Source organism: Vidua macroura, chromosome 5 (genome assembly GCF_024509145.1).
Source record: "Vidua macroura isolate BioBank_ID:100142 chromosome 5, ASM2450914v1, whole genome shotgun sequence".
Taxonomy (NCBI): Eukaryota; Metazoa; Chordata; class Aves; order Passeriformes; family Viduidae; genus Vidua; species Vidua macroura.
Window position 1 is genome coordinate 14,688,714 of NC_071575.1, and position 71,610 is coordinate 14,760,323.

The window sequence follows — 71,610 nt, forward strand, 5'->3', positions numbered from 1 at the left end:
AGCATTTTTCAAGAATTCCTGCTCCTAGTCTCTTCCTCATGCCAGGCAAATTTGTTTTGCTGAACTTTGCTACAGTTTATGTGGAATATTTCCAGGCAGACTTTTGGGCTGTAGGTTGGTGAAACCTTGGTACAAGCCCTGAAAAATGGCAAAAACCTAAATCATCTTTGCAAGGTGCATCTCTGAAGTTGTTTTCCTGTATCCATGCACCTTTTTCCTATTGATACCTGTTAGCCAGAAACAAACTGGGTTTTTAAGATAAGAAGAATTAGAACTCAAGGCCAAAATATCTTCTTTGCCTCCAGAAGCCTGTGGCAGAGCTGAGGGAGGAGTGCTGCATGCCAGGGTGCCAGCCATTCTTGGGGGCTCTGCAGCAGCTGGAAGTGCTGTGGAAACCCTGCCCTAGGGTCATGGCCAGCTCTCACCAGCCCCTCCCAGCACCTGGGGTCATTCAGCGAATTCTGATGAAGTTGTGACAGCAGCTTTTAGCTTCTCTTGGAGGTGCCTTTGGTGCCATGTAGAAGTCCAGAGCAACGTGCCCCAGTCATGCTCGGCCACCGTCGCCATGGATTCTTGAACCAGGGCTTTGTGCAGTGCCTTGGGTGCCATTGTAGGAGGACAAACCAGTAAAGCCTTTGCTGCTTCTGCATCCTGTCCAACACCAGCACCTCTTCCTCTCCAGCTCCATAACAGACATAAACACTCAATTAACAGCCTGTCAATCCTACTGGGTGATGATTCCTGAAATAATACCTTTTCCCATACCCCTGGAGTGGGGTTTTTTGTGAGCTCTAATCAACATAAGGACTAACCTGCACCATGGGAACACCTATTTAAAGATATACTTTTTTAGCTATTTCTTTTCATAGCCAAAGTGCCTGGAGAAAGGCCAAGAGTGATTCTCAGGCATCTTTGAACTGCTGGGCAATTCAGTAAATCTCAGGCATCTCTGAGCTGCTGTAGGAGAATCATGGGTAGGGGAGTCAGGGGGGTAGAAGATCAGTTTTATCTGGCTCACAGATTTACAGTCACTCTTTCCAGGAACACATTCCTAACTACTCTGGTTCAAAAAGTGCATTTCTTTGTGCAACCACCATTGCTTTCCAGCTCATTTTCTGATGTCTGTCCTGGCTTGAATATTTAAAAGGAGGATGTGTGCTGGGAAGTCACTGCTGGAAAGCTGCAGCCTTCCTTCTTGTCTCTCAGGGACTACCAAGGCACCAGAGACCAGAACACATGTTTTTCCTACCGCACTAAACATTTTGAATGTATGCTAAAAATGTTAATACACTATTGAAGGGCCTGGAATTTTTCCTTCAGGTGTGATGCCTTCAGGCCATTTGTGCTTCACACACGATTGCAGGTAAGGGCTTGTTACACTGCCAGAAACATGCACTTAATGAAGAGTTATTCACTCTCTTATTATAGTCAATAAGAGAGCTCAGCAGTCACTCAGCTTTAACATACTCTACTTTTTCCTCAAAAGCTTTGCTCTGGAGTCAGAGCTATCGTGAGGCTGAGGCAAGAGGTCCATCTTTCCTTTGAGGAAGGTCCTAAATGGGTGCAAACGCTCCAGGACCATTCTGGCCGCTGTGGGCTCCTGCTAAAGCAGCCAGGAGATGTGCACTGAGCAGGAAGTGATGGCAGCAAAAGGAATGACTCCCAAGGAGGAGAAGAGGGCACAGGAATAAAACCTCTTGAAATAAGGGATGGTGGAGGCAAGGCACCAGATTTGCCCTCTCTCTGACTGTGTACCAATATGATTTCGCTGTTAGGTCCTTGCTAGAGCTGCACAGTCTCAGTGGCACAGTTCAAAGCAGCAGGGGAGGCTGCCCAGGAGGCTGGGGATGTTCCTGGGCAAAGGAAAGGCAGGTGTCCTATGGGTGCCAAGTGTAGCACCTCTCACCCAGGGGTCTGGCAAGGAGCCATACATCCCAGACGCAGCCTGCAGGGGTCCAGTTAGGCCCTGTGGCCCAGTGGGACCGTGGGCTGCTTCACACCAGGAAAGGTTAATGGCACAAGCCCTTGTGCTTGGAGAAGCTTCTTACTGCTCTCAACAACTTTGCAGAAGTTTGCTATAAGTTGGCTGTTCAGGTAATACCCCAGTGGAGTGTCCATCTCATGGTTCTCTGGGTGACTTTGTGTTTCTTTCTGGCTAGTTTTGTCATCAGCTGGGGTGTGACTATTTCATTCTGATTGCATATCATTAGTTAAAATAGTCCCATATTGGCTCAGCTTTTCCTGAAGCCTCAGAGAGCCAGCAGGCTCAGTTCTCAGGAAGGTGCTGATCAATACCTATGGATAAGGGCTGGAGTTCTGCAGGATACTTGAATCAACATCAGATTTCATTTGGGTTTCTCAATTTAGATTTAAATTCAGGCAGTTTGAGGATGTTAAGGTACCAAAGGGCACATTTCCAGGTAGCTGCACTAAACACAAAGGCACAGGTTTCCTTGCTGAATGTTGGCAGGGTCTTGTTGTGTATCCATAGGCAGCATCTTGAAGCACAATGCAAAATCAGGGCCTCAGAGTTCATGAAAAAATTCCTTTTGCAAGGAGATAAATCCATATGGCTTTGCAGAAGGGAAGGATTTTGGAGGGGGATCACTGGACTGAGCTGTATGCCTGAACCATGCTGTATCCTCAGACCACCCTGAGCTGGCTGGGATGTGTGTTCTCCTCTCCCACCGCTGTCCTCACCACCTTGCAGGACCGTGCCCATATTTTGACTCTTGAACGCGTGGCCTCAGCGTGGCCGGGCGCTGATCCCAGCCTCTCCAGCAAGCAGAGCGTGTTGTTCCGCCTGTCTGCTCGCAGCTTTCGCCTTTCTTCTGTCCTCCTGCTATTCTATCGCTACCATAAAATGCAGTTCTGACCTTTTTGTCCTCAGCAAGCTATTCATTTAAAATACAAATGATGTCCTCAAACAGCAGTCATTAATATGAGGCAGCAAATTCTTTTCTTTGTTCTTTATTGTTGATTTCCCCCCATTGGGAAACTGGGTGGCAGGAGAACTGCATAGCTGCAGAAGCAGCTTACTAATTGCATACTTTCAAATACTAATTTGTATGGGTTGGTTTGGTTAAAAAGGGGAAAAGAAACAAGGCAGGGGGTGATAAAAAAATGTCAAGGTTATAAACTCCACAGAAGCTCTCTAGCCTGGAATTTTTATTAATTCTTTAAATGTAAATTGCAGGCCCATGGCTGCACATCCATGCCTCCCACGGAGTGCCAGGTAGCATGGTGCAATTTGCCCTGCAGACCTTCGGTGCAGCAATCAACCCGAGGAACTGAGCTCTGCCCTCGGCTGCCCGGAGCAAGGCCGGCGAGGTGCCAGCCGGGAGCCATTCCCAGTGCGGACATTGCTCCCAGACGGCGCCTGGCTGGCTGTGGGCAGGAGCCCACAGTGGGAGCCCAAAGTGGGGTCTGGCGTTGGTGGGGGCAGAAACATCTCTGCCTTTAGAGAGCTGAGGTTTGGAGTGCTGTCACACAGAATCACTAGGTTGGAAGAGACATTCAAGATCATGGAGTCCAAGCCAGCCCTAACACCTCAACTAGACCATGGCACCAAGTGCCACGTCCAGTCTTTTTTTAAACACATCCAGGGGTGGTGACTCTGCCATCTCCCTGGGCAGACCATTCTTACTTTATCACCCTTTCTGTTAAAAACTTTTTCCTAATATCCAACCTATATTTCCCTTGGTGCAGCTTAAGACTGTGTCCTCTGGTTCTGTCAGCTGCTGCCTGGTGAAAGAGACCAACCCCCACCTGGCTACAACCACCTTTCAGGGAGTTGTAGAGAGTGATCAAGTCACCTCTGAGTCTCCTTTTCTCCAGGCTAAACAACCCCAGCTCCCTCAGTCATTTCTCATAGGGCTTGTGTTCCAAGACCCTCTCCAGCCTTGTTGCCCTTCTCAAGTCAGCCTTGTGTTCTTGATCATCTAAGGGAAGAGGTGAAAGAGGGTACTCATAAAGGAGTGACACTTTTTACTAAACCAGGAGGTATAGTTGAAAAAAGGCAAATCTTTGAGCACACGAGCTAAGATTGCTGCTCAGAGATTCCCCAACATGCATCCCCATACCTGCCAATGAAAGTGCTTACTAAGCATGAACTGCAAGCTTTCACTGTTTTGTAATGTGCCTGGATGACTTGTATTGAAGAACAAAACAAGCCTTGCAGATATTCAGCTCTTTCAAGCTCTTGACTACTAGCTCCTGCTAGGTTATTTGAGGTGATTATTATTTTGGGTGGTTGTCTTTTTTGCCCATTTCCAGGTTTTTTGCCATACTTGATGTCTTTGTACAGATTCTTCCTTGCCAACATTTCTCTTTGTAAAAGCATATTTTTTTGCTACTTCTCTTTGTAAAAGCATATTTTTGGATGCTCTCTTTGTAGAAGCTTACAGTGCATGTGCATAGTACTCACGCATAGTGGGGACATTTCTGCCTTAAGCAGCCATCTCAGTCCCATTTGGACATTACTGTCACTTCATTTCCTTTCTTGTCTCTGTTTCATGCAGTTTCTTGTTTGGAGAAGCTCCCTGTGCTCACCCTGAGCACCAGTACTGCTTTTGCACTCAAGAACCATGGCAGCCAGCAGCCCCTGCAGGGATGTTCCCCCAGCACAGCTGCTGCTCACGCAAGGGTTCCCCAAAATGTGTGCTGAACTGACGTTAATGTGGGAGAAAAGCAGCCCTAAGGGCCCCCTGTGCTGCTCTTGCATGAAGGATGTGACAGAAACCAGTGCCAGGAAGGACCTTCCCAGGGCAGCGAGGGTTGGAGGGACAGGCATGGCACAGGGATCTGGAATTCACTGTCACACTGAGTGAGCACAGCGGGCAGCGTATCAGCAGCTAAAGATACTGAAGGGCTCCAAGGCTGTGAATGCGAGGGAGGCAAAGTCAAGGAAAAAATTTATTAACTGTGTTATTTTGTGTCTGTTTGCTCAGAACAGTAGCTATCTCTGTTTGTTCACTCTCTTGTCACACGATGTGATACAGTCAAAATGGATTTTATTGTGTACTAATTGCATTAAAAAAAAATCCTTCCTACTATATGCTACAATAGATCACTGTTATTTCCCTCTCTGCTTAATAAAGTTATCATGGATGCATAGCAGCATCAATGTGGAGGCACCAGCTCTCTCAAAAATAACTTGTGTTTCATTGATGAGGAAAGGTCAGAATCATTGGCCAAGTCCCACAGCTCAAGTGGGTATGCTGTGGAAAGCACCGTAACTGCAGCCTTGAGCAGTAACAAAACCAATATCTAATTATAACACATGCAAAGGTTGTGTTGGCTGGGAACTGATACCTGAAGGTTGTTTCTCAGTTTATAAAGGGCAAAAAAGTGGATCCCTTAACAGGAATCTCAGTTTTTTTGAGTTTTGTGATGCTTAATATAATTGACCAATTGACCACTTCCTTAATGGTAAGAGAAAGGATGAGTCAGTAATCTTTATGGCTTATTATTAAAATAGGGTTTAACCGGTGAGTGGCAGGGAGAAAATTGCATTCCTTAACATAACATGGAAGCAAAATCCTTGCTTCCTCAGATGGGGGAAACTTGGAGATTACCCATGTAGGTCTATTTTTCAGGATGTCTTCAGATAAGCTGTTCCTCAGAACAAGCTGCGCTGCTAAGACACTGCAGGAAAAATAACAGTGCATGAATTGTAACATGAAGCAAGAAGTTATCACAGTTGTGGGTTTGAGTTTGAAGCTGGCATCCAGCTGGCAGAGACCGGCTGACTAGTAAATATGTCAACAGCCCCAGATGAATGCCAGGATAGCCTTGCGAGCAGGAACTCCTGATGGTGTTTTTCTTGTACTGTTGCTATTTTAGTTCTTTTTGATTTCTCTCTATTTTGGATGTTACATAGAAGATAAAAAAAGACTCTGCTAGAGAAATCGGAGTCCTGGAAGGAAAAGAATGAGGATGCCAGCTGGTGACTCCTCCTTTGCCCCTGGCTAGTATAACTGCAGTGTATTTGATTTTTGCAAGTCACAGAGGGTTTAGATGACAGGTATAGTATGGCCTCAGTGTATGTCCTCATCTGCTGGGTATTCAAGGATTTCTAAGGATTTAAGCTTGCCTGTTGTTTGAATACAGGATGAGCAGTGATTTCTGCTCTCTGGCATGTGTTGTGTTTCCCTGAGGGTGGAAAGAGAGACTGGAATTTAAAGTGATTCTCATTTACTTAGTATTTACCTGTACAAAAGCAGGGAGTTTTCCAAAGCTGACTGAAGTGCAGTCATTTGTGGAGAACAACCCGTGGCTGCTACCTGGGTTACCTCGGCATGTAACAATACCTGTCTGCCCCATGAATGTCAGACAAAGCTGTCATAAATCTTGAAGGTCAGGCAGTAAAATTAATAGGAATTGCAGAGAGCAGGACCTTGTCAGCTTCATAATAGTGCTGTGGGTGGAAAAAAAATTCTCATGGTTTCCTTCAGGCTTTGGGCAACTCACCTACTGATGCTCAGTTGCCATTATCCAATTATAAGAGTTTTTGCTCATAAGAATTCAGTTGTTACTGCTGTTAGTGTGTTAAATAGTCACCAGCATGGAGCACAGGCAAGGCAGCAGACCCCAGTGCAGGCTGCGGCAGAAGCCGCACGGGTCGTCTCCTCCTCTTGCCGTCGGTGTGGAAGCTCTTTGTAACACCGCTTGTATTTTGTCATTTGCGAAAATGCTTTGTCATTTCAGAGGTGACCGGGGTGCAGCGGGGCCCCGGCCTCTTCCCTCTCTGCCTTGTCCAGCTGATCGCTATCTGCAAGAGGTGGGGCGTCCTGTTTATGTCCCCGAGCGGGACTGGGAGTGCTGGCCCGTCCCACGGGCACCGCCACTGTCCCTGGTCCCTGGAGCGCTGCCGCCGGGGCTGCTCCTCGGAGCCTCGAGGCCGGCTGTTTGTCCGAGCCGCGGTACATTGTTTTACTGTGCCTTTCGGGGTTTCTGCCGGTCACCCGCCGCGACCAGGGAAATATTTCTATTCTCCCTCTGCTGCATAACTTGGCTTCTGTTTTCTTGTTGTTGTTTTTTTCCTTCTGCCTTTGTAGATGTTGGCTGCAGCCAGGGCCAAGTCACGGGGCAGGATGTGCTGCTTCTGCGGAGGTACTGACATGGGAATAAATGACACAGTTTTCTGGAAGTTCTCCAGGCCCTGCAAGGTGAGAATCTGTACCACAGTTGTCAGCTTTGCTCTTGCTCACAGCCCTGCACCACTCCATCCCCTCCTGACCCTTTGGCCTGGAGGCTGCCCAGGGGCAGCATCCCTCCCAAAATGTGTGTGTCAGAGGTGTTTGATGGCACAGACGGGGGTTGCTTGCATTGCAGATTGGCTCTGGACACGTTTATTTTGCACACACAGCTCCACATGAGCATTTTCAACCCCCTTAGGCAACTGCAGGCTGCATGTGTTGCCATGACCAGGTTCAGACTCCCTTGAATCGGCCTCCCTGTTCCAGTCACACCAGCAGCTCTGGGGGGCCTTTTTGAGGCCCTCTCTGCAGTCAAGGAATGGCCTCTTCTTGTAGCTCTCTAGGGAAAGAGGCTGATCAGGTCCAGGCAGCCATGCCCAGCAAGGGGCAGATGCTGAGGCTTCCTTGTCTTCTGTGGCTGGGGTCCCTTGTCATTGTATGTGCCCACAGCTGCAGAGGTGACAGTGTCCCTGCTTGGACCTCTGTTCTGTTTAACTTCCCTTAAGCATTAGTTTAATCCCCTGCTCCTATGCCAAGAGCATCTTGCTGATGCTCCTCAAGCTGTACAAGTACCTATGCATCTTTCTGCCCCCTCACCTGCCCCTGTAGGGCAGTTGGGCAGATGTGATGACCCCTCAGGGTGCTCCTGGGTCTTTTCTGCAGCCCTGGGGGGACTGGGGGATCCTATCCCGACCACCATCTGCCACCAGCACCTCACCTTAAGTGGGGTGAATCTCTCCTTGTTTGTGTATATGAAATAATGTTTTCTGATCTCCTACAGGTGTTACTCAGATACAGCCCAAGCAGAAATTATGCAGCAGATTTGAACACACAGAGATTTCTTAAGTGTTTGAGGTCCAGATGCAAGTTGCACCTGATACAAATCAAGGAAAGCTTGGATGAACAGCAGAGACAGAGAGCAAACATATTTATAAAACTTATACATCTTGAGGTAATAATGTGAGAAGTATCTCCTACTGATCCAGGTAGAGATCATTTGTGGATCTGCCACAGGAATTGCAGTGAGGAATGCCCTTTCCTCCAGGTTGATGGCAGCTGAACGGGTGGTTATTTGATTTTGATCTTTTTTCACCTGTTTGTGTACCTCAGCATGTGTCCTGAGCCTGGAGCTGGGCTGCATTTTGCACCTGCTAGAAGGGGTGTGTATCCATGACCACAGCAATCACTTTGGGGAGATTTCACTAATGTTTCCTTTAGGAAGCAACTTTATTCTTCTCAGCAATTTTCATACAGATCTGAGGGCCTTTTGCCAGCCTTCATTTCCAGATGGCTTAAAAGCCATGTCCTGTGCTAAGTAACTGTATTTAATTTCTATGTATATGTCTGAGACAAGAGGTCAAAGAAAGAAATGCAGTCAATATGAGCAACCTGCCTGGTCAGGGGGAGCTCAGAGACATGAGCAGAGAAAGCACCATCTGGGAAATGAAGAAGTGAGCATGGGGATGCACGTGCACACAACTTCATCTGCACCCACAATCCCCCTAGACCTTTAGTGGCCTTGCAAACTTCTTTGGCATATCTTTTACAGCTGAGAAAGTGTGCAGGTAGTACCTGGAGATACCTGGAACTGCATTTGGCATTGCAACAAAGCTTGGGCATGATGACATTTTTCTGGGCTACAGGACTTGGTTGGGCTTAAGTGTACCCATGAGTGCATCACACCAGTGATACATCACATGTTCAAACAAGCCAGCATTATTTTTGCTCAAAGGACCCCTAAGAGTGATGGAGAAGTGAGGAGATAAGCTAGACACAGAGAGCGGCTCTCCCAATGCCTGCTGCAGCACTTTTGCCTCTTGGCCATGCTAACATTTTCAATATGCCTACAAGTTTCCCATATATAGTGTATTTCCCAGACTTTGAGCCTTGCTGAGGCATCATTGCCTTCCCTTGAAGCAATACAAGGCATTCATGAAGCTTCTGTGCTGAACTGTGGGAAAAGAGCAGCAAGAAACTATGACCCCTGTAAGAGCATGCTTTGGAAACACCATCATCAAAAAATCAACACATCAGCCCAGAAGGCCCACAGACAGCTGATCCCCTCCAGCCTTATCAGAGAGAGAGCTCCTGTGGATGCTGAGGCAGCAGCCACCGGACATTTTTGAGATGTTTATTCTATCCTGTGTTGATATTGAAGTCAATATGATAACTAAAAATAAAGATTTAAAAAAAATACACTGCAGCTATTTGTTCCTGAATTGTTATGTTTACCCATACCAGCCCAGATTTCCATTTAGGCAGGCCTGTAGTCCCAGATGTTCAGTCATTTTCAGCAACATGGTCGTATCCCAGAAGATTTAGCCTGCTGGGGCAACTATATTAAACATGCCTGTAATTTTCCACTGTAACTGGAAGATTGCATTCTTCAAGGGCGAGCAATCACTGACTGGGTGGCCCTGTGCACATGCAAGCAACACACCCCTGAGTCCTCTCCAGCCTCTCACCATGGCAGGAGGGCACAGCACTTCTGTAGCCCAGCAGGGCTTGGTCTGGGCTGAGGAGGCTTCCATCAGTAGGATTTCCTAGGGGAGGGAGCCATGGTGCTGGGGACCCTTGGCCAGCTGCTGCTGGGCCTGCAGGTGGCTTCTCTACCCGCCCTCCTTGCACTCAGAGCCTGTAGGCATGCTTAGTGTCTGTTGATGTGATCCAAAGAGAAAAATGGTCTTTAACTGAATGAAAGCAGATGCTTCATCTAATCACCTCCTGCTTCCTGATGAATGGGCTGGGCAGAGGTACTCATCACAAAGGTCCTGCACAGCTGGGGACACTCACCCTGCTTCCAGGTACTGGTGTAAGGCCACCTCTTAGGGAGGATGTGGGATGGCTCTGAGTACATCCTCCTCCAAGAACCCAGCTTCAGGTTAGGGAAAACTAATGGATAAATCTGTGTGGCTTATTCTGCTTTTTTCCACAGGTAGCAGTGGTGGCAGAGGACAGTGGAGAAAGCCACAGTGGCTTAGTGCTTATTCCTGACAATACTTTTGGCACAGGATTTGCCTCGGAGAGTGCAAGGGGGCATTGAAAACTAGCTGGAGCCAGGTGTTCCCTTCTCTGTGCCAAAGCACCTGCTGAGAGCTCATATGCCAGAGAGTGGAGTGCTCATGTCCACCAGAAGGAGTGAAAGAGGTGTCTGTGAGTGCCTTGGAGGAGTACAGGTTTGGTCGGATGTTGCTGTGCTGGGAGGGCTGTATTGCTGTGGGTAGCCAGGGTCAGTGCTGTGGTGGCAGCTGGTTCCAACACACCGGCCTTACCTCTTCCAGCCAAGCCCAGGTCACCAACACCACTCACTCCTGCAGTGCTGACAGACAACCAGCAGCACAGGGGCTCTGGCAGGCAGCCCCAGCCCCCATCAGTGATCCCTGGCCACTGCTAACATCTGGTCTCCAGCCTTGGAAAAAGGAAGACTCCACCATGCTTCCTTCAGCAGCAGGGAGCTACTTGCTCTTTAGGGGCACGTGAGGCATAAGGACGGCATGAGGATGCTCTAGGGAGAACTGTGGCAGTTGCCATCTTTGGCTCCTGAAAATCCAGCACTCACCTCTTGACAGGAACAACACAATCCAGAAAGGGCAGCCTGGCCTCAGCTTTTCCTGCATCAGTGGGGCAGTTCTGGAAGAAAAGACCCTTCTGTGGGTGCTGTTGCCAACTTTGATTATGACTGGGTTGATTTTTCTGCCATTGATTTTTGTCACACAGAAGGACTGATCAAGGCATTGCTACTCCTGGAATCATCAAGCAACACATCTACTCTTCAGGTGGGCAGAGACTGACATCCTCTTTTCATACACATGACAGAGGGGAGTAAACAGATAAACCAGGCAGGCTGCTTCCATTAACTCACTGGGCTGCAAAGACTTAGTGTCCAAAGAAGCTTTTCTTGCTAAGGAGGGCCTGGCTGGCCATCTTGTGATCTCACATGAAAAGAGGGATAGAAAAGGTCTAGAGGGTAAGTCCTGTGAGGAGTGGCTGAGGGAGCTCGGATTGCTCAGCCTGGAGAGAAGGATGCTCAGGGGAGACCTTTTCTCTCTCTACAACCACCTGAAAGGAGGCAAGACAGTCAAGAGGACACAGTCTCAAGCTGTGCCAGGGGAGGTTCAGGTTGGACATCAGGAAGAATTCCTTCACAGGAAGGATGTTAAACACTGTAATGGGCTCCCCACCCCTGGAGGTTTTCAAGAAACATCTAGACATGGCACTTAGTGCCATGGTCTAGCTGATCAGGTGGTGATTGGTCGAAGCTTGAATTCAATGATATCAGATATCAGATGTCTTTTCCAACCCAACCGATTCTGTGATTCTTTGATATCCAGCTCACCCACTCCTGGTAATGGGACACTTCTTCCAGCCAAAATCCCCTGACAGAAATTTCTCATGGGCAAATTCACCCCTCAGAAGTTAACCCTTTTCCTCCATAAAACCATCAGTGCCCAGCTCCAAGCCTAGGACAGGAGTCAGACAAGATGCCATAGGCAGCACTGCTGACAAAGCCATCCTGATTTCCTACAGTGTTTGAGCTGGCTGGGACAATGGGATCATGCCCTCCAGCTTTCACAAGGTCACATGAATCACCTAGCCATTGCAAATGTATTTTTAGTGGCATTAAAATAAAATGAAGCTAAAGATGTGTCAAGCAGGTAAACACACAGTTTTTAATCAAAACAGAGCTATTGGGGGCTCTTGGTTTCTGAGTGCCTCCATAGGAGAGTCTGTGCCTGCACTCTCCTCCACCAGGGAGATGGGTGCTGCTGCGGTCACTGATTAACCACCCACCTGGGGAGCTGCTGCCCACAATGCAGATTATGTCTTGACCCCCTGGCCACTAATTTCTGATGCTTGACTTCACTCTGCAGTGTTTCTGTAGACCTTTTGCCACAGCACTTCTTTCCCACAGCCTTTTGTTTCCCCTTAGTAGTTTCAAATGTAGGCAACAAACCTTATTTCTGCCATCCCCGACTTGCTTCTTATAAGTACTTGCTCTGCAGCTCAGCCTTCAAGACTGTGTGGAGGCAAGGATCTGGCCAGTTTTGAAAATATTTAGGTACAATTCCCCTTCTTATGAAAAGAGCTTATAAACCTCCCAAAACAAAAGGTGAAATGGGATTTTTGTGAGCAATCCATGCTACTTCGCTTTCTACCACGTGTTGCATTTTACCCCCCAACCAGAGAGGAAAATATCCCCCATGGCAGCTTCTCCTCACCCAGTGCAATCTTTGCTTGTGCTCTTTCGTGCAGGCATGAAGACCCTGCTGCCATTGGCATAAACAGTAACAGGAGAAGAGGATGTTGAAATCATATTATATTTATTACATACATGAGATACAAAAACAAATTACCAAAATAGCATCTTTTCTTTGTGAGTCCACAGGACCTTGAAAGAAAAATACATACTTAAAGTGGATTGGTAGACTAGTGACTTTTCTGGTGTTGTATGTCTTCTTTCCCCTCACAGTCATAAACAAAATACACTCTATGCAATGTGGTTTAAGGATGCTTTACAGAAAGGATATATTTTAGTGCTGAAAACTGCAGTAAACTGTGCTATATTTCATACTGGTGTTAATGAGGAAGTATAATGGCAGTATATATTGCAAACAATAACACAGAAGAAAACAAATAAAATATTCAGTTTTAAATACTAACATAAAAATAAAATAAACTCCAGGCCCACCATGAATTGCTGGGTTGTGATATGTAAATGCAAGTCCTTTCTGTTCTCTGCATCCACTCCTTTTCCTGCAGTAGGATTTTTTCTCCTCTGGCAATTGCATTTTTATCTCAAAGTCTCTTCTCCCCACTCTGTTTGCAAAGTCTTGCTGGAGTCCTGCCCACAGGGTCCAAGTGCTGGTCTGAAGCTGGGACTTCAGTGCAAATACTTTATCTTTCAGATTGCATCCTCAAATATTCTGAGTGGCCAGTGCCAGGCTGGCCATTCCCTTTATACTGTTAACGCTGTCCAACTGCGGGGGGTCCTCAGGAGTGCTTCTGTTTCAGGGAGGTTTTTTTCATGTGCCACCTTCAAATTCTTCTTTCCCCAACACAATTAGACTTCCCGCACCGTGAAGTGGCAGGTAGTAAAGTGCTTTATACAATGAAATATTTACACTAGGGCTAGGTTCATTTTTTAACACTTCAAGGACAAAAGGTCAGAGACACTGCACCCTCTGCAGCTGGCTCTTCTCTGCAGCCATGCAGTGGGTGGAGAGCTGGCCTCTGCCCTGCATCATGCCTGTGCCAAGGCAGAGGGATTCAATTCACTCCAGCAGCTCTCTCCTCAGCAGCATCAGCAGAGAATCTAGCCCTTGAAACCTTCAGCAGGGCAAACAGGTTAAAAGCAAGTGCCACCCAATTCTCTTCCATGAGTGCCATGTCCTAACCTGTAAGGGGGTGTTTCTAAAGAGTGGTTCTCATTGCCACGCTGGTAGCAGCACCTACCCATTGCCTTCCCCACAGCATCCTCTGGGAGCCTCTGGAAGTCACTCAGGATCCACACTAGTGGCACTGGCAGTGTTTTGCTTCTCAGCAGTAGCTCTTCTAGGGTGGCAATTTAGTCTTGGATGATCAGTGGCTTCATGGGAGTTGCTCCAACATTGCACTGGAGCGAGACAAGCTTCCACCACCCTTCCTTTTGTTTCCCTCAACATAACAATGAGCAGGGCTCAGGGTGAGGCCCTGACAAGGAAGCTATAGGCAAGTGAAAGAACATTGGCCAGAAAGGGTTAAATTAGCGCCTATGACTCTGAATGCCTCACTACATGTTTTGGCACTATTTTCTTACATTCCAGTTTTCATGCTAGAGGTCTTCTCTTTGTGGAGGCTGTTGCATTTTGTGCATAAAGAAATGCCCTAGGCAGTTGCACACCTCTAGTTGCAGTCTCTTTTCAAAATCTCCAAGACCTTTCTTCCAAGAGTCGACTTCCACTGATGGACAAAACTTTTCATGTTGACAATGAGTCTGCCTGTTCGGACATCCTCGTGTCCTGCCACAAGATACTCCAAGCCTGCAAACCAGCAAAGTGGTCAGGGACTGCACAGTACCATGCTTAAGAGGCCTATTGAGCTGCAAATTCAGCCTGGATATCTAGTCCCATGCAAAAAAGCACTTACATAAAGAAATATTTGTATATATTGACTCTCACATATTGCTGTATTATCTATAGCTCTATCTGTATCTATGGCAAAATGACGCCTGTGGCTACTTGTCAGAGAGATGCAGTACACAAAACGTGACTTTGTGAGCTTCTAAATAGAAATGAAAGCTGAACTCTGGGGGCAGCAATGCAAGTTTTTACACCTCTTCTGGGAACTGCTATTACCTTCATTTGGCAGCCATCTGCCTCACTTCTCCCTGAATAAATATGGGCCTGGAAATCAGTTCAGTGAATTCAAGGAATGGAACAGTGCAGGACAGTCCAATGCTTGGTATCTTGCTTGGAGTGGCCACTGTCCCCTCAGAGGCAAAGGCATGCCAGACCCCAATGAGAGGCAACACTAAATGTGCTGGCACCAGTGCCCTAGAAGAGCCTGAAGGAGTGGCTGTCACACTGAAAAAAACTGCTAATTTCTGCCTCTGCCAGATGTTTTAGAAACATGACAGCAGACTCTGACAACCTCAACTGGTTGTCCAGAAACAGATAGAAAGGGCTGGAGTGTGTCCCTATAGTGAGTGCCCTGCTGCAGGTCTTCCCTCAGGCATCTGCACTTGACTTTCAGGAGACAACTCAAAAGAGTGCTTGGAACCAGATAACAACTGCTAAACAGGGGGATAGAGCAAAGCCTTTGGCTTGAATTAGCTAAAGAAACACTGCCACAGATCCAAACAGCCTAAGTGGGCCACAAATGTGCCATAAATGGGGATAATAAGGAGGATAATCCCTTTCATGGCAGGAGGAGCTCTCTGCCAGTGTGAGCATGCCACTGCATCACATTTAGGGTACAGCCAGCATTAGACCTCTTCTGTACCCACTCCTTCTTGCACCAGTCTGGGGAGCACAACACACTGGTGCAAACCAGGCATGGGACATGGGCCTTCCTCGGCGCTCTCAGCCATCCCACTCCATCCTGGCTGCAGCTTGTGTTGTCTTGGGCTTCCATTTTGCAGTCCAGAAAAAAGGGAAGGTGCCTCCCAACTTAAAGGTCAAGCAGTATAATTTGCTTTCTACTTTATCTGAGTTTTTGGGCACAAACATCCTCTCTTCTGCCAAGTAAACACAGGATATGTGTGTGGCAGCATTGCCCTTCAAAAGACATTAATTTTGGCCAAGTCAATCTTGCAGTTAAAAATATCACTTTTCAAGGGTTCCCAGATTTATTTCCCTTGAGAGAGAAATATGGTACGCACACACAGAGAGCAAGCAAATATTGCCGTGGTTGCTGACTGTGTCGGGCTTTCTAGATTTTCAATCTGATGCTACAGAACTGAACAATTAAAATGAGTCAAATGACTGAGATGCCACAGGCCAGGACTTGAGGCTGTGCAGTTTGCCCTGGCAGGCTGCTCTCTGCCTCTCTGACTGTGCTTGACAGAGCCATGGAAGGGATGGGCTCCTGTTACCTGGCAAACAGGTGAGACCTTTAAATCTTTCAGCCCAGTGTCCCCCAGAAGCAGAATCTGCCTCTGTGTGTGTGTGTGAGGAGCACAAGGTGTGCAAGGGTGGTGAAAGGGTTCCCTTGTATGAACTTAAGCACATTTTTCACCTGAAAATAGCCTGCAGAGATTTGATAAATGTTTTCAGGGTTTTTTTTTTTTTGCCTTGTCAGAGCCTTTAAGAGCCTACTCTCCTTTTGGTATCCCTTTACTTCTGTAAAATAGTATAATAAAAACACATCTGTCTTACTTTTACCTTTATCTTTGATCTCCTCTATGTTTTTGAAGATGTGATTTCCATTATAGCTGTATGTCAGAAAATTGTTTTATGTCAGTTTGACATTTCATCCAGCTGGTTTTGGTTTATTCACCTGTAGGCCATAAGCTCTTACTGTGATAGAGGGTTGAATCTGCTAATATTGTATAGCAAGCCACTCAGAAATGAATGCGGTAGCTAAAGAAAATAATGAATTAAAAAAATAATCTGGGATCCTTTTTTTCCCTCTTTGACATTATTGAATCTTAAAGATTCACTCAATGGATGTTCTCAAGTTTCCTATTAGCAACAAACATCACAACTTCTTTTCAACATGAAGGCTGAGACTAATTTATACTCATGGGACCAGCAGCTGCATTTCAAAACAATACCAAGCTTTGCAGTATAAATCATGAGAGCTGGCAAGGAAGTAACAAGGGAGTAACACCTGATGTGTCACACACCTGGACTGCCACTAAGGACAGTTGCATCTCCCTCTTTCTGCTGTTGTCTAAGAGACCTCCACTGATTCAGTGATTAATGCTGTCTTTTCAACTGTTGGGGAAAATCAGTGAAGCTCCTCTGAAATTAGTCGAGTGGCAAATCTGGGTGTCAGGTGTGGGGCTGCCCTGCAGGCTCAGTTTTGGACAGCTTCCATTGCATTCCTTCAGGTTCATATTAAGGCAGCTGCATCTGGACTTTCTTGCTTGAGTTTTCATTGCATATGGAAAAATACACCAGCTATAGCTATGTGATTAGTGATTTATGGTGTTCCAGCAATATCCAAAGTCTTACTGCACTTAAACAGTAGAGCCCTACCTAATGCTGCTGGTTCATCTGACCTTTGCACCTGACAAGACTTCCTAGCTACAGCTGTGCTATCACAGCAGCTTGCCTTCAAAACCAGACAGTCACTCCTGAGGACATGAAAGAAGGCTGCAAACACCTCATCAGTGAATAACCTTTCTGCATGACCCAGCCCCACAGACAGCCCTGTACCCCCTAGTTCCTAGTGCTGCACATGAAAGGGATGTCCCAGCACCTACATCAATGCTTCCATTGCCAATTTCCCAGTGGTGCATACACTCATGGAAAGAAAGCCCTTTATTTGAATTAGTTGGTAACTGCTCATTTATCTTGGAGTTGTAAAGAGAGGTGTGTCAGCTGGAGCTTAGTTTTGCTCTGTGGAAGAAACCCCTGAACCTGCATGTCCTTGTCCATGCTGGAGACTGCATGCACTGTTTAGCCACCGTTGCTTATACTCCATTTCAGTGAAAGAAGACAAGAAAAAACTGTGGCGCTCTCCCCTCACTGCATAAGAAAATTTCTTCCAAAACTTGAAGATGTGAGTTTGTGTTACTTTCAAAGAGAAATCTTCCCTTGAGTTTAGATAAGAAATTCAGTAGAGTATCACAACTCAAATTATATTTAAATGTGTTTTTATGGATTAAAATTAGCTTTAGCTTTGAAAGATGTATCATGCAATTGTGGCGTGATGTGCACCTCCCTCCCTCTGAGAACAGAGACTGGTAAAACAGAAAGCCTGTTACTATGCTATGTAAAGAGAACTGTGTGTTTCAAAGTCTATAGGATGAACCAAGTTTTCTCTACGAAATTTCAATTTGATGGAGATTGCTTTGGAATCCAAGTGATGTAACAGACAATAATTTTTAATCAGCGCTGGGCTGCAATCCCAGCTCATTGGTATGAGGGGGTAGAGGGGCATGAAATCTGTGTATATGTGGTGGGGATGTACTGTCCAGGGAGTCAAACTTACCAGGATTGAGGATGGGACAAGTGCAGCCCCTGTTAGTCCAGGATTCAGGGTAGAGTGTCCTCTTGCCTCGGAGGATCTTCAGCTTTGTAGATTTCAAGACTTTCTTGATTTTCACACTGACTTCTGCATGGGAACCTTTGTCATGAGCTGACAAGATCTTTGTCTTGATCACTGGGAACACAGGAATTCAAAACCAGGAATATACAAACTATATACAGGGCTCTTTTTTTTTTTTTTTTTTTTTCTTTTCTTGGTCTAGTGCTGGTGTCTGGGTGAAGCAGTGAGGACAATTGTTTTGTTACAGTGGAGTTGGCCCAGTGCTCCTTGCTGGGGAGCTCAGGATCAGGGCAGCTACTGGGAAGCACGTACATCCCCACACCCATGGGCAGAAATACTGCCAGCTGTTTTGGCCATGGCCCCTGGAACTGCCATGAGAGTGTGAGGTCACATTTTCCCCCAGAGTTCAGCAAACCCTTTGTGTTCCTTATCTCTTTTGGAAATCAATTGGATTTAGGGATGGACCTGGAGGCTTTGCTGGCCTCAGCCTCATCTCACACTGGTGCCAGTCCTGCTGCTTTGCAGAGCTGCCAAATCCAAATTCAGTGGAGGAGAATGAGACATTGGAGGGGACCGGAGCAAATCAGGGAGTATTTTGAGCTCACTCATACCCACATTTCCAGCACCTGATGTTCCACTGCTGAGCCCCTGTGTGGTGGAGGCTCAGGGCTCAGTTCCTCCACCTGACCTGTACTGGTAGGTATCCCCATATGGTGGTGCTTTATTCAGCACTCACGTTGGGAAGCTCAGGGCAGCCTCTCACAGTGTGACCTCCTGGAGCTCATGACGAGCCCCGTAATGCATCTGTCTCTCTAGTTTAGCTGATACCTTCACATGTTGACTGATGAAAGCTGGGGAAGCCTGAGTGCACTTTAGATAAGATTTATGAACTTGGAAGTTTTGTGACTTTTTTTTTTTCAGTTTCTTATCTTTTGCAAGATTAAACACAGTTACTATCGTGGCTGGGAAGCAAAACAGAGCAGAATCAAATTTTTTCCTAATATCGCTAATCCAGGGCTACATTTCAACAACTGGAAACCCCTTGAACTCCACTTCATGGGCTGCTCTGCAGCCTGCAGAGGTATGGGCTATCTCTCTGTGCATTTTCTACTTCAGTGTGAGACGAATCAGGTGCAAGAGACCCCTGCAAGAGATTCCTTGTGAAGGAAGGGAGTGCTGCACAGAGCATTCCTTGCTCTGCCACAGTATGAAGGAGGCAGTTCATTGACACACACCGGGGAGGTCTTGGGAAACAGAGTGCCTCTTCTCATTCATTTAAGTCCAAGAGACACATAGACAATATACATCATCCCATTGCAATAGCTGAACTTTGTTGACAGTTGGAGTTCCCAGTAGCTGCCGGAATTGTTTTATCCATGGAGTGGTGATCACAGTCCCTCTTTACATTCCGGATCATTCAGACACAGTCATTTCTAGACTCTGATTAGGGTACCTTGTCTACAGACACCGTTTCAGTGACCCATTTTGGGTAACAGTGGTTTATAGTTTGTCTTGGACCTAGACAACCTCCCAGGGACCTTTCCAGCTCTTGTCCTCCCATGATTTCTGTACCAGGGTGTTTTGATAGCAAGAGAGATGGGTGACAGAACAAGATGCTTCACCCACCTTGACTTAGAAACATGATACCTGTACATTTTGGCTGAAGATCTGCCTTTAGACTAAGTATCCCGTGGGTTTGCCAGGATGGAGTGGTGCACGCACAGCAACTCTCATGTTTTATATACACTTTTGCACTACCTTGCAGTACCTTCCTTTACAGCCCCCTCACCCACAACTCACCATAAGTGTACTTCATCCCGCAGAAGACCTTGGGATTCCCTAAAACTTGCTCTTTACATTCGCATTTACCTGGGGAAAAAGAAGGAAGTAAATGGCTATGAATTGTGCTTAAAAGACAGGAGCATTTGCAGGCAGAGCCCAGGAACTGCCAGAGGTTTTTCAAGTGGTCCACAAGCCTCATGCAAAAAAAAAAAGGAATTTGCAACTGTTTTCAGATTGAGAGTGAATACAGACTCTTAGTCCAAGGGCAATTACTCCTTGTTTACAATTAGAAGAGAAGGAAAACAAAGGCCTTATTATTTTGCCTTGGGATGCAAATAACATGCGTATCTTTCCCTGTGGTATTTTCCACACCGTAATGTACCAGACAAAATTTTAAAAGGAAATGTTGCAGAGGTTAAGGCAGATTAATGACTTCCGTGATCTTAGAACAAAGAATAACATGATATACTTATTTACGTTTAAAATGAAGTCGCCTTGACAAATGATGGAGCTTTCCCCTCAATTAACTCAATTATTGTATCTTCGAGATGTTATCAAGCCTCTCTCTGAAAAATGGAGGAAATGACGCTTGCCTGCTTGCATGCAGCAGCTGCAAGGGAGGAGAGCTTGATGCTGCCCCACTGGGCCAGCCTGCCTTGCACCAACCTTCATTAGGCACCCACCTCCCCCAGGCTGGGAACACGGGAGGGAAATAACTTCTCCAGCTGCATGCTAGACCATCTCAAATCACATCATAAGCAGCAAGCGATGCCAAAATTGTTGTGGGTATCGGGGAAATAAATTCTGAGTTAGAAATCCCCTAACTGCCAGTGAAGTGGCAAACCCCACCCTTTACATAAAGTTGCTGGTTTGTTGAGTTTGAGGGAATATAAGGATACCTTTAAAACATGATGGTCAAGTAAAACATGATGGCACTCAGCCTTGAAATTCAGAGCTGGGACTGCAAATTCTTGCCTTACAACTGCTAAATGCTGGGTACAGGCATTCAGCATGGAGCATCTGTCGAATGGGTTTGCACATCCTTGCATTGATGGGATGAGCCATGAGGCTCCTCTGGCTCTCGGAGGGCAAGGAGGTGGTCACAAGGACATTCCTCCACATGTTAGTGGGGGAATGTCCATTCCCCCCTGCAACTGCCAGGGTGCTAACTACAAGTCAGTGCAGAAGACTAGGTCTGCAGTGGCTGCTGATGGGAGGGATTGGGCAGGTGGAACAGGAAAGCCACAGTCCTACCAGAGTGCCGGAGTGCTGAGAAGCCCTGCTCATCCTCCCAGCCCCAGGTGGGCTCGCTCTCGTTGAGCACTGCCTGGAAAGGAGGTGCTTCATTGTGCCAGGAAACATCTGAGCTGTTGAGGGGAAAGGGAGATGATCAACCTTCTTCCAGGAGCCAGTGGAAAGCAGGGCCACTACCAGCCCATCCTCTAGACAAAATGTGACTGCATGTCTTGATGATGGTTAAATGCAAGAGGCGGTTTTGGAAGGTGAAGAGGTTGAGTGTTGTCAGAGAGGATCACGGATCCATTTTGGGTTTAAAATACATTGTAGGGATTTATATACCACAAATATCTTCAGACTGGTAAAAAAAGCTACGTGTCAGATTTGGAGAGTGGGGTATTATTAAAATGTGATGTTTTCTAAAAGTCAGAGCTCGACTCCAAGCCACAGTCAACATAAGCTGAGTTACAACAGCAAAATTAAGCCTTCAATCTCATTCAGATGTCCCTGAGGCTCAGATTTTGCTTGTGGAGAGGAAACAATTGTGAAGGTTATGGAAAACACCTGATACATCAACACAAGCACTGAGAGCAAAAATTCCAACGTTGCTGGTGCCCTGCCACGCTGTGCCAGGTACCCAAGGGAACTACAGCCTCAGCTCCCGCTCTATGCCCACCTCTTGGCCATACCAAACCCATACCAAGCCCCAAGTATTTTACATAATGGATGCTTTTCAGCCTGCTTGCCATGTGCAAATAGAGCCTTCCCTGGAACTGAGATCACAGAGATGGGGTGAGACCCCCCAGCTCACCTGCTGCTGTGGCAGTCACCAGTGTGGGGGTCGCAGCTGCGGGCGCAGTCGCAGGGGCGGCAGCCGTAGGGCCCGAAGCCCCAGTAGCCGGGGAGGCAGTGGTCACAGCGGGGCCCTGCCACGCCGGGCTTGCAGGGGCAGTCCCCGGTGCTGGGGTCACAGAAGGTGCCGGGGCCCAGGGGGAGCACAGCCGATCCCACGGGGTGGCAGGAGCAAGCTGCAGGGGAGGGACACCGTGAGGGACAGAGCATCTGTGAGTGCACAACCTCTGCATCACAAAGGTGCAGGAGATGCCTGCAAAACCACCTCTCTGCTGAGGGACACCTCCGGGGTTTCTGGGCTTTTTTATCCCTCACCCATACAAATCTGAGCAGAGTCTCCCTTTGGAATCTGTAAAATTTTAAGTTTTATGAGCTAGTTTTTAATTAGTCAACCTACCCTGGTGTCATGTTATGTTTTGCCAAACAGGCCTTTATTACTTTCCTTGTAGCATCTGGATTCTAACCCAGCCGAGTACCCAGGGATGTGCCTGCCTCACTGTGATCTTAAAGCAGCTGCGGGTGCTTCATTGCAGAAGTGAATCAGAGCATAATTGCTTTTTAAAATAATAACAACTTTCTTGCATCCAGGAGGTTAAAAAACCCGTCAGAACAGTCATTTTAATTAAAGTGAAAGCTGAGCAAAATGTGCCTGTCTCTGTCTGATTTTTAAAGCCATCAATTAAAAACATTAGGAAAAAAGAATGAGGAAACTGACAGCTCAGAGATAGGCTTTTGCATATTCTCCAGGACACGGGTTTGCAGAGTGCACGTCAGAAATGCCAGCTGCTCTCTTTTCTCCCTCACAGCCCCTTGCATCAGAACAATGCACTACAATTGTGCTGGGACGTACTGGGCTCTCAGAAAAGATGCTATATAATAGGTGGTGTAAAGTTTTCCTTACCTACTCCTTAGTTTTTTTTTTTTTTTTTTACACAGACATAATGTCTGTTACAGGGCTACTTTCCCCCATAGAACAGAAATACAGTTATCAAAAGCATGAGCCAAACCTCTGACCATGTGGCCAGAGGTCAGCAGGTGATGCTGTGGCCTGCAGGACCAGGACTGGGTGACCTGTGCTCTTCTTGCCTCAGTGTTTGCTTCTCTGACCAGGACATGGTACAGTCAGCCTTACACTTTATGGCAAAAAATTCCCTGCCTTTGCCCAAAGCATCATTTACATAAAATTGAGTTTCCTGAGTAAATTATACTGGTAGGGAATATTTTCACTAAATTGTAATACCAGTCTTTCTATTTTGCAACTCTGAAGGCAATAGAGCAGGAAAGCCATTACAGGCAACATATTTCTTTCTCTTAAAATACTTATTGCTGCACATATACATTTAATTGTGCTCTGACAACATTTTTGTGGTTTCAGGAATCTGACATACCTGGAGTATAGTTTCAAAATATTAAAGATAGATTAATATTGGCAGTTAACTTGGAGGCGACTATGATTCCAACATCTTTGCCAAAGTAATCCCCAAATTTTCCCCACCCTTTTCACTTGCAAACAAATATAATTATATAAAATTAAAAGATTAGAAAGCCTCTCCACAAACTGCGTAAGTAGCTGCAGGCAGTGAACTCTGGTACCTTTAATAGCATAGTTTTCAACAGCGTGCACTGAGACTTGCATACCTTTCTCCTGAAGTCTGTGAAGTGTTTTACACCTGATACATACAGCCAAATGCTCTATTTTCCTACTAGATGAGGAGGGTATTTCTGGCATTCCTCAGGCCCTTCAGGGGAAATATCAGGGACTTAAGGCTCTTCTATTCTCCTCCAGTTAATGAGATAAACCCACTGCTCAGCCAGAGATTTGGTCCTGTTTTGGTCAGATTTCAGCTGAATTTTACATACAGCCCCATTGAGGTTGGAGTTTTTCTGTTTTAGACAATTCTTTTACACACTTTTTTCCCCTTAATATAAAATTTAACATCAGTGGCAACACTATGGTGAAGCAACAATATTAAATTTACAAAAGTTGTTATGAAAAAGAGCAGCAAACTCATAGGCAATTAAAAAAACAACTAAAAATGAGAAAGTATCTGGCTATACTTTTTAATAAAAGCCACAAAGAGATGTGTTGTAAAGCCTGGTAATTTCTAACAGGCCTGAATATCCACTTCCATGGATCCCATCCTTCCTGGCTGCTCCTCAATGAGCCACCAAGGTGTCAACCTGCTTTCCAATGGTGGCTGGCAAATTGAAGGTTTTTGCTCTTGGATTGTGAATGAAGGCCAAGATGACACTAAAGGGCATTAATCTGAATGGTTTGTGTGGCAAGGTTTCAACACATTAAATGTTTGTGATGGGCTACAGTGGGAACTTGCTGAGCAATGCAGACATAAAGTGAAGCCCATCGCTATGCACCAAGCGCAGAAATGAGGCTCTAGAGCTCAGATGTGAGCGTGTTGTACCACATTCAAAAGAAATGCATGGAAATAGGATGGAGTGCTTCCATACTATGGCAAGGGCAGGAAGGAAAAGATTGCAGGACTGGTTATACAATGTTTGAAAGCTGGAGCTATTGGTCCCTCATGGGCAGCTGTGCTGTGTTGGTTTTAGACCCCATTTTCCTCTTTCCGCACAATCTGCACCTCACTGTAGCACAGGTAAGGAGACCCACATCCACGAAAGTGAGAGGAGCAGCTGAGCAGCAGAAAAAGTAGCTACAGACAGTGTTGGATGGCATTTCATTGTGGATACACAGGTGCAGAGTGTAAGACTCAGTGAGAGGCTTCTGCACAATGCCTGTCTCATGCGCCGTGGCCGCTTCACCAGAGAGGCTGGGAATCTCCACAGCCAAGGGAGCTCCTGCAAGAGAAGGAATGGCTGGGCCCTAGCCTTGGTTCAAGAGAAACTTTCCACAAGCTTGATCCTTTTGCTTTCTTTTTGATTTGTAAGCATCATTGCTAAAAATGCCAATTTACCAGCCAGTACTACATAGCAGTATTCTGCATGTGACTTTCATACACATATGAATTAACAGCTGCCTGTCCTGGCACTGCATGTGCTGACTGAGATGGAAAATCAGTGAGTGGGATGCCAGCAGAACTGGATTTCCCTGCCCTGAATTGGTGATACTGTTGTGGTTTCCTCGGCTGCCAGCTAACCTTTGGAAATCACAAATATTTACCCTCAAAACCCTACAGTTGAAAATCAAAATAAACTTGGCAATTATAAAACTCAGTTTTATTGTCTGCAATTGCACTGTAGCTGAGGCTTAAAAACTCATGAGGATGGAAAGAAAAGGACTCATAGGTATAACAGGGGGAAAGAGTCATCAGATTGGTGTTTTAAACACCAGAATATTTCATTTTATCAGGTACACGCCTACTCCTGAGCAAATATTATATACACTCTTTGCCTACAAGAATCTTTAAAGTATCCTTAAAGATTATGGCTTAACAACTCCTTTATTTACTTTGACCTAGGTATTTTTAAATTTTCAATGGTTGAATAATAATGGTGTCTTGAGCCAGAAACAAGCAGGCAATGCCATGGCCTTCCCAAGAAAGAATAATAGGGCTCCACACACATCCCTTGTTATTGCAGACCATGCTATGGTGCTTGGAAATGTTCCAGGCATAGGCTGTAATTGATCTTATATAATTCAATTTAACAGTCATTAGTAATTTTCTACGGCCCTGCAGCTGCCATCTCCTCTGTGAGATGTTGAGTCCCTGGGTGCAGGGAGCATTCCCAGCAGCAGGAGACCAGAACTGTAGAGGTGAAAGGGTCTTAGGGAGGAGTGCATTTGTGAGAGTTTGAAAAGCCCAGAGAGAAATGATCTGGGAGTTTGTAGTAACAGGGTCTCTGAAAAGAAAGCATTCAGATAATCCCTACATTTGTGGAATTCAGTTTGTGCTAGGAAAAGTTGTCTTCCTCAGATACTTGAGGAAGTATCATGCTCTGCAAGTCATAAATGAAGAAAAAAAAGAGTGATGAAGTAGAGGTACGTAATGCAGAACGTAAATAAATGTAAACTTTTTCTCACTATACTCAAGAGTATCTTTCTGTTCTTTTTATATATATGTTATCTTTGGCTTTTAAATACCAGAGTTCATGAATATCTAGTGTTCCATAAAGCTGGATTGTTGCAATAAAGAGTAATGGAAGCAGACTTTTTTTTTTTAAATGTGGAAAGTGGAATGCCATGGGCCAGTGATTCAGAGATGAATGCAGAAAGCCAAGAGAACCAAGCACTGGCATATGTTGACAAAAAACCCCATTAATCATCTAATATCCACAGCTTTCTCTGGCCCATAAAGGTGGGGAGAAACCTTTTATTCAAGAACCCTGAAACTTGGCTAACATATAGTTAATGATGTGATGTACTGCCTGACTTCATTAACAATGGTCTAACTTGCACACAGGCACATGCTCAGGGCTGGCAGTCTTGTTCTTGAGCAGGGGCTGCTTTGCAGCAATATGTCCTGAGACTTCTTGTTTCCATCTGGCTTTGCAAAGAAGGGGGCTCTGTGCTGGTCAGCCCAGGAGGTGCCATTTGACTTCTTCTTGGACCCTGCAAACAGCCACAGATTATGGACTGGGCAGTCTGGCACAAGGACAAGCCTATGAGTCCCTCATGAAACTCTACCCCCTCAATGGACTGAATGAGGTGACAAAGGAGGTAGAGCCAATTTTACTGCTTCCAAAGTGAGGGGTGGTGTCTTTAGGTGTCCAGAAAACCACACTCAGCTCAGGGCCAAAGCTTCACTTATCTTCAAAGACCTCAGAAAAGTGCATAATCTTCCCTGATGGGAGCTGGCATGTAAAGAATATCAGGAATTACAACCCTAGCAAAGGTACCAGAAGCACAATACAATGGTGTTTCAGAACTTGAGGGTCCCATGTAGCATTCATTTCAATCTTCTGTCCTGCATTATCTACCAGCAGTCAACTAATACTATTTGTTCTTTTTTAAATCAGCAAGGATGAATCCATGAGTTAGAAAAAACCATATAACCTCCACTCTGGGTGTAAATGCAAGACTTAAGCCTGTTTTTTCCTAATGAGACTCCAAAACAAAAGTTCATTGCCTAAGTTCTGGCTATAATTAAGGAGGGAAAGTATCTGATGTTACAGAGGAGACTTAGAACTTTGATATATACAAGTAGGTAATGAAACTTTTTAAAGTCATTAAAATCACTGTTAAAAAAAATCATTGTGTACATAATACAGCAGTGAAGTAATTATTTACACAAGCAATGAACTGTGGTCAATTCTGTTTCCATGAAGAGAACTAGGGCTGTAAAACAGGCAGTTCAGCTGTTGCTGCCCCTCCTTGCAATGAGTGAAAGGTGGAGAGGAGGAGGACCTCTGCAACAGACTGGTGGGGCTGCCAGGAATCTCATGAGGATTATGTGCAGCAAAGGAACAGGACAAAAGCAGCTGTTCCCTGCCAGACCTCGATGAACAACTGAAACCTCACACATCCTCCCAGCCTGGGGTGCAGCTCCCCACCGCAGGAGGGTTCCTTCTTCCTTTACACTCAGGTACTTCTCCTTGAGAGGAGAGAGATGTGCTCAGTGTCACTTCAAAAGACACAGGCAGGGTGTCAGTTGGATTTCATTCTGTCACTTGTGAAGGTCCCCCTCATAGTAAGTGAGTCAGGGAGGAGAAATGTGGTGAAGCTGGTGGGTGGCTGTAGACTCAGAGAGGAGGGCATGCCTGCACCCTGGATTTAGCTGACCAGTATAAAGTTCTCAGCATAATTTGGGGATCTGGAGTCCCCCATGGTGAGTCACCATCCTCACAGTGGTCCCTGGGGAGTGTGACTTTTGGATTGCTTCATTGCTTGGGAAAGATTTAATTTCACATGTGCCCGAATCATTGCTTTTAGTCTTGCCTCCTCAGTGTCCCACCTTCTGGAATATCAGTTAACTTGTGTTCCTTCCATACCCACCTGCTGCTGCTGCAAACACGAACTGGTGGGCGATGCTATTTATCAGCTGCACCCCTGCTGGCTGAGGAACCCGATTCTGAGGTTGCAACAATCGCCAAACAAGGAGAACATGAAAACAAGATGCAGCTTTTCCTCTCCAAAAATAGCAATGGGAGAAAGTAAATGAATCATCTCTCTTCCCCTGCCCTCAGGCTACAGGGATCCTTGGGACAGATTTGTCAACAGCATCTGCAGACTTTCACCCTGCAAACATCATCACTGTTTTTTGCAAATAGTATCACAAAGAGGATTCAAAGAGCTCCCTGTCCTTCACTGAAGCAAGAAGATTGCTCCAAGGAGGGGCAAGAAGATCTCACCTTTTGTTTGACACTTTCCCACCTGAGAAGCCCTTCACTAGTAGGTGGTCCCTGACTTACGTTTGCAGGCGTCGGGGGCAGAGAAGGGCTTCCTGAGGTCGCGGTAGAAGCCCAGCTTGCAGCGCTGGCAGTGCTGCCCTTCCGTGTTGTGCTGACAGTTGTCACAGACGCCGCCACTGCGATTGCCCGACGCCAGCCATGCATCCATGTCAAAATGACAAGTGTCGGCGTGCCCATTACACTTGCATGCTGAGGCAAAGCCAAAGGGAACAGAAAGGCTCATTAAGGCAGTGAAAGATACTGGTTTATACTGGTTTATAGAAAAGAGACACAAAAACTCAAAACTACATTTCAGAATGGGGACTTGACCTATGAACCTGTTATCCATTCAAATGCATGAAGTATCACTACATTTTCATCTACACTTCCCAGCCTCTGGAGATAATATTAAAAAACCAGTATTTTCTTTAACTCTTTTATTTCCACTACAGGTTTTCCAGTACCACAGGTGGTCAGGCCAGAACAGAGAGACCCACATTCACTGGTCCTGCTGAGGAAGGATCTTTCCCTCTCAGCTTTAGAAATCAGCACTGCCCTATACAACATCTGCCATGAGGGTGCTGCCATGTTCCCTGCAGCTGAGGTAGGAAAAAGGCAGGTGGAGGAGAGGTGTGTGAGAGAGTACAAGCATCCTCCTTACCCTGTGCTGCCAGTGGAGGAAGTCTGCATGCCCACACAACTGAAGTCAAGGGTCAAGTGAGATCTATTCCAATGCCTGCTCATCAAATGCTGCTGGTGTAAGTAGGAATTCACTGTCATTCCCTCAGGGATCATCCATACTGCAGTGAGCATGACCATAGCTCACATAGGCAGGTTGATGGTTACCTATGTATGGACAGTATTGTAGCCAGGGCAGGATGTATCCATACATGGCTACAAATGGCAACTCAGCAGGCCTGCAAGCCTTCCTGGGGTGATGTGTGGATAGTCCTCAGCACCCTTCTGGCTAGACTGCTGCTCTTACTGAAGCAGATGGCCCCATGACCTCTGCATTCCCCTGCTAGTAGCACTCTCCCTAAGCATCCTCCCTGGCACTGCAGAGCTGATCTTCAAACCTCCAGAGCCCATGGCTCCTCCTGCCCTCAGTGCCCAGGGGTGAGCAGAGCCCACATCCAGCAGCAGAAAGTCATACTTCCTGCAAATGTGTTTGTCAGTGGTGTCCATGGAGAGGAGAAATCTGGCCCCTTGTCACCTCCAAGGTACTCTGGTAGGCTGCAGTCTGCCCACAGCAGCAGACCTTACTGCAGTAGATGCACTTAGGTCCCAGAGAAAGGCCAAACCAACAGACATCATAGTCTCATGAGGACTGCCAAGTGAGGGGCTGCACAAACAGGGCTGTCCTTGCCACACAAACACGTGGTGGGTGCTGGGCAGGGGTGTGGCAGTGCCTCTTCACTCACTGAGCTGCTTGGAAAGCACCTGCCCACCACCTCAGGATGTGCTGCCTCTCAGACACACGGGAGGAATGCACGCATGGAGGAAGCATTTCACTCTGGCAGAGGATCTGGAGACACCGTTCCTAATGGCTACTTACACTGACACTCCTTGGGGGCTCCGGTTTTGCCATCGGCAGCCTGCCAAGGCTGGTCATTGTAGAGCGGGGCGCAGTGCTGGCAGTGGGACCCTGCAGTGTTGTGCTTGCACATGCATTTCCCATGGACCTAGTAAGGGAAAGAGAGCAAGGATCACCCACAGCAAAGGCCAGAGTCTCCAGGGCTCAAGCAATGCCCACACACAGGAAATAGCATGCAAGCTACACACTCTTGCATTGCCTAGAAGGAGGGATATAGCATCGTGTCCAGTTCAGCCAAGGGCAAATATTCTGTAGTTATACTTTCAGTTAGGTTAGTATGTGTAGATCTGCATGTCATGGTATTGTATAATCTTACCTTTTTTTTTTTTTTTCTTTTAAGATCCAAAAGGGTCTTTAGCCATTTCCAGATGCAGTATGAATTTCCAGAAGAGATTAAAAAATGCTGGGATTCAAGGTGTCCTTGGGAAATACTGTAAAACCTTTCTCTTTTTCTCTCTCATAAACATGAATACACCTTTGCAGTACTGCAGGAATAGCACCTACAATCTCAGCACCCAGCTCTGTGCACCCAGCTATCTCCAGCACAAATAAGTATGAGAAAAAAGAAAATCAACTTCCTAAAACATAAGTATCTACACATCCTAGGCAGAATTTTTGCCTCACAAAGGAAGAATCAAGGATAGCACAAGGCCTGTAACTGACTATACTCGGACATGTTCATGACAGATAATTTAAGAGCTAGACAGCCCAGTGTAAGGGGGTAATTAGAGATGAAAAGCCAGCACAGCACACTTGCTGCCAGCTGCCCTGTCAGTTGCTGGCATTACTCACCCTGTTGGCAAATGCAAAGAAAACAGGATGTAGCCAGAGGGCACGAGCAGCCGGCAGTGCTTGGATGCAACAAGATCAAGCTCTGCAGCAGCATGGCTCTGCTGGCAACACTGAAGGCCCTGCCTTTTCCCATGGAGCATGGCGGGTAGCTACTTACTGTAGCTATTTTATTATGTGCCTTTTGATATGCAGCTTTACTCTGCTCCACATTTTGCTTTTAAAAGCGGGGTTCAGCTTCTCCTGCTGCTCATGATCGAGCCAGGGGCCTCAGTCTGCCCTGCCAGCGTGGCCCAGTGCTCATGCCACAAGCTGGCCGTAAAACCACCGGAGCTGCACCAGCTGCCGGCTGCTTTTGGCATCGAGAGGAGCACAGGGTGGTTGGGGTGCCTGGTGATCCAGCCTGGAGCTGAGGCATGGCTTTAACTGCTACTGGAAAATGCTGCCTTCCACAGAGTTTAGCTTGTGGTTTTACAAGTGTGTTGTTCCTAACTGCATGACTTGCTGTCAAGACTGCCACACAAAAAGGCTCCTGTGAAAAGCCTGAACAGTAAATAAAACAGAAGAGGATCTTGAACACGCTGTAAACAGCTCCTGCTTATTACATAGGTGCACACACACACCACACGCACTCCTGGCTTATGATGACTTTCTGATTTATTCATTTGTAATGAATAGATTTCAGCTGCTATCTCACAGGAGTCAAATGTAACCAGTACAGATAAAATTTCAAAACTGACCTGGAAAGTCCTTCCAAGAAATAAAAATAGCAACATTTTTCAAAAACTTCTTGAATTCATTCCTGCCCTATGAAAATGTCAGATCATCCAAAAAATACAGAACAGGAACTGGGCTTTGTAAGCAATGGATAGGTACAGATGGAGTCAGAATGCAGAAGCATCTAAGCTAACATTGTTTTCTGTGCTATCTGGCCTCATCACAGGTATTAGTTGGTCTCACTGCAGATACTACTTGATCTGTCTGGCTTACCGTATTGATATAAGCTTAAATGTGTGCTAATGTTTGAAAGGAATGAGAAGTAAATATAGAAAAGAAACAGCATATATTTAGTATATTTAGTTCTCAAAGTGTGTCTTGTGTTTTCATATTTTCATTTTTGCTACCACCAACAAAATGTTCTTCAAGCTCTCAGATACCTCCCTTTCCTAAATTACCACCTGTCAATAAATTACTCTCTCTCATATTTTTTAGGCAAGGTCCACACACAAACCAGTGTTACAGAATCTCTTCACACACATTTAAATGTATACACACCTGCATGGAAACAGAAGATGACTAAACTTATACTGGTCATCTTCTGGTGGTTTTGATGGTGTCCTAACTCTTTGATGCCACTTTTGGTAGGAGTTTCTTGCAAGCCCTTTGGCCATTGAGTGGCTGGGGCTAGACATGTTGTACTAGCCTGAAACACATCTGTGGCCAGAGACATCCTCCAGAAACCCTTCCTCACAGGACTGTCCCAGCTGTAAGGGTAGAGGGACCCACCAGCCCCAGGACATACATGATCAGGAAGGGAAGGTGACCGGAAGGAGTCAGAGGGTGCCATGGTCAAAACCAGGGGGTCCTTTGGTGCTTTTGCAATCATCATGCCAAAGTGAGAAGGACATGGGAGAAGAATTGCAAACAGAAATTGTCTCAGACATGGGGACACTTGGGATTACTGTGGGGATGTGTGCTTCTCTTTTCTGTCCCCACAGCCTGTAGTCTCACCCTCCAAATTCAGCTTGCTCCTTGCCAAAGCCACACAAAGAATCAGTGGGGACCCAATCAATCATCCGGAGGCTGCTCAGTGTTAATAATCCAAAAACTCATCTGAAACTCAGCAGCACCTCAGAAACCCTCAAAGGATTAAGCATACCAAGACATCAGCAGAGAGCAAGGCAAAATGCCCCACCAAGGAGCATGCATGGTTCTAAAGAGCAAGAGCTTGTATTTTCTGTACAGTAATATACAAGTACAGTATAATACAGCATGCTGTATTGCTGAAATAAAGGAAGGTGGGTGAAAATAAAACAGAATAGGATGGGTATGCCAAGAATCTGCTGTCCCACCATTAATTTGGCATGCAGAGCTAATAAGTAAACCACTGAATAGCTGTGCACCAACATATTAATATTAATCTTTATGTGAACTCTAAGGAAAGAGGCTGTATATAATTAAAAAACTGTTGCGGCAATGGAAGACTTGTGGTCTCTCACGCTGTGGCAAGGACAGCTGCAAAAGATCCAAGTTGGAGATGATGCAAATCAAGCCAGCTGGTGTTTATCTAGATAGACTCAGAGGCAGAGCATGGCATGACACTCCTGGTATTGATTGCTTATAAACGTGCCATGCACCTGGGTGAAAGGAAAAATATGGTCTGGCTGAAAAGCTTAAAAAATCACAGAGCAGCACGATTCTGCCATCTGCGCAAAGGCGAGCACAGGACCAGCACAGAGGCCTGTGGGCTTGGGCTCCTGCCTGATTCAGGGGGTGCTGTCCAGCTGGACCAGGAGGAACATGTTCCCCATTCTTATCATAAGGGTATAACTGCCTTGCAGTTTCCTTTCCTCGGGGTTTATCAAACCCAGCCTCCACCAGCTGCTCCCTCCCAAGTGCAGATCGCCCTGTGGATCCCACTGCCCTCTGCTTGCCTGGGCAGGGCCCAGCATGGCTGCTCAGTAGCCCAGCCTGCAATGCACACTTAACTTTGCAAACCTGTGTGGCCCTGCTCGCTGCAGGGCTGGGGACTTGTAATCTCAGTGGGATTCATGTTTGGGTGAACGCCTGCAGAGGTATGGGATGCAATGGCCTGGCTGACCCTGCTTCTGTATCAGAAGCAGCCACCCAGACCCCAATCTTTGGGAGTAAGCTTTGGAAAAGGCAGCAGGTTTCCCAATTCCGATGCTGCCGTGACTTTACAGCACTGCTACTTAAATGGGCTGAGAAAACTTTGCCTCCCAAGGTCCCTTCAGGTTTTGTGGTGGCACCAACCCCTCTCAGACAGGCAGAGCATGGGTTGCAGACCTACTAAGGAAGAAGCTAAAGAGCTAAAGGGGCAGTCAAACCAAGGGAGCAGAGGGAAACAGAGTCTTTAACAGCTTGCTTCTCAGTGCAACCATTTGATTAGTACCTTCTTTTCTATATTCCTTTTTCACAGAAGTTTAATGAAAAGTCACACCTAAGTGATTCAAAAACCTTGCCTCTGGCTGATGTATTTATTCTCTTAAAATAGCATTACAATGACTACCACCCAAAACAGCTCTGCATTAAAATGTCCCTCCAACCTGGCTTTATCCAACTGAAGAAAATATCTTCTTTCTTTTACATAATTCCAGCATGACAGCAAACATTTTTATGCATTGGGAACAACAAAAAAGGTGGATACTAGCAAGTCCTTTCTTGCAGCCCATAGGAAGACATGTATTTTTTTTTTAGTTATAAAGAAATACTATGAGAGCTAGAAATACGAGAAAGGTCAAGAAGGAGTAATACAAGGAGAAGTGGCAGCAGGTGAGAAACAGCCAACAGACTGTCTACACTGGACAAAATTAATGTCTGTAAGATCTGTAGGAGGGCCACTTGCAAGACTGGTCTGCCATACAAATACCCTGTCATGTCACAGAGCAGCTGGGAGACGGGGCTGAGAAACCAGCCCAGCAGCTCTGCTGGGACACAAGGTAGACTGGGAAAATGACATACCTGGCCTTCAGGATTTCTCCAGCATCTCAGCACCTTTCTGAAGGCAGAATCTGATCCCTGTGCATTGACAGGGGGGAAAAGCACATATTTTTTTCCCTTTTCATTCACCTCAACTTAGAGCTAGCTGTAAGGCATAGCCACTAGGGTCATTATAGAGCATCACTAAGTACACAAACACAATTCCCAGTATGTCTCACTCCTTTAAGCATTCACATGGCTCCTGACTCATTTAAGCAGCAAGGCCTTCCTATAACATTTTTCATTTTGTCATGGGGTCTTTATATCCCAGTTCACTTTCACACTGTTCCCCTTCTTAGCTTGACAGCCCTGTCACAACGTCAGTCATTAGAGGGCACAATGCAAACAGTGTTACAAAAGTTGCCTTCTGTAAGATAAACGAGCGACTGATTTCTCTATACAAAGACAGTTGCTAGGGCATGCTTCCTTCCAGAGCCTTTTGTTGCCAAATTATAACCTTCCAGCGCTTCCTTTCAGATTGCACATACATAGGCCTTTTTCTTTAGTTGAATCCTGTAAAATCCTTTTCCCCAGATTTATCATGTTCCAAAATGTTAGGCAGTGACAAAGACTGCTGCACTGAGGGAAAAATGCTTTCAGTCACCTGTTATGAATTGATTTATATTGTAAGAATTCACCCACTATATGGAGTCCAGCACAAATGCACACCAAAAGAAAATCAACATCCCAAAGACCTGTTACCGTAAACAGTCTAAATAGCTGGGAGGGACAACTGTTTTTAATAGAATTTCCTTTTTGGAACTGCTAAAATTGTAATTTTTTTCTCTCTCTCTTTTTTTTTTTTTTTTTTAATAGCTTTCATGGAAAATGGGCATGATACTAGCCTAAGGGAAAATGGCAGCATTCACACTGAGTCTCTAACCAAAGCTTTTAAACTGTGTTGTGCTCGAACTGCCGTGCCAGTTTTAGAACCAATGCCTACTGGTGGCTGTCAGCACATGGAGAGGTATTCTTTTCCCAAAGCACCAGACAACCAAATTTATGCATGAGAAAATTCTCATATCCTATCTTGTTCTTGTGAAAGAATACAAAGCTTGTTGTCCAGGGTGTGGGGGGCTGTGCAGTAGGTTTTTTTTTAATTCCTTGTACAATAGGCTTCTGTCAGCGTTGCTCTGGAAGACCTTGAACATCTTTTGATGTCAGTTGCATGATAACAATTTATAACAGCCACTGGGTTGGCCACATGGGAAGTGGGGGGGGGAATATTCACCCTGCCTAACTACACAGAAGTGCTTTAGCAGAGCATCTTAGTCCACCCAGGATCCCAACCTTCATAACTATGGAAGAAGCTTGGAGAGCTCAGCTGGCTAAGCTGCAAGAATCCACATTCAGGGAGGGCCAAGGAGTCTCTGAGATGGATAAACTCCAGCTCTCACCTTGAGACAGAGCTGCAGCACCCAGGTGAGGTATCTCTGGGTTTGCTTTTACCACTTTGGAGTCCTAAATTGCAAGATCCTACTTATCTCCAGGCTTACACAACACTTGCCTCTCTTCTTGCATTACCACTTGCCATAGCTGCAAGCAGGCCACGGAGATGTTTTAGCTGGTAAGAGGCATGCAGTGCATGCAAGCATGCATGCAAGCATGCAGTGCAATGGCTCCATGTGCAGAGGTACTGGCAAAGGGTGAGAAGCTCCTGTGCCACAGATCAGAGAAAAAAAAAGTTTTCTTATGGCCACTGAAGATCAGGAGGGATCTCCTATATATGTGAATTCATTTTTTTCCTCATAACTGTGGTTTGCCATGTAATGCAGCTCAAGAAGTGATCAGCTGCTTAGCATGGTGTGGTAGGAGGTCTGTTTGTACACGGATCTCTTTTCCTGGGTATGCATTGGGCTTTTGCTGATGAGATTTGAGTAGTGACCCTTTGAATAAATCTGGGAGAAGTAGGAAAGAGAGAAAGTGTATCTGTATCAACCCTAACAGTTGTCTGTTGCACACAAATGTCCAGCAAGGGATAGACAGGATCATACTACCCATGAGGAGCAGCCCTTGCCATCCTAGGCAGCCAGGTCTTCTCTGGGGAGCTCATGGAAATATGCCTTCTGCTAGAGCAGAAGTTCCACCTGTATATTCAGAATTCACCTAAAGGCTGACATGGCATTTCTGACACTCAAACAAAACCAGAGTTTTCCTACACAAATTCCATTCTCTTTTAGGAGAAAGGGTAGGTGGGTGAATTGCCAGGAGGAGAGGAGCATCATGGAGAGTTTTGCAGCTCTACGGTGGTGAGGGCACAGAAAAAAATCTCTTATCAGACTCTGTCAAGTTGAACTTTGCTTTGACTTGACTCAGACAGATTGCAGACAGAGGTTTCCCCACCCCAGAAAATTAAGCTAGAGCTGCTTCTGCCAGGGCAGAAGGAGCCCCTCTTTGTTCATGAAGCCACCCTGTCTGCATCCCAACCCCACAGCCTGAGGGTGTCCCAGGTAAGTATTATCTCATGGCCAAGTGGACTTGTAGCCTCACTTCAGCCACTCACAATATGTACCTTCAAAACTGTCACCTTCTCAACACCAAAATTGTCAAGATCTCAAGAAAAAAATACATCCAATGGGAGGAATCCTGTGGCAGTAAGCTGGGCCCCTGTCCCAAGCTGACCATCCTGGCCCATTGGGTCAGGATCCTGTATCAAACCTGCCAGAGCAGCATCCCCCAGCATTCTCACATATCCATGCTCTTTTGTCAGATCATCTCTGGGTGAGGTGGCTGAAATGCTTCTGGTCACTCTGTAAGATCTGACTGAGACCTGGCAGCTGTGCCCAGTGCTGCTGGGATACCCCAGCTTACTGTCCAGAGCAGCCCAAGAGAAAAATAAATATATCACATCTGTGTCTTCTGCTGGCCAAGCAGGGACTGAAACTTAGGCTGCAGTTACGATTTTGCCTGTAGGCTAAGAACAAGTGGGGGGTTAAGAGAACTTGCACATAGATTTTTTTGAAAAGTTGTTTGGGTTTTTTATTAAATGATCTTAAACATGCTTAAGTTTTGATGTTAACTCTCTAACTTAGAGCATATTCTTCAGGAGTAGTCTTGTCTAAACAAGCATAAAATAGAGCCAGATTTTATAATCGTATTGTGAAATGATACTGTGCTTCCCTGCTTTTGTTGCCCTGTTTTACACTGATGGTTCTGATAAAACCCTTGGCAGGTAGAGGTTCATAAAGACTATACTGAAGTCTCCACCTACCTCTTGAATGACTGGTCATAATTTTCAGAATTATGTTTTGTGTGAGTTTTCCGCTCAAATGTATAAAAATGCTCCCTCTCTGAAGTCCTACTCTCTTTTCAGAGGTTTTTTGACTTCTACCACTTAAGCAGCCATGGACATTGCAATCTTTTGTCCCTTTTCTGTTCATTCATGTGTGTGATGAATCCTTCCTATCACCTTGGAAATAATTCTCTCTTCCAATCTTGATGCAATGCACTGGCAAACCCCAGGTTGGGTTGCACGAGGTGGGTACCACTGCAGTCCCCAAACAGCAGTAGCCTCATGCCACAGGAGCCTTGCACAGACTAAGCTCAGCCAAAACTGCCCCAGCTCTATGATGGAAAAGGTGGTATTGGGAGAGGAAAGCTCTTACCACACCTTGACCCTCCCTGCAAACCATGGGGCTATGTCACTCCTACACTGGAACATCCCTCACAGGACATGCAGGATGAGGTGTTAGTAAAACACATTATGAGACAGCAAAATGAGTCAGCCTCACTGCAGAAACGTCACCTTTGGGACTCCTGCCACATAAATATTTATAACCAGAGTTGAATTTCCCCCTTGGGGCCAGCACAGGGGTTTGTTGCTATTTCTTGTTCTGTTTTCAGTGCGATTTTGGCACTTGCTTCCTTCCCCCAGCCCTGCCTGTTACCTGCACACTATGGTTGCCATAGCCTGTGGCTGTACTGGAAGCCTATTTGGCTGCAGGCTCCATTACAGCTCTCAGTGGTGCTCCAGGGCACGCTCCCGTGCAATTGTATCCCACCAAAATAATCCTGAGCAAACAGCTCCTTTCAAAGACTTTCATTCAGGGGACATCTGCGGAAAGCAGAGCAGTGCTACTTGAAACAATCTTATCAATCACAGCGCTGCATGCTTTCAAACTGGTATATTTTCAAGATGTTGCAAGGCTAGCTCTATTAGAAGGGAAACATCCTGTCTGCTTCATGTCTGAGACAGTAATTTAGGTGAAATGAGAGCTCCCCAAAGAGCTGGACTCCTTACCTAGACTAACTGCCTTCATTTTTTTTTATAATCTTTCTCTGTCTAACATTATTCAGCACAGTGTGTTTGGCTGTTGTCTTTCCCTGCTGCTCCTCCTCCAGCAAAGCCAGAGTTTTCAGAGTCAGCCCAGATGAGCAGAAAGGATAAGATGTGCTGGCAGCAGCAAGTGTCCCTGGACTGGCTGGGTGTAGGCACGCCGTGCCACAGGCATCCAACGTGTTGGCCACTGCTGTGCCCGTCACCTGCCCTATGGGTTAGTGTCTCTTGCTTCCCTGGAGTTTAGGTCTTGTTGAGTCCTTAGGAATTTGAGCTCAGAGCTCTTGTGATGCGAGTCTCCTTTAAACCAGAGCACAGAGTTTTTATCCAGAGAAAGATATTGCAAAGTGCAATAGAAAGTCCATGAGTGAGAGTCAAAACCATCTCTATCCCCTTGGTTCAAGATCCAACCCAATGTCCTTGGATCCTCCAGAAGCAATGGTAGTTACATGATGCCTCGTATCTTCAGAGAAGCTCTCCTCCTTCTTTGTTACCAAAATGCCCTGCATTTTTTATCCTTTAATATTGTGTTATTGCAAGTTAGCATTTGGGGAAAGATGGGTGTCAGCAATTTAATTATTTTTAAAGATTTACCTGAAATAAATCAATTACTGTGGAGCACCTTTGAAGGATGAGAGTCGCACACCAAGACACAAAGGAAGTTCAGCCTCACATGGAGACCACCCCCTTTGTAAAGACCATTTCTCCTCACTGTGCTTGGAGTCCAGGGCATCACACATCAAATATTGCATACTTGGACCTACACCATACTCTATACAGTCCCTTACTGTTTTTAAAAGTCTGCTTTCCTGCAGTGCAGACATCGTTGGGTGCATGTACATACCACATGGAAAACCCCAGCCGCCTTGGTGGGCCTGAATCCAGCGACAGGGATGCAGTGGTCAGCGTGGCCATTGCAGAAGCAGCTGCCCTTCACGATGAAGTCGTAGATGGCGTAGTGCAGGGATGGCGGGGGCCGCGGGGCCGGGCTGGCCGGGAGGCAGGGGCAGCCCTGCCGCCCCAGCAGCCGCACCCGCAGGTTGGTGATCTTCAGCTGCGCCTGGGCCTCCTTGCTGTACGGGTCCTCCTCGGCGTAAGGTGGTGACAGGGCTCGGAAGATCACCTGGGCAGAGAAACACAGCAGGTGAAGCAGAAAGGAGGATGTCAGCCAGCCCCAGGGTGGGCCACGGGGTGAAACGGCAACGACAGCATCCTCTGGGAGCATGCACCAGGCTCTCATGATGTTCTTCCCCCTCTACAAGGGGTGAGAACAGCAAATCCACCTCCAAATCAGTGTGCACAGGGTGACCCCCCCTCCCCTTACATTCCTCTCCACAAGAAATAAGGACCTTATGGGTGTCAAGTTACATTTTGCCATTAACTCAAATCAGAGGTGGGTGCCCCTGCAATGTGGTGTGGCCCGGCACAGAGACTAGCGCCTTGCCAGGTGATGCGCAGGTGGGCACTCTTCATTAATGTTCCCTCTCCCAGAATGGGTGTATTTTTTTAACAAGTATAGCTCATATTTCCAAATATTTGGTTCCTATCAGTCCCAGGCTGCTTCCTAGTGGAAAAGTGATTAGATGTGGCAATTAGTGACAGCAAGCTGATAATCAAGAAAACCAAGATAAGAAAGAAAGGAAAGAGAGGGGGCTTCCAAAGTTTAAATAAATACTTATCATTCATTCTTTATTTTAACTCCAGTCTGATTGAATAGGTAAATATTGGCTCAAGCTGAATATTGAGAGCACTAGATAAAAATAACTAATTTTCTTGAAAAATTGTTTTCAAATGGAAAAGGCTTATTTTAAAGTTTTTGGTTTAGCTGCCTACAATGAGGGATCAGAAACAGCATATACTTTATATGACTACCACTGACATTAAACAACACATCTATGACATAGATTAGCTATTGGTACATTCAACTTACAGTGACATTTTCTGAATAGTTAAGTAGTTTTTCACTGAGCAGTCACTGAACAGTCACTGACAGCTTGATGAACTATGATAATTATAAACAACATTTGATCAAATCACTTGAGTGCTTGAGGATGTGATGCAGCTAATGGCTCCCTGCACTACTCCCAGCAGTGAGTTAAAACCTCCTCAAACTACAGTGCTGCCCCACTGAAACCATCCATGCCACCCAAAATGCTGGCCAGCCTCTTGCAGGCAGCAAGGAGGTGACCACTGTTTCCTGCCCGGTGAGAGGCAGGGCACCAACTTGCTGCTGTCGTTATCAGGGATCACAGCCTGCTGCCCCTAAATCCACTCCTTCCATAGAAAGCTGCTGATACACTTCAGCTGATGAAGGCTTCCCTTTTATTTGACCAGGATCCACAGATCCTGGAAATAATGACCACAGTGCTGCCAGCTGGCCTGCGCACAGGCTTTGCCTACCAGCTGCTGCCTCCATCAGCCCCACCACTGCTGGCACTGCTCCTGGCTGGGACCTGGCTTCTCTCCAGGGCTGCCCGAATGCAGCCAGAGGAAGCTTTGTGTCAGCCTGGAAGGAGATTTAGCCCTTGTTTTGGAGCTGGACGGCGGCAGCGTGCTTTTGCGCGCCCCGCCAGCCTGCCAAGCGCAGCTGCCACCAGCATGCTGGTGACAGCGGGGCTCGGCCGTGCTGGAGCTGGCCGTTCATCGTGGCTGCAGTTCTGCACTGCCCTCCTGCAAACACTCCCTCCCAAAGGTGTCTGAGCATCTTCTGCCAGAAAGACACAGGTAAGGGAGAAGGTTAACTGGGAGAGGTGGTCAGAGGACAAGGCTGGTGAGCATGCTCCTTGTGCAGAAGTGTTGAGTCCAATGAGGGGTATTAATAAACAGTAACACACTTCAAAAGAGGTCTTTTCCCCCCTCTCTTTCATGGATATACAGAGTTTTTCTTCTTTCTTAAAATAAAAATACAAACCAGATATCAATAGAAAGCCAAGTGAACCCCAACTATCAAGTCTTGCACCTCTACCCAAGGCTTGTTATTTACCCAAATTTAGATCAATGACATTCTGATCATATTTACTGGCTAATGGTTTTGTGAACACAAGATGCTTTCAGATATGGAAAGAAAATTCCTTGGGAAAAATCCAAACTGAAGACATTGATGTCCTTTTAGTGGAGTTGATAGAAAATGCTGGGTGAAGAATTTTCAGTAAAAACTAGCATTTTGGGTTTCTTGATATTACATAAATGGCATCTAAGAGAATTCTTTGTTTGTCCTAATTCAGATGAGAGCAGGGAAGACACTATATAAATGGGAACAATTTATGCTAGATGGACCTGCAGACTATCCTCTCATGCTTTCAGTTTTCCTTGTTTATCTGTCCCTGTTTAATTCATGTGACTGATGTTTGTGGTTCTAGTAAAGACAATCGCAGCAAGGAAATCAATAACCCCGAGTGCCTCTGCACTGACAGAGTTAAATCTTGTCTGTGTGGAATTCAGGGGGAGTTATGCTGCTGATTTCAATGGAGCCAGTATTCCTGCTCAGACCCTAAAATGCTACAAACATTTCTTTTTATGGCTACATGAAAACAGTGATGCTAAACATGAACTCTATCTGTAATTCCCAGGGGCTGCGGGCTCTCAGCTGCTCCCCCCCTGGCTGTCCTGTATTGCTCTGGCTGTGCCCAGCAGGCCTGGCCTGGGGAGCTACACTGTGCCCTGCAGCTGTGTAACAGAGTGAGCCTGGTCTCAGTGCTGCCAGGACAGTAAACATCTCCATCCCTCCATCCCAGACCCTGGCAGCCCTGCTGTAACGAAATACTAACTGGTCATTATAATATGTAGGGCATCATACAAATAGCAATTTTCTGCTCTGACACAGCAGATTCAGCTGGGATTGTACAAGCACTCAGACACTGCATAGTAAGGATAAGGATGTGTTTCCCAGCAAGATTTTCCTGTTCAGTCGTTAACATGACTAATTTATCCCATCTGGTCTCAGGAGTCTGCATGTGACTGGGGCCACACTGGTCTTACACAGCTATCGTGGCTTTGCACCCCTGTGCTTTCCAGCAGCCCAGCCACACATACACACATAGGCAGTGCCAGATTTCCTGCTTTTACCTCTTCTTGGGCTTTTCCATGCAGTTGTCCCACCAATAGCATGGGCACAGCATCCTCTCTACTAATGAACCATGGTTTGCACAGCAGACCTGACCAGAGGGTTTTCACACCTCTGATTCTGCTGGCAACTCCCAGCTACAGCAGAGATCTCCTCAACCAAAATATTGTTTAGTTTTAGCAATGTAGAGGAAGGGTGTAGGAAAAAAATAGAAAAGAGTGCTTTGTCAACATGTGTGTGCATCTGATGATGTGGTTTTGCAAGCCCATTGTCTCCCTAGTGCCACTGTCCAGCCAGGACTCTGTTGGGCAGCGGTCCCCAGCCACTCTGCAGGCAGCAAGCCTCACCAGTAAGCACCCCAGGGTGACCAGACTTCTGTCTCCCACTCAGGTCCATCTCTGTGTACGAGGCCTTCTAGCAAAACATCAAAACCTGGCATTACAACATTAGGCAGACTTATGCAGTAGTTAGCCCCACATATGATAGCAAAGTGTGGGAGGCCCTGATCTTTACACCAGCAGCTCTGAAATGTATGCACTAATTAAAATGTTATATTTTGTAAAACAAGACAGAAGTAATACATTGAAGCACCCCAGCATTTCTGTGCTTTACATCCATATTATATCCTATCAGAAAGATGTTTTCATTCCCAGTGCTGCTAGCTCACAAAAAAAAGTCCTATGATATTTGGGATATTTCTTAAATACAGTCTTAGGAACTGAATCTTTATCTCAGCTTCCATTTAAAATTAAATATCTAGCAATAACTCATGTCACACACCAAGAGGCAAATAGAACAGCTAAGAAACAAAATATCTAGTCCTTGAGGTAATATTCCTTCTGTGATATGTGGAATGATGCTTATGGATCCCTTGTGCTATAAAAGCAACCTTTGCATGAAGCAACATCAATTGAGGAGTGATTTAAAAGTTGCACAGAGGGGTTTTTTTTGGCATGGTGGTGGTCTCTCTACACAGCCAAATAGGAGCTGCAGTCTTCGTGAGTGAGGAATGCCACTGCTGTGCCTCAAGAGGGTTGGCTTCACTTGACCCTCTTAGTGTGATGCATTTGGTGGCAGGAGGGAGCCCACTCCACTCCCACAGGAAGCCCATTCCACTCCAAGGGAGCAGGAGTGGATAAGCTGTCCCACAGTACCTTGCACATGCCATGGAGTAAAAATACTCTGCTCTTCAGCCAGACCACTGCAGCTGTCTGCAGTTTGGTCACATCATTACATAAACAGCCTCTAATAAATTTCCACAGGGTTTTAATTTCCTCATGGGTTGTCATGAGCAACTCTTGCTCTGCTGATTATTTCACAAGTTCTAGCGGCAGAAGAAGGCTGAGCTCCTGACCCTTCCGCAGATGCAGAAATGTAGCCCTGTATATAAATAAAGCAGCAGCCATGGACGTGGTGCACTCAAGTAACCACTTGCACTGCAATGACCTTGATATATAAATACATAAAGTCCCTTTGCAAGAAGTACCCTAATATGTTTATGTGTGAGAGGCAGTAAAAGGACATTTTTATATATATCTCCACAGTGGGAAGGAAAATGCTAATGGATGATTCTGACAGCAACAAAATAGGCTGTGAAGTCAAAGTTGCCTGAGGAAGTCAACAAAACCAAAGAAAGACTTGCCAGGAGCAAAGCTTTCTCAATGAGTCAGAGACACACCTCCACTGAATGCAGCTGCAAGGTCCTGGACCTTTGTCAAGATGCAAGTGTCCAGAGTAATGGAATGGGACCCTTTGGGATACAAAAGCCTGGGACATTGAAGAGACCTGGGTGATCCACGAAGTTTCTTCCTCACAGACCTTCAGAAACAGGCTCAATTACAGAGGCTTTGCACAGGGTCTTGCAGCTGCTGTGCATGTGCCTGTTCCCTGGGTCCCTGCACCCGGTCAGAGGTGCCACGCTCCAACCTCCAACTGAGAGCCTGGCCTCAGCCAGAAAGGCAGCCGGAGATGGTTCATGAAATGGCAATATCAATAAATTACAAACAGAGAGAACAAATGGATAGAAGCCTCAGGAAGCATATACACATGGGAACAAGCCAAGAAACAGGAATACGGCAGAAATAAAAGCAATAAACAAATATTAAAAACAACCACATTTTTACTTGGTTGTAAATGAAAACCAGGGTGGTAACATTGCATGAAGTGATGTGTGGTTTCTTTCCAAAAGAGACTGATGAACTCTACACTGCATTGTCTGACCTAGATGCATGAAAATATATCTATAATTACTCTACAACAACGACACATTAGTGATTCATGTAATTAGCTTAGGGGCATTAGATAAATTCAGTACTGATTTATTTGATTTTTGCTGGTAGATTTATCCCTTTCAATGCATTTTACAGGAACAAATGAAAAAATAGTATGAATAAAAAGAATGCAAAGTTTGTTGTCTTATCCAGATAGACAGCAAAAGCAATGAGGGATGTGCACCACTTTACAGAAGGGCATATGATGTTTAAGTATTTAACAGAAAAGGTTTGCATTAGGAGTCTGCAGTGACTCTTGGTATGTAGGCACTAAATAAATGTGCTTAATTGGCTTGTATTCTGGGGCCCTGTGGAATCTCCACGTCACTGGAAGTGATCTGATTTATTTAGTGCCTGGACAAGGCTCTGAAAATGTAGGCAGTAAATGCAGTGGTGGAGCTCTGCCAGCACATCCAGGACCTCAGCCCTTTGCCTCCTGAAAAATTTCCCTCAAGCACAACAAGCAGCTGAGGTTAGGCACTGCTTGCCTGGTGCTGGGGCTGAGGTGAAAGCGAGCCCTTATCTCTGTACATCCTGGCCCTGGGATTCCCAGCTGTGTGCCCAGCATTGCCTCACATCTGCTTGTGCTCACAGGCCTCGGCTTTCATTTCAAACGATGGCACAAGCTGAGATAGTCCATGCTCTACCCACTGCATGCTATGCCTCTGGCATCCCCCAGCCACTGCCTGCCTGCACCCCTGCACCTCCCTCCACAGCCAGCCCAGCCCGTGCAACAGCCCAGGAACTCTCCTGAAGGCACCACCCAAAGGTGGCAACTGCTTTCAGCCTTGGCTGGTCTTGTTCAGAGAAGCTTAGTAGGGAAATTTTATTGTGGCAATTAAGCTTTCCTGCTCACTAGATGTAAAAGTTACAAGTAATCAATTCTCTTGGTAAACATTAAGGAAAACTCACAGGGAGCAATTTCATTTGTAGAAATGTGTAACTAAAAATATTAATAATGATGCAATATGTGTGCCAACTGTCAACCTGCCACAGTCAACCTGCTTTCAAATTCCACCTGAGAAATGTACTAGAAGCAATAAGCTCATCATAACCACAAAAGCAGAAATTGCAGAAATGCAATACCAGTCAGGTGCTCCCCCTTCAAAGAGAATGTTCTCACACCTCTTTCCCACACCCCTGCTTAGTCACCTTCAGTGCTGCAGAGGAACCTTGAAGCTAAGACTGTGCTTGTTCCCCTGTGCCTTCCCAGAAAAGAGTACTTAAGCTTCTCACACCACAACATGTGCAGGGACGACTGATGTGAGACTGCCTTACTGTTCATATGAGGATGGCTTGACTTTCAAGGTTTGCTGTGCCATGCAGCAAGACTCAAGCTGCAGCAATGAATCAAATTTGGTACCTTTGGGGAACATGGACAGTCCTACTCGCTCTGACACCTTTGGGGATCTTTTTTTTTTTTACAGTGGGAAGCCTCAGACACAGGAGCTGCCTGGTTTAACAGGGCTCCCTCAGCAGGAGCAGCTCAGGCACACCTGCTGTCAGATGCATGGTCTGAACACCAGACCTAGTGCTGGCAACAGCCAGCAGATTCCCTGCCCTCATACACCTTCTGAGAGAGACACATACTCTGCAGGTAGCTTCTTTTGTCTCCCACTTTCAGTACTGAGGGTGCAACTCTATGCTAGCATTTACCCTGCTGGTCAGTATTTTAGTTTCTGGGATTTTCTGCATCAATGTGGTCAAAGTCTGCCAGGCTCTCCTTGGCTCTTCCTGGAGGGGACAGTTGTGTCTGTAGAGGAATATTTTGCTACAGAAATGGACCCTGTGCCATTGCACTCCATGTGTATCCATGTCCCTGCCCATCAGTTCACACTAAAAACCTCTGAAACCACTGTCTAACTTCAACCACCTTTTGGAGATACACCATAAATGTTAAGCTCCTGAAAGTTTTAAGAAAACAATCTCATTGCTTCACAAATTTAAGCCTGTTGGACTACTACCCCCTGTGAAGAAGGCTGGTACCTCCTACCGACAAAACAGACTTATTTCATGTATTACCACACTGAGAACAAGATTTTAGGAGAGAAAACAATGTGCATCTCTGTGCTATGTTCATTGCAATGACTCTAGGCTAAAAAAAGACAGATCTGCTTTTGGCAGATGCTACAAATAAATCACATGGTGTGGAAAGTTCATCAGTCTAAGCTGGGCAGGTATTACCCACCAGCTCCTCTAAATGCTTTGTTTTTCTGCCTGTCAGACCAGGGCAGAAGAGCCTCTTTTGCTTGTGGAGAGGTCTGACCGCCCCCATGGTGTGCACTTCAGCATCACTTGGACAAGGTGAAACAGCAATAGAAACTGGAAAACCTGCCTTGCCACTGCAGAGAGGAGACCATCAAAGACACTAAGATCACAGTGAGTATTGGAATCTTACAGGCCACGGCGTTTGGCACTTGATCAACATCCCCAAGCAACCATGACAGAAACCCACGGCGTACCACCACCAGCCGTCCCTGAGCTCCTTGAGATGCTGGAGAAATTGCACTCCTGCAGCAGCCTTAACAAGGCTCCTTCATATAATCTGACATAAAACAGCATTTGGCCCATGCCTCCAGTCCTTCTGCAGTCTTTTACAGAACATAAATCAAGGCAAATAATCCCTTGCCTCACCATCCAAAAGTTATGCTATCTTACAAATACTTCAGGAGGAAAATCCAACTATTTCAAACAATCAGCCCTCCCAAATTAATTTATACCAAGGTAACTTCTGTCTCTTGGGAATCTCAAAGCATTCTTCTGCCATTCTCAAAAGTGAGAAGCTATCCAGGAAGAGTTCCAACTCACATGCAGCAGCTGACCAGTGAGGGACTGGAAAAGGCACAAGGAGAGCTAGGGAAGACACTTGGAATTTCTCCAGGATCCTTGAAATCTCTGACAATAATCAGCCAGATGAGAGCCATCTTCTCAGCTTTTCTTCAACATTCAACTACAGAATTTCATTAGATGAAAATGAAACACTGCTAGGTCATTCCTGTCTTCATGCAGTCAATGATCACAAAAGTATTGTTCTTATCAGGAAAATCTTGCTACAGCTCAAACCTCTTGGATTTCTTCATCTCCAGTTAATAGTGCTTCTCCAATAATTCATAATTTATTCCACAATGGCTCCATTTTGCGTAATCACTACTTTCAGTCATTGAACAGATAGAAACAGTTTCTTGGCTCACAAAACCCTCCAGATGCATGGTATCATTGGCTATGGACTATCAAGGAAAACAATTATTGCCTTTTTCTTATCTTTAGAATCACCATTTCCAAAGCTGTGCTAGCCCAGTCAGGAAAATGAACCATCACATCTCAGCTGATGATATGAAGTCCTTTGACCCACCAGGAAGAAAGATGGTATTTAAATACTCATCTCTCCAGCAATTTCCCTCCTTTCCTTATCCCCATAAAAGATTTATGTTCTCAGCCTTGGCCGGCTGGCAGTACCTGTTGTGCACATGGAGGACCAAAAAAAGCCTGGAGCTACCTCCAAAGAGCCAGACAAAGGACTGGACTTGCTTCTTCATTGGCAGGGCTGTAAGAAAAGCTGGCTCGCTCCCCAGAGCTGCAGAATAACCTCTTTAACAGCTTCTGAGCACAACACAACACTGCAAAAGCCTGAAAGGCAGCAGGTTAGTGTTTCAGTAACTGCAATGGTACTAAGGATCAAGGGGATTTTCTTTCAGCCTAAGAGTAACACAATTCCATGAACATTTTTCAACTGTTCTTGTTTATAGTGAAAAGGCTTTGTGTCTATAGGACTGTCTGCTTGAACTACCCAGCTACCATGAAATACGCTAAATTCTAGGAAAAATAACACCTGTTGGAATTATATGTAACTACAAACTGTCAAAAGATGACAAGAAACAGCACCCCTCTTTCAACCCATAGCTATAGATTTTGATTACTGGAATGAGGGATGCTGCAGAGAGACTGGTGGTAAAAGACTTGTAGTATATGCATTGAGTAAACTGTGTTCTGGACATTAACTTCTTTTCTTCCCATGGAGAATTAGAGAACTTCACCATTTGTGTAGGATTTTGAATGTTGTTAGACTGGGTATCTCACAATGACACCCACTGTTGCATGACAATTAATCTCAAATGAGCTTTTGATCCAAAACTTCTGAGACACGTCAATGCATTGCTTTAGGTTACACACTTCCCATGTAACCAGCTGTATCCAGGAATCCCAATGAGAAACATGGCAGTCCTACTTTCTAGCCAGAGAGCTGGGAGCTGGATAAGTGAGCTGGCCTTCTCTTCATGCCAAAAATGAGCTGTGAAATGAAGCAGTGGGGTGCAGTGCCTGAAGAGAGGCTCCAGAGGAACTGTTAAAATCCTGTGGCTCTTTTCTCAAGGGAAGCAATACTCCCACTAACAAGGCCAGATGCCAATTTAGAGAATTAAATTCTGCCTATCCAAACTCCTCTTGTTTCATGTGGGTACAGTGCTCTTCACATCCTACATAAGAAGTTTGGAAAGGGTCTCCTGGAGCCCTGGGACCCATTCCCTCCTGCTGTTGGCAGCCTACAATATCCCCCCCTTTCACACACTGGTCAAGCTCCCTCCAAAGAATAATTTGTTTTAGCCATAATTGGAGGTCGATCCAGAAGCAGTTGTTAGAAACTTGTTTTTCCAAACAGGGGAGTGCTGATCTGCACTGTTAAACACTGGCTATGCTCCATCCCAAAGGTGGCTGCATTTCAAGATCTGGCCAAGCAGAGGGCCAACCCCCAAGTGCCAAAGCACTGGGAAATCCAGGAAGAAAAGCCTATGGGCTACTTGTAATGGGAGAAATCATGCAGAGGATCATGGGGCAGATTGGAGAAGCATCTTGCTCTTCACATGCCCTTGTCCCTCAGAGGTGCTGAGCATTCAGGAGGCCTCACAAGGGGACATGTCACTTGTCTAGGATGGCCTGTGGGAGAGGGGGAGGGATTTGTCACAACCAGGTGAAAACGAAGCTAAAGTTTCTCCTTTTCCCGTGATTTACTTTTTGCTGCCCATTATTTAAAGGGCAAATCTTCTCTCCTCCACTGCTGGAAACTTGCACCAGCTTGGAAACCTCCCACTGTGCTTGGGAAGATGGGCTTCCCTGCAGGAAGGAAAGCTTGAGGACCAAAGCAAGGGATGCACTTCACCACAGTCATCAGCAAGGTGGCTGGTGTGAGATGGTGTCCTGCTGGTGTGCTGCTACTTCCAGCTACCACAACTGATTTCTAGGCTCTTATATAATTATATTGACTCCATCCTAGCCTCATTTACTTCATCTCATTAAATTTCCCTAGAAATCATTATTCTTGTGCTTATGAAACAGCAGTCCCCATGTCTTGCTAGATTTAGTGATACAATTCAAAGAGCTGGCCAGGATTTGGCCATCACCCCAACCATGCCTAGCTGAACAGACTCTCCTTTGCACATGGCATTTCTGAACAGAGCCCAGCAATTTATGTTTTTCCAAGGATAGGATGATCAGGAAGATGCTGTTAAAGAGGTCTTTTCCCTACAACTTCTACAAAGTGCAGAGATGGGACTTGAAAACATAATTCCCTAGGTATGTCTTCACATGTCCTGAGCATTGCTGAACACCTGCCAGGATCCCTCTTTTATTCTCATCAGTTTGGCCCTTTGTTTTCTCTCTGTGCAGATGTCAGTGGCACAGGACAATTAAAAAAGATGTTTGCAGCCCTCTAATGGGTTGACATCCCAGGCTGTTTTGAGGTTATTCTCACATATTTGCCCAGGTTCTTTGTGGAGTCCTGCAAGTGACTGAACTCAAATCACCTGTTACCCACAAGATCCTTGAAGGACCTCAGCACAATTAAAATGTAGCTTTAGTTAAGGACAACAATGATAAGCTTGAAAACCAAGCTTATTTGGGCCTAAAAGGTAAAAAAACCCAACCAGGCAGAAGTTCCTACAACCCAAAATCAGGACTCAAAAGTAAAAGTTACTGACCGTTTTTAACTCCTATTAGTTTCAGCAGTGAGTGTTACAACCGCTCACTGTCATGGTCAGACTTCTGAGTAGAAATACACAGTTCACTTCTGCTCTACACAGATAATTTCAGGTAAAACCAGTAGGTCTGGTGTTCAAATCCTCAAGGAAGAGAGGCAGGATGCATGCAAAAACAGAAAAAGGCAAAACATAGGAAGGTTTTTTCCGCTACGGAAGGCACGAGATCAATAAAATGCTCGGTAAGACACGCATCCCACAGCAAAACAGTGGTAATGTGATGTTTCAAAAGTTAAAAGCGTGTTAGAATTTGTTGCTGGAATATAGTCAAAGTGCAAATATGCCTCTTCTATAAATAGCAGACAGCAACAATAGCTGAGGTCTCCAAGTGATTTATTATCAGTATTCTGAATAGATGAACACTAAAATAAGTTACTAATTTACTAAAATCTTGTCAAGGAGACTCTGCTTCAGTAAGCCCTTTTATCCTGGAGCTTGTCTAAATGGGGACACTCAGGCGAGCTAATCTGAATTGACCACAGATGGGAATGTAAAGTGAATGAGATAATTGCATTGCAGAGTGGACAGTCACTCTCACTCACAGTTAAAGAATTAACATCTGCTAAGGGCCCCTTGCAGATGAGCCCTCAACTGTGATCCCTAGACAAGGATAATTTTAAGATTAGTGCGTTGAAAAGGAAATATTAATCTGAACTATGGGAGGGAAGATAGCCTTTTATGCATACTAGTAAAATTAATATTCCTGTCTGAGCATGAAGCTGAAAGAGTTTATTTCTGCATCTTGTTTACTTAGATCAGATTATGTTTGGCTGGTGGATCCAGTTTTGATTTCCCTTGCAATAATGTGGCTGAAGGGTTACACCCTGAAAAACAGCGAAAATACTCAGCATTTGTAGCATTTTTGTATGATTCAGGCTAAAACTTGGCCATAGCCTTTCTCTTAAAACACTGGTGATACAAGGCTAACATTTAGAGATTTCTGCCTATGCTTAACAAAGTGCTGTTGTGAAACTATTAATTCACTGTATCAAGCATAGGGGAAGTCTATAACGACCTCTCTGCATGCAGCTGATCCGAAATGATTCCCTGACATGGGAATGTGTCCCCTTCACAATGTTGCAAATCCAGCTCCTCAAAGAGGCAGATACTTGAAGCTTGCTGGGAACCCAGGTTGGCTGTACCAAAGTTGGGGTGCCAGGGCAGGAGGTGGGCACCCACCATCTGCCTCCTTTCCTGTTCCCTACTGAGGAGAGGCTCAGTTGGTTTGTTTGGCTTCTGTATACCTGCAGAGAAATCAGTGACTCCTTTGCTGGTTGTTGAAACAATAGTTCTTCCTTGCATGAGGTCAGACTGCAGCCAGGCTGCCCTGGCATGGGGCTCAGCTCAGCAGAGCCCCTGAGGTGTCTGGGCACATGCTGACCTGTGAACTCAGGCTTATTTCCACCAAGAAAACCATTTAGACCAAACCCAGGGCATTTTAGTGCAGTGCTCCTGACATCAGTACAGCCCTCAACCTCTTTGCTTGGCAGTTCTGTCCAGATTTGTCCTTTTTTTCTTAATCCCACCGCTGGGCTGTTGATCCTCCATCTCTTGCCTGCCTCAGGCTGGAGCCGCATCCACATCAGAGATAACCAAGTCTGGTGAACTTGCAGCATTAGGGACAAGTAGCAAAGAAGAGCAGGGACCTACTAAGTCCCTGATGAGGTGATTCTACCCATCAATAGACCATCCAAGTGCCACACACAGCATGTGACATAAATTACCTCGTATGGTTCCCATTACTGAGGTGGCACCCAGATGAGGTGACTGCAGCCTTCCAAAAGTATCGCTCTCCCAGAGCTCCCCAGCACCCCAGTCCCACCACTGCATAGGCAAGCCCAGAGCCACACTGCTACAGAAGGATGAAAGGCATCTGCCAGAGCCATTTCAGCATTTCTGAGGTCTGGGTCTTTGAAATGAACCTAGAGGCTTGGCAGCTTGTTTTCTACACTATCATAAATCTCCTCAAGATCAACATCATGGCAAATTCTGATGAGAGAGGATTTTTGTCATAAGGCATCTAAGGAATGACTCATGATGATGAGGGCAGAATGCAAAAAGTCTGATCTTTCTCTTTAATAGAAAGTGAAGCAGATACACCTTTGACCCAAATTAAGATGGGTGATATATTGAAAAAAGGCCCTAAGCCCCTGAGTACTGTGGGGTTCTGCCCACTGCTGCCTTGAATTGGGGCTTGCAGGCACCATAACAGTCAGCAGAAATGCAGGTGGATCAGCACTGCCTGTTCTTTACAGAGGGTAAAACCAGAAACCACCAGCCCAACAAGCCGTTGTGTCTTCGCCAACCTCCAGTGATATTTTGGGGTGCGTCACCACCACCTGAGGCCTCACCTGAAAAAAACTGCTCATCCAAAGGGATAGACAGCAGTGAGTGATCTGCCAGCACCATGCAGAGAGACCCCACCATCCTGCAAAGTCCTGCAAGCCCTTAACGCCGTGCCCAGAAATGCACATGTGGCGTTGAAATGTCTGAAGTGTGAGAAAGCAGTACACAGACAGTGTGACACATGGTTTGGATCACGGGTTACAGTTGTTACATCACAGTTAAAAAAAAAAAATCTAAAAAGTTAAAAAAGAAACACAGTGGCACTCACAGAATTCGTAGTTGTGCTTTAAAGAAGATGAGTAATACCTTTCAGAGTAATGAATAATACCCTTCAGACGTGGACATTTTGGATGACTGCATATTTGAAACCACTGTTTCAAGTGAAATTACTGTTTCCATATGTCTGAAATTAGGTGCTACCAAAGTGGGAGTAAAGCACAACATAACTCCAAACAGAACACAAAACTCTGATGTTTCTTTAGGTCAGATACATGTTGCTATTGGCAGCTACTAGTAATTGCTGGAATGCAGCACACTGTAATAAATTAAATGTGATATTTGCTAAGCATGCAGGCTTGCCATCTGGAGAGCTGCTGCTATTACTTTGCAGGTAAAAAGTGGTGTTTAAGTGCAGGAAACTGAAGTGCACCATGTAAGCAAAATCTTCTAAGCTCCAGCCCCTTGGATGCAATATTTGTTTAAAACTTGGAACAAGTAAATGCTCTTGACTTTTATAGCTTCTTTGCAATAACACAGACTAAAGCGATGCCAAGAGAAGAGGTCCCACAGAAGCAAGCTCAGTACATAGACTCTCTTTGCAGCATGCTACTACAGATGCATCAAACACCACCAAATTACTTTTATTCTTGAGACAGGCATTGGTTTCTACACACAAGACCTTGATTCTACTGTCCCCAGATTGCACCAGCCCAGAGAAGAGCTTGCCTGAGGTCGGGATTTGTACAGGTTCTCTCCTGGCACAGCCCACATCCTGTGTGCAGGGACAGCACCATGCTGGTGTGCAGTGACCACAATGAAAACTGCACCAGGATGCTAGCAAGAGGGGACCCAAACCCAGTGAAGCAAATATGGCCTTGTAAGATGCCCTGGGTTTCTCATCCCTGAGTAAAAATCCCTGGAAAGCTAAAAAAGGAGCATGCAAATCATATACCCAAGAGAAGTCCCACTGGTTGGCAAGAGCTGTGGATTTCTCCATGTCCTCCATCACAGGCTGGCATAACTTTATGATTCAGGTGGTGGGACACAGAGGCTGGAACAAGTACTGAGGGCCTGAGAAATTCCCAGTGGTGCTCATACATCCTTCCTTTTGTAGGTCTTACTTCGTAGTTAGACCTGATTCAGAATCACAGAATTATTTGGCTGGAAAGAGACCTTCAAAGATAATTGAGTCCAACATCCCTGCTATGGGTAGGGACATATTTCAGTAGATCATGTTGCTCAAAGCCCCATCCAACCTGGCCTTGAATACTTCCAGGGATGAGCCATCCACAGCTTCTCTGAGCAACTTTTTTCAGTGCCTCATGACCCTCATAATCAAAAAAAGGTCCAATGTATAAATGTCTTATGTCCAATCCACAGTATAAAACTGTTGCCCCTTGTCCTGTCAGAAAAGGCCATGTTGAAAAGTCTTTTTCCACTTTTCTCATAAGCCCCCTTATATATTGCACTCTGAAAGAAAGTTTAGGCAGCTTTTTGGGGGCACAAGAAAAGGATGGCAAGAAAAGAAAGGTAGCACTTTTTATCACCATTTGATTTAAAATGTGATGGAATAGTTCACCCTGGATCTGTCTGACAGCTCTGGAGATCCTTGTTTCTCAGCTGATGAGAGCATGGAACAGCTTCTCCTAGAGCAAGACACTGGCTGCCTCCTGATGCACTTTAGTGGAAAAGCAGCTCCCAGTATTTCTGCAGAGAGTGGCTTTCTAGCCAGAGCATGGCTAGAGGTGGCCACAAATGATTGCAAAGGGGTCTGAACACGTGATTTTTCTCAACATGAATGTTGGTCTCCAAGGATCGGGCTTTCACCTCAAAACCAGTTCTCAGCAGATACTGCAACGATATAAGTGATCTCCGGATTCACCAACCAGATTTTATCATTTCTCTGCGTTAGGCCAGAGAGAAATTTTAAGTTTGATAAAGCTTTCAGGCAAGTTCATTAAATTAGGCCACTAGAGGGAGCAGCCTTTAAAGCCCAGAGCTGGTGACCCGGGATGCGTCCCCACGAGTGGGGAACAGAGGAGGGCGGCCCTATGGCCGCGGCTCCCAGGGGAAGCTCCCCAGCAGTAGGGGACGGAATTGCACATTGCTAAGAGTATTATTGGTAGCGCCTCCAAACGCATCACTTGTTATCTGCTGTTTCTGATACTGAAAATCATCCGACTTTCACATATATTTTTCTTCTTAGCAAATATGATTTTTTTCTTCATTTTTTTTCAAGTTCTTTTCACGTTAGTATGCACAGGAAAAAAAAGACAAGGTATAAGTTTTAAAATGACCTGGCTAACCTGGTTTATGGGAACCATACTTCAGTGTGTGCTGAGTAGCTACTTTGGTTATACGCTTACTTCTCAGTGAAGGCAGTCACTATTAAAAGTCAATCTGGTGATTATTCATTTTAACATAGTTGCATTTTGGTCAGACTTATTTGCATCACCTTAAAACCACACAACTGCAAGATCTGGAGAAAGCTGTCTAGAGTGACGTTCCCTTTGGCATTCCTGAGGAATTAGCAGCACGTGCCTAGGTTGCAGTTGTGTAGCGAGGTTCACCAGGCGAAAGGAAAGGATTTTTTTTTTTAAAGAGAGTGACTATGAAGGCAGCAAAGCAAGAGGCAGCGTGGTGCCTACATCATCTAGGAATGAATTACGTTAATTCGCCTTGTGAAATACGTGCGATGACAAGAGATGCCGGTGTAGTGAAATATGAAGTGCAAACACGGGTGCAGAGATTGCAGAGAGAAAGGGGGCTGGAGCGGGGGCTCTCTCTCGTCCCAGCCAGGCAGACTTACCTCTCCTCCAGTGCAGGGGAAGGGGCTCGAATATCTGGAAGTGCAAATGGCTCCTCTCTGCCTCACGTCATCCTCCAGCCCGAAGGTGGCCGAACAGTTAGCAGCAAAGTATTTGTAAGGCTTCCACGTCTCGCCGAAGTCCTGGGAGCGCTCCAGCACCATGGCAGCCGGCCTGGGCGACTTGAAGACCATAATCAAGTGAGTGAAGTAGAAGGCGGTTTCCAGGTCCAGGCGGATGGTCTCGCGGGTGGCATCCTGGGCCGCCTGCCACCAGGTGCGGGGCAGGCGGAACGGGGAGTCGGCCATGGCGGCGGGGGGGTGCGCCAGCCCCTCGTGGGTGCCGCTGCAGCGGCCGCACGAGGGGCGCCGGCAGCGCCGCTCCGCGTCCTCGCTGTAGCTGCAGAAGCGCTCGGCGGCGCGGGCGCCGCAGGACGTCTCGGTGCGCAGCGCCCGCCCGTGCGCCAGGTCGCCCATCCGAGGGTTGCAGGCCTTCTCGCAGGGACTGCTCGCTGCCGCCACGCCGCCCAGACCTGCGGGGCAGAGAGCGGGGGCTGGAGGCGGCTCCTGAGGTGGGAGCACCTCACCCCGTCAGAGCAGACACGTCCCGCGGCACGCTGCCCCCGCCGAAACCGTGTGCCGCTGGTACCCACCGAGCCCTGGAGGGGCTGTGGAACAGTGTGGCACTGCTGCTCAGCTTTCCCCTCTGTGGAGCTCATTGCCTCTATAAGAGCAAAAAAAGCCACCCCTAAACCTTTCAGGGTTTCCCTGCACTTGGGAAGATCCCTACCTATCAAGAGACGCAGAGCAGGCAGCTGATGGGGAGAGATGAGTACGCCCTGCCCTCCCGCCCGGGGCCACCAGAGCAGGGCTGAGGCTTCAGGGCCATGCCACCCATGCCCCGAGGCCTCCACAGGGATCCAGGCAGCCCTGGGGAAGCGGAAAAAGCAGAAGAAAGGCAAGCTGCCGCCAACGCAGCATGCTGCCATGAGGCCAGGAGACTGCCATGGGGGACAGCGCTGCTGCAACCCAACCCACCGTGCAGCACATCAGGTGTCAGGGTGTGAGAGACCACAGGAATATCACCTACCAGCAAAGACCTCAAGTCTTCACCGCCTTTCCCACCACTCCATCCCTATCCCAAATTTTCCCACAATCAGAAACTGCTGCTGACACCAGTGTTTAATTGTAGTAAAGGCTTAAGTTTGGAAAGGCTGTTGCTGGTGTGTGTAAATGAAAGAAAAAAAAAAGTTTTGGTTGAAATTATGCTGGCAAGCTGCCACACAGCTGAGGCTCTGTGGCTTTTGTTCAAGCTTTTCTGGAAATCCTGTCAATTTTAAAATCCACAGTTATAGAGTCAAAGAAAAATAAAATCACCATGGGCTTTACTGTGAAACCATGTAACTCTCACATGTAATCAATGTAACTCTTGGTGCAGCAATGCTTGATTAGGGGCTCTCCAACTTTTTATTAATAAACTTAAGAGTAGGTCAAAGCGGTATTTGGGGAATTGTTTAACATAAAAAAAAATCTCTGTTGACTTGGATGTGTGGAGGTCAAAGCATCTGAGGTGCATAATGTCTTCTTTATCATCAGGCCAGTCATACACAATCAGCTTTGTGCACCAATTAATGTCTTCTTCTTGGCATTTTTGTTATGTCTGAAGGTCATTTCAGTTTAGCATCCAATAAATCCTTTATCTGGGATTTATTTATTATATCTTTATTCAGCATTTGCCTACAGTGTCATAATTGCAATTAAGCTATATTATGCACTAGCAGTGCTAAGCCCTCCAAGCCTGATAGCATCCCCCATTTCTCCTGCTCCTCAGGAAGCACCCTGGATAAAAACCATTTTTACCACAAAAGTTCTATACAGGTTTTCTATAGTGTCTCCTCAGAACAGCTGTGGAGTGCTGTTTGCTATGCACCCAGTACAAGGCACTTCTGAATCCAGTCTCTGGATTTCACTGGGTAAGCCGTCTTGGGAAATTTTTAGTGAACAAGAAATGCTCAGTCAAGTTAGCTTCCTACAGTGTGCTGGTAAAGCTGTGTTGGAGATGACCTATAGTAACTGTGCAAAATATGTTTGCTCTAGAAAAGCAAACAAATAGAACTGTAAGGTCAATGTAATATCACCTACAACTCCTGAACATCCCTTTCAAAGCATTGTATAAACATTAACTAACCTACGTAGCTTTCCTGAGGGGTAGGTAAGTTAAGTGCTATTATCATATTATCAGTTAGGCTAGCCAGTAGTTGGCCTAATTTATGTCTTTGGCTGCTTTCCTGGATTCTTTGGCTTACGTGTAACACAGTGCACTTGGCCGCTACACAAATAGATGAACATTTACTGCAGTTCCCTCAGTTGTGCGATTGCAAAGCAGATTTGGGAAGTGGTAGGAAGAGCAGGGCTCAGTCAGCCCCATCCGACAGGTTGAGATTACTGTTTGTGTTCATCAAGTCCTTTTGTTTTTTGCACACCAGACTGCTGCCTCCAGGAATGCAGTGGAGGAGGACCTGGTCAATGGGAGGTTTCCCGTGACTGCAGTTGGTGGTAGGGCTGTCGTAGATGGCCCCAGGGCAGGGACAAGGCTCTGCCTAAGCCCAGCTGGGAGGCTTTGGCTACAAAATCCCATGTCAGACCCCGGGAGCTGAGAGTATTTGATTGCTCCCAGATCGGGGTATGCTCCAGCCCTGGTCATGCAGGGTCACTGACTGCAGCTGTCTTCGGGCCAGGCATTGAGGGTCCCTTCCTCATCCGGTATCAGATCTGGGGCATGGGACCTTGGCTTCAGCAGGGTTTGAGAAATGCTGCTGGCACATAGACTTGGGTCCCAGGGGCAGAAAAGGGGGAGAGGAAACCCCCTTTGAAAGGGTGTTTGTTTTCACTTGAATTGGAAAAGAGTTGCATGACCGATGCAGAGCACTTCATGTTATGAAAAGTGACAGCTTTCTAGTGTAACACTGGCTGCCACAGGAATTCAGTAAAAGGACAAATTGAGAGCATAGAGATTTCTATGCTGGCAGTCACAAGTTCACAAGTGGTCTGCCACAGCCCTGGAAAATGTGCTTTTCTCTATTGCACTTAATGCATCTGCCCAACTGAATCTTCCCATTCTATCTACTGTACATGCCACCAGACTGAGACCTTCAGTAATGAGTAAGAACATGCAGCAAGTACCATGACTCACCTGGGAAAACATCCATGGAAAATCATATGCTTCCTGCTTAAGCATTTTGGCAACACATGCCTTGTGATGTTTCGTTTATATCTTATGCCTGATTAAATGTTTGTTTCCCATCAGAGTTTTTTTCTTCTTTTTAAAAAAGAGATTTGGCACTCGGCTTGCACCCGGCTGAGGAAGCATTACGCAAACTGTTTATGCCCGAGTGTGTCTGCTGCGGGACCCCGCTGCGGGCAGCTCTGAGCGCGAAGTGTTTACGCTGCGGGAAGGGGCTTTGAAAACCCTGCCCGCCCTCCTCCGCACCCCGACGGCTCGGGGCACCGCCGCCTAAAGCGCCTGCGGAGCCCGCAGCGCCCCGCCACTGCCACCCGCAGCGCTCCGCAGCCGGGCCCCGCTTCCGCGGCATCCCCCGAAGCCCCGGCCCGAGCCCACCCGGCCTCGCCGACCCGCCGGAGGCTCCGCGGGCAGGGGCGGCTCCGCGCAGCACAGTGCGGTGCGGCGCGGCCGGACCCCTCTTTGTCTGCGGCGCGGGGGGGACGCGCATCCCGGTCCCTGCCTTTCCGCACCCATCCGCGCACACCGCGTACCGACACGCACCGCATGTGCGGACACACGCGCACCCAGCCTGTGCGCACATATATGCGTACGTAGAGGCGTACGTGCGTGTGTGCGGACACGTGCGTACGGAGACCGACGCGTGTGAGCACAGTGCGCACACGCGTCCGTGCGGTTCCCCGTGCGTGCGCACGCCCGCGTACTCCGCGCACAGGGGCGCGGACGCTCCAGCACACGCGCGTACCCGCACACGCACACGCGGCGCGTATCTACCTCGCACGCCCGCGGAGGACGGAGAACGCCGAGCGCGGCCGGTCACGACCCACCTGCAGCGGCGGCGGCGGCGCCCAGCAGCAGCAGCGCCAGCCGCATCCCGCGCCCCATGGCCGAGCGCCCCGTGGCCGCCCGCCCTGCGCGCCCCGCCGCCCCGCGGCGCGACCGGCCCCGCGCGGCATCAGCGCCCCGCGCGGCACCGCCGCCCGCCGCGCACCGCGCCGCCCCGCGCCGCCCGCCGCCCGCCGCGCAGCGCCCGCGCACCGCCCCGCGCCCCGCCCCGCCCGCCGCCGCCCTGCCCTCCCGCCCGCCCGCCGGGGCCGCCGCGCCGCGGGGGGCTGTTGCCGGTGCGCGGCCAGGCGCGGTACTGCAGCGGAGGGCACCCGTCCACACACACACGTACACACCCCCTGCCCCGTCCCCGCAGCACCAGCGGCTCCGCCGCGGCAGCCCAAGGCGGGCGGGCTGGTGCCCGGAGACGGAGAGAGATCCGCGATCCCCCGGGACAGGGGCTTACCCCTCGCCAATCCCCGGAGGCTTCGACTTCCGAGCCCGGGCGCGCTGTCAGGGCACAGAGGGTGGAAGTGAAGCTGCACAAGGCAGCCTTCCTCCGGCCCGGCTCTGTTTCAAACGAGGGACTTTACCGCAGGTAACCCCGGGCCGCTCAACTTTGAAGACGTTACTTGTTTTATCGGCTCTTCTGGTAACTGAGCGATGGAGCCACGTAAACGTGAGAGGATTTCCCTTCTTTCCTGGGACGTGGCAATCTATGGCTTAGCTCCCATATGGTCTGATAGATTCGATAGCACCAGTCACCATACTGCAACAGCAGTTTTGGGCTCTGAAAATAGGAAAAAACAGTTACATCCACTGTTTGCCATCAGACCTTTTTAGGTCTCAGAAAAAGACCATTAAGAGAGCAACGGTGGAGCACTTCTGAGCAGTCTTTTTTTTTTTTTTTTTTACTTACCTGAATCTAATCTGGGAGGCGAGCATGTTGCAAGAGCTACAAAATTCTACAATATGTCATTCTCTGCATTTTGAACTTGGACAATTTAAGAACAATTCTGTTTTCAAAAGCAGTGTGACAGTGTCTTAGGATTACCCCGCTGCCTCCTGTAATGCATTTAAAAAGAACCACACATTTTGAGCTGCTAGGATTATATCATCATCAAAATACTCACTGAAAAGTATTTAGTGCATAATCATCTGACTGGACAGTGTTATCTCTATGTCTTTACCTTAAAAGGTAGAGGAAGGTTTTTTTGCCATATTTCCAATTTTCAGTGCTGAGTTACATGCCACAGGGAAGCATTTTGCCACTGTCGTTTTTTCTGCCCTCCAGGTGAGAGCTTCTAGACAGGGACTTCTAGCCCCCAGGCAGCTGTTGAGTCCCCATGGCTACTTGTGAGCTACTCAGGGGCTTTTCCTGCAGCCTGACTGTCATGGTGTGGGATGCTTCCACACATCTGAGCCTCCTTATAGCAGTGACCACAGAGGTAAAGGGTGTTCCAGAGGCTTTCTGCCTTGCATCTTTCAAAATGGTGATGTATAGCCAAGGAATCACACAGGGGTTTGTGTTGTTACAGACAGGTTGCAGCAGTCACATTCTGTAGGGCTGGGAAATGAAAAGCCACAGGTGGGGAATTTATCTCCATTGCAACTCATAACTCATAGTTCCTTCTACATCGACAGTGCCAGGTGGTAAGTCTGCTGTAGGGTGATAAGTCTGGGTGGACCTGAGCAAGACCTCACACTACTGTGTCAACCCTTTTGGCATCAGGAGCACAGAGCAGGTTGAGGTCCATATGCAGCAGGAGTAGTTTTCTTGATAGGGCAGAAGACAAGACCTGACAGGAGTAGAGGATGGCTCTGGAGAAATCCCTGAGTCAGGAGGGAGGGAGATGATCTGGACAGAAAAATGGCAGAACAAAAATTTTGAAGGAGGTGAATGGTGCTATCACAAGCTGGAGAGAGAGAGAGTGCAAACAGGCTCAGGCTTAAACTGGAAGAGGGAAGAGCAGTGTCCAGTGAATGGAAATGAGTGGTGTGGTGTGTAATTGTGGGGATAGGAGAGGGAGAGAGCATGTGCTCAGGACAAACTCACAGCATTGTCAGAGCAGGAGGTTGGATATTGCTGAAACAGATTAATGGAATAGAAAACTGGAGAGAATAAAGGACAATTTCCAGATAACCTCAGAGATGACATCCCAAAGTCATCTTAGGTATCCATACATTTGAGAGCTTGATGGCATGATCCCACTTCTTTGAGATGCTGCCTGGCTCATGTGCCTGGCTCATGTGCCTGGCTCATTTAGTCTAAGAGGACTAAATAACTCAGCTGCACTTTCTTGCGTATCAGCTCTGCTCTTCCTAGAGGAATTTGTTTTACTTGTTGGAGGCCTTACAGTCTGCCACTTGGGCCATGGGAAACTCTTATCCTCCTGCACCCCTTTCCTGGCTCCTGGAGGGTCCATGGGACCTGCACACACCTGCAGCCATGAGTGCACCCAAGCCTGTGGCTCAGTGAATACAGCCTGGGGAGCTATACATCACCACAAACTGTGGGCATCTTCCCAGGACAGGTGCTCTTGTCTGCTGCTTCACAGGGCTGCTGGGAGTTCACCAGGAGGTTAGAAGGGCACAGAGATGTTTCAGCACAGTTTTATTTCCTTTATCAGTCAGTGTTGCCTCTTGAGTTGCCAGAAGAAGAAAAATCACTTATTTGAGAGGAGGCGAATGTACGCCTCTCACCAAATTTCTTCAGGATCATGAGCTTTTGGGTTCATACTGTACTGCTAGTTAAAGAAGAGCAAGAGTTTTTTACAGCTGTCATTTGATAGTTCATCATCACCTTTCACTGTGAGGGTGGTGAGGCACTGGAACAGAATGGCTTGGAGAAGTTGTGGATGCCCCATCACTGGAAGTGTTCAGGGCCAGGTTAGCTTTGAGCAACCTGGGCTTGTGGAAGGTGTCCCTCCCCATGGCAGAGGGTAGATGCTAGATGATATCTGGCCCCTTTCAACCCAAGCCATTCTGTGATTCCATGATTCCTGCAGTGTGGCTGTAGGTAGACAGGTAGATGGAAAGGCTCAGAATGTGAAGATCACCTGCCTGGTGTATGCATTTCTCAATTCTATGTAGGAAGTCTTTAAAGGTAATGACATTCCATCAACAGACGTGTCACAGTAAGTGTGAAGGAAATAATCAGGGATGACAAGCCTGGAGGCATGGCCTCTGCCTTCTCAGAGATGCTGAGGAGGTAACCTGAAGGAAGGAGCCAGCTGCCTTGGCAGAGGTCCCCAAAGGCATGATGCTATCCCTGGGGAGTGGAAGCAGAAGCCTTTTGGTCTTGGTCTTATCTGTCAGTGCAAAATCCCAGCACTGAATCGTGTGAGGAGAGATGATCCTCAGTGAATCCCCTCCCCAAGCACCCTGCCAAGGGTAAGGATGAGATGGGAGTAAAACTTTCAAGTCACTGTATGAAGCTAAATTTAGAATCAGACCACGGGCGACGGGGTGGGGGGGGGCAGAAATACCTCACCCAGTTAGAGCCACCTGGTTTAGACTTTTGTCTAAAAAGTCTAAAAATGAAAAAAATCTCAAAAATTCAAAAGATCAAACTTATTTTTAACTAGAAGCTTGTTCAAAGATCAGCATTTTGTCTGTTGGCATCTGTGTAAGTATGCAGAACTCCTGTTACAGTTTAACTGGAGGCCCTTGGGGTCGGTGCAGTCCTTCAGACATGCCTGACTATTTTAAGTGGTGTGACGTGTGCTGTTTGAGCCTGCTGGTTCATTCACTGCTCCTCCACCAACTGGACATGGCCTGCTCAGTGCTGTGCACGGTGTGGAGGTGCTACCCAAACAGAGCATCACAGTTTGGTGGGGAGGTGAGAGGCTGGATCAGAGCAGTCTCTGCCAAGCAGTGTAACTGCAGGGCAGCAATTCCAGCTGAACAATTACCTATGTGTTTTAGCTCTAGAGATGCTTACTTTTAGTTTGTGAATTATTTTTCGTTGAGGGACCCTTTCAGTGTCCTCTGGGCAGGACTGGATGTATCTCACTCTGCTCAGCAGTAGAACTGGTCCTGTACTGTGTAGGATTTGGTGATGTTACTGTTTACATGGATTAGCAGTCCTACTGATTTCAGAGAAAATTTGGTTGATCCAGATCTTGTGGCTGTTGCAATTTTCAGGAGATGATCCTCTCTGCTAGCTATGAACGGAGGTTGGTGTACCATGCACACATTTAAACATGTTAGAAGAACTTTGTAGAAAGGAATAGAAATTTGTTTCAATAAAAAATACGGTTTTGATTTAAAGCCCACTGAAGTCAATGGAAGTTGACAGCTGATAAGTGGATTTTGGATGGGGTCTGAAGTCACCTCCGACCTCTCTATTGTGGTACTACATCTTTAATTCTTCCTATTAAAACACCTTGTTAACTCTTGTACTTCTCCAATTTTTTTTTTGCAAATCACTGAAAATCTTCCAGCCATCATCCAATAAGCAACAAAAACCTTTCACTGACTCACGAGATTTTGAAACAACTTGATTCCCAAGTTTTCTGTATGAAAATAAACCAAAGGAAAACCCAGAGCAAATGTTACTGATTAAAGCTCCATATTCACAGTGCCACAGAATCACAGACTGGGTAAGACTGGAAGGGACCACAGTGGGTCATATGGTCCACCCTCCCTCAAGCAGGGTCATCCTAGAGCAGATTGCACAGGATTGAGTCCAGACAGTTCTTGAATGTCTCCAATGAGGGCAACTCCAAAGCCTCTCTGGGCAATCTGTTCACGTGCTCTGTGATATGCCAATTCCTGTTAAAGATGAATTATTAAACATGACAATACCCTAGAAACAACTGGAGAAAATGAGGGAGCCAAAGTGCCCTTACCTTGCCTTTTACCCAGTGACTGATTTAACTTTTTGGAGCCAAGTATTTTGCATGCTCGACCAGTGTGCATATAAGAATGGGAGCACTCTCATGGGATTTATGGAATTCAATGTAATTGAAAGTCAAGTCACAGAGTGATTATACAGTGATAGTGCTATTCTTCAGATGGAAGATGTAATGTGGATAGAAAACATCCTATTTCTGCCAACAACTAGGAAAAAATGCAAAGGGTCAGTCAGGAACCTGAAAAAGAGAGGAAGAAGAAATCCTGGAGTTACTCACTGCACTTCACATTTTATGTGAGGGCAAAACTGGGACCATGACAGTCTCTTGGGTAGACTTCTGCGCCTGGCACATAGTGCTAAACCCCTTCATTAATCACAGGAAAACCTGTTTGCTATCTAGTCTGGTAAAGATTTGAATCCTTGTTACTCTGTGTATAGCATTGGTCCTTTTAGTGTGGGAATGGATCTCCCCACTCCAGTAAGTGTTCATCACCTGGTTATGAAAGCAGGTATTGCTTCTACGTACAGTCCTCTCATGGGAGGGACGAGAGGGTTAAGGCTGTTTCAGGTATCCAGGAGGTCCAATAGCTGCTACACTTCTCTGACTAGCAGCACCAAAATGCCTTCTGACAGGGATTTGTTTTAGGAAGAAAGGTCAGTCCCAAGTCCACTGCTGCAGGGGATTGCCTGGCAGTGCACAAGGCTGGATGAAAGTGCATTAAATTCTCTACATCCACTGCTATAAAAACCCCAACCTCAAACTCTTTTTTCAATAATACTTTTTAAAGGCTTTGCCATCTTTCTGGAAGGGTGAGTTGGTGTTTCATTCTCCAAGCCATAATAGCTCAAACCCCACATCAATTGTTTTTCATGTGCAGCTGTTTTTTATCCACAAGCCATGGCTCCAGGCATTTTGAGTTTGGGTTTTTTTTCCCTTTCTCTCTCCTTCTCTTTTTAATGTTCATTTTGGACATTAAAGCAGGAATGAAGGGGAACAAGCTAATCTGCCCATGCTCCATTTACAGGGGATTCAGGAGGAAAAAAAGCAAAGTAAAAGACAGAAAGAGATGGGGAGGACTTGCTAAAGAAAGAAAAGTGTTGGTAGGCAGTCAGCATAATTTTTTGCAATAAGACCTGTGCTTGCTGGACTATTGCTCTCAGTATTTTCTTAGGTCCCACATAACCTCTGCCCTTCCTCCTCCCCTTCTTTTCTGGGTAATTGATATGCAAATATCAAGACCAGGATGAAATTTAAATGCCATAGAAACCCACAGCATCAACGCTTTCTATGTCAGTTCTCTGTGTCCTTCAGGCTACAAATTATTAGGAGGATTAACCTGCTGGCTGCTTCCTGAATGCCACCTCTGCCAACTTCAGCGTCTAGTCAGCAGAAACACTCCTGGCAGCCAGGGAGAGCGGCGAGGCGGCGAGAGGTGGCTGCGATGCTGAGAGAGCTGGCCACAGCCAGCAGCGTGGGGCAGGCGGTGGGACGAGACTGGGCACAGCCCTCCCAGGCCCTCACCCTGGCTTTGGTTCAGCCCTGGCACCCAATCCCCAAGCCGGGAGCAGAGTGCCAGAGGAAAGCCCAGCAGCCAGCAGTAGCCACCGCAGTGGGATGTGGGGCTGGAGGAGTGGGCTGTGGATACAGAGAGAAAAGGATTAGCTGAGGAAATCTGCTGTCACCTGTCCCCTACCCTCCAAGCCGCAAGTTGGTCTGGACCTTTGCCTTGTGTTGGAAAACCATCAAGGGTAAGAGTTGGCACATCTTTCACCCCCAGGAAACACCTGGCTGGCCATGGGATACCACAGCATGTTTCTCAACTCCTGATGTGGGAAAGACCCTTGGCATTGCTGTACCTCACCACTGGTGTAAGGTGAGCAAACCCCCAAAGCTGGGGTTCAGGGTGACTGAGGGAGGGGGCCTCCGCCAGCGGGTGTTATTACGTGTATGGACACAGAATCCATCATGCTGTGCTTCCCTCTGTGCCTTTTCCAGCAGGAAAGGAGGGCAACACAGCTGTGTTTGCTCCCACCTCTCAACCAGGACGTCTGTCAGGAGGACCCTTTTGTGGGACCTTGGATGTATTGGACATAGATATTGGTGAGGCCATGCCACCCTCTTTGGCGTCTGCTCTTTACTTTTTGCTTCAAACTGTGAGCATCATCCTTCTGTGATCCTTCTCAACTCTACAGTGCTGAGCAGTCCAGGCATCCTGGGGACTCTCAAAGCATTCAGCTCTTCCCTGGTGGCCTGATCAATGGGAATTTGGTACTGAAGTGCAGGAACAAGCCTATTGCACTGCACCTTACAGAAAGGTAATTTAGCAGAGACAGCTGCAGGGACTTCCAGTTGCAAACACAGAATGAATTTAGAAAACCAGCTTAAAATCTACCTAAGCTAGCCAGGAGTAGGCACTGGATGATCAGGGTTTCCTCCAGGACAGTGACTTGTTGCTGAACCTGCTTCCCCAGTGGGACTGATCAAGAACTGCACTACATTTGAATTAAATGAGGTTTAATAGCCTTCAGTTACAATCACTACTCATGCGGAGGAAAGATGGTATTAGCAGAAAGCAAGATGGGAAAAACATGCCTCTGTCTGCCTGATCAACAGGATGAGCAAAGAAAATCTGACAAATTCAGTTTAGAAATGCTCAAACAAGCGTTTGGCAGTGGTTTCATGGCAAACTTAGGGAGGGTTAGGCAGTTTTAAATCACCCCCTTCAGGCATTCCAGATCAATTTAAATAATGACCATTTATCAAACATGGCAATAAAGGTAGCATTTAGAGAAAGCACATTACTCTTTCATGATCCCATTGGACTCCATCGAAAAAGAAACAGAAATGATTGTCAGACAACATGTGAAAAAACATTGATTAAAAGATTTCACTTGATTAATGAGCTGCTGGAATAGAAAGTTCCTCCCAGCATCTAAGAAGTACTGTGAGCATTGGTCCCCTCTTGAGCCTGAGTCCCTCTGGCAGCAGTGCAAGGGCTCCCACCCTGCTTGCTGCAGGACATGCAGTGCAGCCTCCAAAGGCAGGCAGAGCCCCATGCAGAAGTGATGGGGAGTTTGTACCGACTAACCAGTGGCAAAGATGGAAGAAGCCACAGTCCTGAGTTGTGACAGCACAGCTGGGGAGGGCAGGGACATGACTGGCTGTCCTCCTCCTTCCCCCTCTGTGTAACAGAGACTCCACAAAAATATGACAGAAATGATGCCTGTCCTGTACTGATGGGAAAGCTCTCTTGACAAGGAGGTGTGTTGCAGAAGGTCTATTTTCCCTCCTTTCTTTGAAAAACAAAGTATCTGCATCTAGGACATCAGGAATAATCCAAGGGAGCCACAGTCCCCATCAGAGGAAAATATTGGCCATGCACCATGGGGTGCAGTGGAAAGATCTAATGCTAGAAAGAGCTCATGCTAATTGAGATACTTTCATTGCAGTAGGACTTCATGATGCAGGTTACTGGGTGTGAGCGTCACTGAGTGCTGGCTGGTGGAAAATACACCTTCAAAAGAGAATTACTTCTGTATGCCTAACATGCATCCAGCAGATTATCTGGAGTATATCATGTAGTCAAATGAATTAGCTTCAGTTGAAGTGGAAATGGAAGAGCCCTTCTCTCTTTAAACAGAAAGAGCTCCATAAATGTGGAATGTGCTGTGTGCATACTGTTGTAGCACTATAATGTAGCAGAGCTATGGATTCATGTAACTTGTGTGTTTACTCTAGTCACCCTTTGGCTGCTTTCAAGCTTGGATCACTAGGGAGCTTTTAAACATCATTTTTTATAGGTAGTTAAATACAACAGCCCTGGTTGTTCAGTGTGTCTGGACGTAGAACACGTACAGAGTGGGAAGATGGCCAGAGAGCCAGCCTAAGTAACACTATTCCCAGCTGCCTTGCTCCTGCATATGTTAAAGATGCCAGGGGCCTCATGACTTTTGCTCTGGTTGAAAATAGAGCAATTAGCTAAATTACCCTGTATTAAGCTCTTGCTTACAGCCAGCTTTGGTACCTCTAAGCCACGCTGCAGGCAGCAGTGAAGACATGAAATATCAGCATGGCCAGAACAAAGCCTGATCATCTCTGAGAGAGTCCTCTGGGGATTCTCCATCCTCCTCAAAGCAGCTCAGATTTCCAGGCCCTGGTGTGTATGCCTGTGATCCTACTACATGCAGCAGGAACATGGGGATCTGGAGACATTTTGTAGTAGATAGTAGTAAAGTGACTGATTTTTACCCCAGGATATGCTAGCTGTGCACCTGTACCAAAGAGGTTTGGGAGGAGCTCTCAGAGAAGAAAAAGAAGTTGAGGCAGCTTCAGTCTGCACAGCCTCTTCTTACCAGCTGATCTGGTAAATTCACAGGAAGAACAGAAAATACAGCTGCTATAGAGCTGTGAGGCCTTAAATGCCCAAAGCACTTCTGCAAGTGGGCTTAGGGCACTGGGAACTATGGGGGAGTGGAAGGGGCTGCTGTTCCTACATGCAGCCAGATGCATTAGTTCATCTACATCTTTTAGCAAAGGCCTATGGAATCCTATGAAAACATATCAGCAGGCAAGACTTCTTCAGGTTTAAACTCATGAAGGGGAACTTCAATATATGGTGGCTTAAAATCACTTTTGCTGGGCAACAGCGAACTCCTTCAAGTGCCATGACTCAGTGCTGTGACTGTGCCTGGAAGGGGAGGAAAAAGGTCACAAACAGGGACAGATATCAGCCAGATTCTTCGTTTGTATGAATAAGACCATTCTATCAACAGCCCTGACCATCTTGCTCATAAGGGTATGCTAATTCTGTGGGGAACTGGAACTCTTTTACAGTATTTTTGGAGGAGTTTGCATGCTTAGACTAGGATATACAAAGAATGAGGGGATTTGCTCTCTTTTTGCTGTTGCTTTTGACCTGGTTCCCTGCCCAGGTGTGCTGTTAAGCCTTAGATGGGATCTCTGCTTGGGGTCAGCTGGCACAGCTGCTCCTTAAGGTTTGATTGCTTCTGATGCTTACATTGGGAAGACTCAGCTTGTTCATTAGAGACTGAGACTGCTGAAGTTCCCTGGCATACATTAGATGTCAATCCTCCTGGATTTCCAAGCTGTCTTAGTGGTGGGCCCCTGAAACCACTGAGAGCTTGGGTGCTTCTGTAGCACTTCTAGGCCATGGAAGACCTTTTGTTTTAAAGAAAAACCAAACCACTACCGAGGACTGAATTAGTAGCTATTTTTTCAGTTCATCATCTGATCAGAAATGTGATTGTCCTTTTTTTGGATGACCTCTCAGTAAACCAACACTAATCATACCATTCTTATTCCTGAAATTAAACTCTGAACATCATTGATTTTTTGAGCAACTTTTCTTAGATGTTGCTTTTGACTATGGTGCCTGAAAATTTTCCTATTTGCCATGCTCAGCATGCTGAAATGCCAAGCCCCCAAAGGAGCTAAAGCAGTGAAAAAAGGCCTCACCAGTGAACAGCAAAGTATTGGTTTGAGTCCTGGGCAGAATTAAACCTCCTTCTTGGGAAAACATCCTAACCAAAGATCTGTTGTGGGCTGAATTATTATCAGTGTTGATTTTTTTTTTTTTTTCCTTGCTAATTGAGGTTTCTTTAGCAAGTTTCACAGGCTGCTGCTGCATGGAGATTGTGCAAGAGAGGATGACTTTATCACCTGCTGCTTTGGGCACCACATTAGGAGGAATGGCTCACCCTTACAGTGATACATATCCAAGTGCCAGGTGAATGTGTATGCAAAGGCTCACAGTGTCAGCAGAAGCAATGAAAAGCAGCACATCCCAAAACACCCACCACAACCCAAAGCAGTGTGGCAGGAGACAGGGGTCTAAATGTCTGCAGGTAGTGAAAAGGCTTGAACTGATGCATGATGGATGCTCTGGTATTTCAACTGGGATGACACCAGCAACAGTCAGTGTTGATACCATTGCTGCTTAAATTTAAACTTTTGCTGCTAACACAAATGAGTCCTAAAAATTGCTGTGAACATTATGAAAAGGTTTATCCTAGTATTTCCAGATCATTCTTTCTTATTATAGCTAAACCTATGTCCTTAACCCAAAAATATTTTCTGCTACTCCAAACTGCACCTCTCAGTCAATGAAAGCTTTGACAGGGATGTTTTTTCCTCCTTGTCATGAACTTATCAGCTGAAACACATGCTGTATACTTTAAGGAGAAAAAATGGTCTATTTGGGCAGGAATATAAAATTAAATGAGATTTCATTTCTATTGTTTCCTTCTTGCTCTTGTTGTTTTCTTCCTTACTCTAAGTTCTTCCTGAGTCTCAAACTTGCTCTGCTTTTCCATTTACAGCCTAGATCCATCCTTTATTTCCTGCCATCATGACCTTTAATTCCCTCCTGTTAAAAAAATCAGTTCTACTCTTGCAGCCTACACCTGATATCTGTCTTATCTTCCCTGATCTGTCATTCATACCCACCCACTTCTCTCATTGCCCTTCTGCTGATATCTTTTTCTTAC

The 71,610-nt window shown here is 46.4% G+C and overlaps 1 protein-coding gene across 2 annotated transcripts; it reads right to left on the reverse strand.

The window, feature by feature from the left end:
* Positions 1-12,503: 12,503 nt before the first annotated feature.
* Positions 12,504-60,317, reverse strand: NTN4 (netrin 4). 2 transcript variants are annotated; one of them, XM_053978865.1, is made up of 10 exons: positions 60,248-60,317; positions 56,183-56,712; positions 39,294-39,572; positions 29,626-29,752; positions 28,092-28,280; positions 21,724-21,940; positions 20,931-21,043; positions 19,695-19,763; positions 17,838-18,008; positions 12,504-14,218 (listed from the first exon to the last, which is right to left on the reverse strand). In XM_053978865.1, exons 1-10 carry the CDS (start codon positions 60,303-60,305, stop codon positions 14,082-14,084), a joined length of 1,890 nt encoding a protein of 629 aa, XP_053834840.1. In that variant the 5' UTR covers positions 60,306-60,317; the 3' UTR covers positions 12,504-14,081. The 2 variants fall into 2 exon arrangements, with proteins under 2 accessions (XP_053834840.1, XP_053834841.1); XM_053978866.1 differs by lacking the exon at positions 60,248-60,317 and adding an exon at positions 59,373-59,678.
* Between the last annotated feature and the right edge of the window lie 11,293 nt (positions 60,318-71,610).

What these genes read in the sequence shown, in the direction of transcription:
- NTN4 (XM_053978865.1), bottom strand. Translation starts at nt 60,305, where the DNA reads ATGGGGCGCGGGATGCGGCTGGCGCTGCTGCTGCTGGGCGCCGCCGCC. An exon ending in CTCAGCACTCCGGCACTCTG is followed by an intron (nt 19,764 to 20,930) that starts GTAGGACTGTGG and finishes CTTTTTCCCCAG; the next exon opens with GTAAATGCGAATGTAAAGAG. An exon ending in TTGTCCCATCCTCAATCCTG is followed by an intron (nt 14,219 to 17,837) that starts GTAAGTTTGACT and finishes GCTGGTTTGCAG; the next exon opens with GCTTGGAGTATCTTGTGGCA.